Source organism: Erythrolamprus reginae, chromosome 5 (genome assembly GCF_031021105.1).
Source record: "Erythrolamprus reginae isolate rEryReg1 chromosome 5, rEryReg1.hap1, whole genome shotgun sequence".
Taxonomy (NCBI): Eukaryota; Metazoa; Chordata; class Lepidosauria; order Squamata; family Dipsadidae; genus Erythrolamprus; species Erythrolamprus reginae.
This window is the reverse complement of record NC_091954.1, coordinates 52,834,194-52,906,282: the sequence shown is the minus strand read 5'-3', so window position 1 is coordinate 52,906,282 and position 72,089 is coordinate 52,834,194. Positions and strand designations below refer to the sequence as shown.

The following is a 72,089-nucleotide window of genomic DNA, read 5'->3' as shown; positions in this document are numbered from 1 at the left end:
GGCAGAAGACGGTCCCGAAGGTAATCTGGTCATAAGCCATGTAGGGCTTTATAAGTCATAACCAACACTTTGAATTGCATCTGGAGACCAATCAGCAACCAATGCAGCTCGCGGAGTGATTGTGAGATGTGGGCAGACTTTGGAAGACCCACAATAGCTTGTGCAGCTGCATTTTGCACTATTTGCAGTTTTCAAACTCTCTTCAAAGGTAGCCTCATGTAGAAAACATTGCAGTAGTCGAGCCTTGAGATGATATTTATTTATTTATTGTTTATTTATTGGATTTATATGCCGCCCCTCTCCAAAGACTCAGGGGGCTAACAGCAATCATAAAACAGTGTACAATAATAATCCAATACTAAAAAACGAATTAAAAACCCCTTAATATAAAAAAAACCAAACATACATACAAACATACCATGCATAAAATTGTAAAGGCCTAGGGGGAAAAGGAATCTTAATTTCCCCATGCCTGGCGGCAGAGGTGGGTTTTAAGTAGCTTATGAAAGGCAAGGAGGGTGGAGGCAATTCTAATCTCTGGGGGGAGTTGGTTCCAGAGGGCCAGGGCCGCCACAGAGAAGGCTAAGGGTAGGAGTGACTGTGAGAAGTGACTCCCTGTCCAATAGGGTCACATTTTAATCAACAATATGGTATTTATTGAGACATAATTTCTACTATAACTGAAATCTAGAATGCCCATGGATGTATACATCTTCATGGAAGAATTCCAGAAAACTAGATTTTGTGAAACTACACCATTTAGGATCTTCCACCATTGATCATATTGACTCAGTTTATTGGGAAAATCAGTTTAGCAACTTCTAGCAATTCAGAGGTATTGATTGATGCCTGACTCACCAAGTGTCTTACATGCTGCACTGCTCTTCATACTATTAAGTGAAAAAGCATCTGATGTGGAATTGTCACTAATGAGCTGTGTTCCATTACCCATGGCCAAATTCCCTTAAAATGTGAATTGCTGAATGAAAGATTTATGAACTGTGACAATGTGTTGAGGATACAAACAAAAGAAGACTGATAAAGAAAGGAATTATGAGCTGATAAAAGCTAATCAACTTGAATTCATAATACTAAGCCATAAATCCATGCCATACGCTATGACAAACGCAATCAAATCATATTTTGGCTAGCAGGAAATGCAAACCAAATAGCGAAAGGCAAAATTTTGATGGTTAAGAATTGTACTGAATGTTCTAGAGCCACTAAATGAATCAGAATATATTGTGGGGAGGCGAGTCTTAATTATTCTTGTTTAAAAACTTAGTAAATGATTAAACTGCAAAGCTGGGGGTTCTAGTCCCATGTAAAGCACAACAGCTGTTTGGTGACCCTGGATAGTTACTTCCTCTCAGCTCTAGGAAGAAAACAATGGCAAATCATTTTCAAACCCCTTACCAGGAAAACAGCAGGAACTCATGATTGGTATTGTTAGTCTTCCAAAGCTTAGTCAGAGAAGCCATGGAAAACCACAAAGAAGCATTTGAGACCATTTATGGCATTAGCAGTCCAGATTACTCATGCCTGCCATAAAGGATTGGATGAGTGACTGGGAGAAAAAAGTAGATTTGCTTGGTTGCCTGACATGCCTTTAAGAGGTATGTAGGATTTGGACTGGCAAAAACTAGATGACTTCTAATTGACAGCAAGGACAGCATGGGAAAGAGGATCTCTAACAAAAATATAAATACAGTGGTACCTCTACTTAACAACTTAATTCATTCCGTGACCAGGTTCTTAAGTAGAAAAGTTTGTAAGAAGAAGCAATTTTTCCCATAGGAATCAACGTAAAAGCAAATAATGTGTGCAAACCCATTAGGAAAGAAATAAAAGCTCGGAATTTGGGTGGGAGGAGGAGGAGGAAGAAGAGGAGGACAGTCACTGCTGAAGAAAGAAGGTGAGGTAATGGGAATTTTTAAAAAATCCAAAACTTTAAGGCTTTAAAAAAAGTGACTCTGAGGGGGCATGGAGCACGCACCTCCCATACACCCGACGCGAGGCTGCCTCCCATATACTGCACCAGAGAGAGAAACCTAGGAGGGTGAGAGGGAGGAACCTCCCGCTCCTTTGACTGAAAGGGGGCTGCTGCTGCTACTATCTGCTTTTTCTTCCTTCCCATACTGAAGGGCCCCCCTCTTCTCTCACTCGCTCACTTTATAGCCGGCGCCTTTCCTTCACTGTGGTGACTCCTCGATTTGGCTAAAGCCATTGATTCGGCCAGGGTGAAGCGCCCTCTTTTGCCTTTCCGTGGCCAGATGCTCCGGGAGGCAACATGCTTTGTTTGCTCTGAACTGCCAAAGCCTCCTTAAGGGCCACTGAAAGGCTCCTCTGGCAGCCCAGAAAAGCCCGAGATGGCCCGGATTAAAGGGGGAATGGCAGGAAACTGGCTGGGCCTTCGTGCTGCTCTCAAATTTCCTGGGAAATTTTTCTGGGCTTGGGTTCTTAAGTAGAAAATGGTTCTTAAGAGGAGGCAAAAAAATCTTGAATACCCAATTCTTATTGTTCTGTCGGGCTCTCTGGTAGACTTCTCCCAAAAATTCACAGGTACAAATTTCAGACACACACACGTTTGAAAATTCAAAACAATGTTCTTTATAATGAAAAGTCACTTAAACTAAGCCCTCTTTTGGTATAGCAAAGAGCACTCGTCTCCAAACAAACTGGTAATTTATCAGTTCTGTGATACTTAGCTTGCAGCTGTGAGGTAATTCAGTCCTTCTTTCACAAAGTGAAACACACTTTGCTCTGGTTTAGTTTCAAAGCGGGGGGAAATCAGCACACAAAAGGTCAAAGTCAGTAAAGCAGTCACAAAACACAACGATCAGATAATCCTCCACAATGGCCAAACCCACAGGCTGCTCTTTATAGCAGCCTCACTAATTACCACAGCCCCACGCAACCACAGGTGGCCTCATTTTCTTTGATAATAATCTCTGTTGTTGTTGCCTATGCATCGCTCTCCGCATGCGTGGCTGTATCATTAACTCTTGTTCTGAATCCAAGGAGGAGCTAGATAATTGATCTCCTTCTGAGCTGTCTGCCACACTCTCCTCCTCCCTGTCACTCATGTTTTCTTGGTCAGAGGAGCCTTCACCTTCAGATTCCACCGGGGGCAAAACAAGCCTGCAGCATGTGGATGTCTCCCCCACATCTACAGTCCTTGGGGCAGGAGCTGGGCCAGAGCTAACCACAACACTTATCTAGTAAAGTTTTTAAGTACAGGCGTTCTTAAGTAGAGATACCAATATAGCTGCATTTGAAGACTGCATTTGCAGTTGGTATCTATCTTTCTCAAAAGCGTTGTCATTTTTAATAATGTCTTCTATATGACACTACAATGTTCTGTATCATTGTTAGCTAATTTTATTTTTTATAAAATGTAATGTAGGATGCTGCAGAATTTTTGTGAAAATAGATGTAGATAATCCAAAATGTCTATCTTTAAGCTTAATAAAATCATTCAAAATATTGGGATTTTGTAACAAACTTAGATTTGTAATCAAGTTTAAGGAAAGTAATGTAAAAGCTATAGTAACTTCTTAGAAACAGAACTTTTGTTCCAACAATGATAGTGTTGGTGTTGCTAAAGCAACCAAATTACTAGATGCTCAGAGAAATCTTTCAGTCTATCTCTTTATGGATTGACAATTCTCCTTTTTCTCTGTTTTCTCTGGTGGATTTTTGATTTGCATAGGAAACAAGAAGACATTCAAGTCATTACCCTTTTATTATTACTGAAGTAACTATCATACAAAGACATTTGTATCTGTTGATATTGGTAGCTTTGGAAAGAAACAAAGCAAAATTACACAAAGCTTAGGAACACCTCTCTTGGGTTTGCTTTGCTTTTGAAGGCTGATTTATGTGGTGCTGCAGTGCCAAAGCTGAAATTGTACAAAATGACCCCTCTTGGAAACAGTGGAAGTGACAATAAATAAAGTGATCCCATGCATAAAAAACTTGCCCCTTTCCATTCACTGGTTTTATTCAAAATATCAAGAGGTATTTTGTCCCTCTCTAAATTCATGAGCAGTCTCTCTAGACAACTTCTGGATGCTATTGGTAGTCTTGTTCGTTGTCCAAAGGTTGCTTTAAAAAAATTCAAAAGTTTGTAAATACAGAAAACTACATCTGAAAGTATCTCTAGTTTATTTATCTCAGAAGCTATTATGTTCTGCTCTTCAACCAAATAGTCTCTCAGATTAACAGGCGTAAACAATGATGGGGAATGTTTATCCTCTTTCTGCTGAAGTTTACAATGAAAAAAAAGTGTTCAGTAAGTCCTGATAAGATGTTTATGGTTCTTTTTTAACTTATGTTAACTATGCTACCTGCTGTAGTTCTCCCTGACTGAATATTTTTATCTCACTGGTTCATACATGACCAGTTAGAAAAATATAATTCCTGGATCTATGGGAATGGATGCAATTACCACATGACTATCAGTGAGCATGAATACACAAAGTCCGACAAAATTCTATGCAAGAAACACAGAGCAACATTTGGGTGATTTAAGCCTGGTGCACAGACCAGATTTTTGCTCTTCAAGCAGGTCACAGAGAATTTTAAAAAAGAGAAATTTATTTAGAAAATGAAAGATACAGTGTAAAGGTTTGACTAATTGAATAATATGTACAAATATTGAGCTGGCAGGGAAGGCTGATTGCTGAATTCAATCAAACGCCTATAGGTGGTGCAAACAAAGCCACTCAGTATAAGAAAAATAGCCAATAGTTCACAATTTATCAAGGATTAAGAAAAGGAGGTGTACATCTGTTTGGTTGTCAATGAACGTATGTACAAATATATACAAATTACGGGTGGAGTGATCAGACGTGTTTGGCTGCAGAAAGGTTATATATTTTTTCTGAGAACTGAAATGATTTATAGAAATGTTAGCTCATATGATGCAAGAAATATGAGTCTGAAAATTAAATCAAAGACTAAATTGGGTTTGATGGGAAAATGGATTACAAACTAGTGAAATATCACAGCAAGTAGATTAATTTGTGAATCTTGGGTCAAATAGTTGGCAATGATGGGGGAAATGATTAATGTAAGATATATAAATGATATGTAGTCTAGTCTGCTGGATGCAAAAAAAAAAAAAAAAAAAGCAAAAATGGTTGTGTATTGGGGTGTTTCATTTCCCCAGTTAAGAGAAATAAAAGTTCCAGCAATCAAAACAAATATAAATGTAATCTGAACACAGTAGGAAAACAAATTGTGTTTAAGAATGAACGGATGCTAAATGAATGCAGATTGAATACATAAGGAATAACCATTAAAACAGACATACACCGAAATCGTTTGTTATATAGAGAATGAGATTGAATCACAAAACCAATATACAAAGGGAAGAGTGAATTGACTGAAAGGAATACCAAGAGAGACATGGTTAAACAGAGCTGATGAAAATTTGACAAAGTGAGAGGCGGAAAGATGCCCAGCCACAGAATATGACCTGGATAATGGCTATTTATTGCATTTACAGAAGGCTTGCTGAAGTCTGCAAAAAGCATATGAGATGAGAAAAACTGAAGAGATATCAAATTCTACATCAACATCCGAATGAATTAAAGATCAAGGTTACTCAAGCATAAGGAAGGAAGACAAAGCGGGATTGTTTAACCAAAATTAAATTAAGATATTTTTATAAAATTCTGGGAACTCTTACGGACTTTTTACTGACACTAGGATTGAACTGTTAATGATTTGTGCATAGCTAAGCGATGGATTATAGAAAGAAGAGATATTTGCACTTAATTGTATAGAGGTAAACTGCACTTCTTGTGAAGAAGATTGGAAGTCACTTCTTTCAATATTTGTTTTTAGTTTTTCCTCTTTCTGTCTCTTCCTTTTCCTTTTTTTTTCAAGGGTTATTTTTCTCCACTTTTAAACAGTACAATATCATATACCTTCAATCTTCAATACAATACAATGAATTTACATTTCTATTCGGTATTTATCATCCAACAATATGCTGCCTCCTTTACTTTTATCACCTGGAAAACTTTCACATAAACTTTTCAATATCGTTATACAAACTTACAATACTATTTGCTGTTACATCTCATCGATTTGCTTTCACTTATCTATTAAATTTTATTACATTTAGGACAAACTGGTTATTTGCAAATGTCATACATCCTTATTTACCTCTTAAAAAATTATTTACCCTTATCATATACTAATTGCTCTTTCCTTTCTGAGGTCAGTTATAACCATCTTCAGAACATTCAGTAAAGGTATTTTAAAAATGCAGTGTATGACTCAATAAATGGACCTAGAACAGTGATGGACATGATAGCAGTCTACAGGTATACAAGGGGTTGCCACAGAGAGGAGAGGATCACTTTATTCTACAGGGCACCGGAGGGCCGGACGAGGAACAACGGCTGGAAGCTGACCAAGGAGAGATTCAACCTGGAAATAAGGAAGAACTTCCTGACGGTCAGAACGATCAACCAGTGGAACAACCTACCAGCAGACGTTGTGAACTCTAATACTCTGGACATTTTAAAGAGGAAATTGGACTGCCATTTGGCTGGGATACTATAGGGTTCCTGCTTAGGCAGGGGGTTGGACTTGATGACCCGCATGGTCTCTTCCAACTCTAACAATGAATAAATAAATAAATAAATAAATAAATAAATAAATAAATAAATAAATAAATTTTTTTTAAAAAAAACCTGCACATGCGCAGCGGAGTGCTGTAATCCAGAACTTCCAGGTTCTGTCACGCGCTTGTTCTCGCTTGTCGTGTAAAAGGAACCCGGAAGACAGTAGCTGCCCGTGTGCATGTGTGTGACCAGTTGTGCAATGTGCATATGTGCGACAGAACCGAGGTGCAGTTGGCAACGGCAAGGATCTATGGCACGAATGCCAGAAGTGGCATGCAGAGCCTAGAGATGGCTCTGCATGCCACTTCTGGCATTCGTGCCATAGATTCGCCATCCTAGATCTAGTGGAAGCATAGATTGTTTCCAGGAAGAGAGGGACCAGTGATATCGGTGCACATTAAGTTTAGCTGAATTTCATTTTTATCTCCTGCCTACAATTTATCTTGCGCTCCTTGCTAGTTATTTTTTCAATGCTTTTGCATACTACGCTTTATATCAAAAGAGAACTGCATGATGGAGAAGCATTTTCTTCTTAGCTCTCTTTTCTTACAAAACCACCTTTTCACCGGTTTAATTAAACATCTGGAAACTGAATCCCAACATCTGAAAACTTGAAGCTGGAGGAAATTATTTCAAGTTTTTGCAATCTAGCCAAGAAAGAAACAATTGTCCGTGTGTAGTGGTCACGCTACATTTATATTACCCCAATAGAAAATACCAAATCATTAGGCTGAAGAATGATTTTTAAAAGATCAAAAAAAAAATCATATTTGGAGTACTAGTGAATATATGAACACTGTGAGTTGTTCTTAGAGCACTGAAAATAAGACTTAATGACACCAGAAAGACACACAGAATGTCACATAACTGCTAATGATGCAGTTAGGTATTTATGTTATGATTTGTGATGCTACTACATAGGTTTCATCATCTATGTATCTACATCAACGTACAGTATCTACATTTACAGGTACTCCACGACATACAGCTGTATTTGAACCTAGAGTTTTACATTGTTGCAGTTGATAAGTGGGTCACCATGTGACCTAACCCAATTTTAGGGCATTTTTTGCAGCCGTAATTAAGAACTGCCATGCAATTCTTAACTGAGCACCATGATCATTAAGGCAGGAATCCCCAACTCCCGGTTCATAGACTGGCACCGCTACGTGACATGCAAGAAACTGGGCTGCACAAACAAATGAAGCCCCATCCACAGGATACAGGCAGCACATGAAATCGCACTCCTTCTGGTCCACAGAAAAACCTTTCTCCGTGGGACTGGTCCCTGGTGTCCAAAAGCTTGGGGACCACTATACAGTGGTACCTTTACCTAAGAATGCCTCTACTTACGGACTTTTCTAGCTAAGAACCAGGTATTCAAGATTTTTTTGCCTCTTCTCAAGAACCATTTTCCACTTACAAACCCGAGCCTCCAAAACTGTAACCGGAAAAGGCGGGGAGAACCCTCTGTGGGGCCACTCTAGGGATCTCCTGGGAGGAAACAGGGCCTCCACCCTCCCTGTGGTTTCCCCAATCGCACGCATTATTTGTTTTTACATTGATTCCTATGGGAAAAAATGCCTCTTCTTACAAACTTTTCTACTTAAAAACCTGTTCACGGAACGAATTAAGTTCATAAGTAGAGGTACCACTGTATTTAGGAAATCCATTTTATCATTTTTGCTGGAAACCAGAAGTAAATATCAGAAACTCACACACTCACACACGGGGGGGGGGGGGGGATCAAAATTGCAGTCACATGACTGTAGGATGCTGCAAATGGCTGAAAAGGTGAGTTAGCTGCCAAGCACCCAAACAGCAATACAGTACTTGAGAGTAGAAGTGTGTGTCTGTTATAACTTCAGAATCAGATTACAAGTAGTTTTTGAGGATCTTAACTATAAATGGTTACTAAGTGATCAGTTGTAAATTGAAGATTGTTTGTACATCTATATATCTATGTCGTGAGCAAGAATCATCTTCTCATCTACCTCACAGATACCACACGACATATTAAATCTTGTTAATTTCACAAGTACCATGAATTTACTAAGCAACCTTGGAGTAGACATCATGGAAACCAAGGGATCACGGTATCTCCTCATACTTTTCTCTGTATTGCAAAATTCCATGATACTTAAAATATTTTCAAGTTAAAAGTATTTTGTTCAAAATCTATTTATATTCCTTAGAGGGAGGAAGTAGAGATCCTGCTATTAGGCAGCAGGGAGCAAGATAACTAGAGAAGAGCTAGAACAGCCATTGGAGTGAGATAAGGAAAACAACTGAGTGAACTAATAAAAATAGGAAAAAATAGAAATTGGGATGCAAAAATGTGACCACAATCAGGGACAAAAAAAAATGTTTAAATAAGTAGCTTTAGGTTTGGGGTCCTAGACTGTCTTGCTATCAGATATTAAGGCTTTGGGTCAATTGATTTGCCTTTTAATCTCACTAAATTTGCCTTTCATTTATTTAGTGACCAGTTTGTCCCATTACAGAAACCATTTGTGAATGGGCAGGTAGGATAACAGACAAGTTACAGACAATATACTTGCCTTCAGTAAATTACTGTTTAAAGAATTTAGAATTTCCTCTCTCTTCCAATCTGCACTCCGATGAATAGTGGGGAAAAAAGAATTAATTAGAATTAAAGCTATGAACCTATTCAGATACACCTTTAAATGTATGATCAATGCCAACTGATAATTTAAGTGGATCTCTCTCATTTGTGGTTACCTACAGCTGCAGAAAATAACTTAGTGTGAAAACAGCTTCCTTTCTTGCTCTAATTTAACAGACAAGGCATAGGTAAACTCAACCACGACTGAATGTTTTCAAAGATAAAGCGTTACATATTTTCTGTTTTTAAAAAAGCAATTTTAATGTACAAGTAAATATTATCTTTTCCACCTTAAACATTTTTTAAGCAAGGTAACATCCTCTGCAAAAAATCCTTTTACTGCTTCATTGTTACCTAATAACACAAGGGAGTACTTAGTGATAGCAATTTTAGCTGATTAAAAGTGCATTTGAAGACATTTGTCATCTTTTTAAAAATTGAGATAGAGATCATTTTCCCAAAAAATGAACATCTATAATGTTTTTGACTCATTTTGTTTCTCGTTGTTGTGTTTATCTAGTTTTTGGTGTGGAGAAAATATCACATTTTAGTTCTTCTTTATGCAGAAATGTTAAACTTTCAAAAGTGTCTGCAAACTTTTAAATGCCAATATATAAGAAAGCAAAAGGGGAAAGGGGAAAATCAGTTATAATTGTTAGATGTAAATATTTAATGCATATATCTTATAAATTCTGTGGAAGAGACTCTCCCACCACTCTTACTCTGTCAAAGCTTTTAGGGTATGCAAGAACTGAAATGATGACACCATTGTGTTAATACATTTTCCTTCTACCTGGAGTTAATAGTTTTCCTTCTTTCTGTAGTAGCACTTTGAGCAAGCAACTCCAAGTTTCCTGTTACAATTACTAAGGATTGGAAACTACCAAAAATGGAGAATTGGAAACTATTAAGAAATTTCACGACTGTAAATCATTCTATAAATATCCTCCAAAACATCTTCGGAGAAAGCAATGGTAACCATTTCTGCTTTGTTGGCAATAAATATATGTAAATGTAGTCACCAGAAATTGAATTTAGCTCAGGGAAATCTTTACCTTTAATTATGGTTTAAGTTGCATTGTGAGCGTATTTCACAATCCTCATTTTATTTTTATTTATTTATTTATTTTGTCCAATACACAATAATACACAATAAAGGTTATAGAGGATATAGTAGAGAAGACATACAAGATATAGGAGAGACTATAGGACAGAGGACGGAAGGCACTCTAGTGCACTTATGTACGCCCCTTACTGACTTCTTAGGAATCTGGAGAGGTCAACCGTGGATAGTCTAAGGGTAAAATATTAAGGGGTTACGGGATAATACTACAGAGTCCGGTAATAAGTTCAACGCTTCAACAACCCGATTACTAAAGTCATATTTTTTACAGTCAAGTTTGGAGCGGTTAATATTAAGCTTGAATCTGTTGTGTGCTCTTGTGTTGTCGTTGAAGCTGATGTAGTCGCCGACAGACAGGACATTGCAGCATATGATCTTGTGGGCAACACTTAGATCATGTTTAAGGCGTCGTAGTTCTGAGCGTTCAAGACCCAGGATTGTAAGTCTAGTTTCGTAGGGTATTCTGTTTCAAGTGGAGGAATGAAGGGCTCTTCTTGTGAAGTATCTTTGAACATTTTCAAGGGTGTTAATGTCTGAGATGTGATATGGGTTCCAAACAGATGAGCTGTATTCAAGGATGGGTCTGGCGAAAGTTTTGTAAGCTCTGGTAAGTAGTGTGAGATTTCCAGAGCAGAAGCTATGTAGGATTAGATTAACAACTCTTGAGGCCTTCTTAGCGATGTTGTTGCAGTGGGCTTTGGCACTTAGATCTTTAGTTATTAGTATTCCGAGGTCCTTGACTGAGTGGGGATTATCTGTGGTAATTTGTTTATTAAGTTTGTATTTGAAGTTCTGGTTCTTTTTGCTGATGTGTAGGACAGACCATTTGCTGGTTGAGATTTGGAGTTGCCATGTGTTGGACCAGTCAGAAACTGAGTCTAGGTCTTTTTGTACAGTAGTTGTGTTATCAGTGGTGTTGAAGAGTTTTACATCGTCTGCAAAAAGAACACAGTTGCTTGTGATGAGATCACAAAAGTCGTTTGATGTAGAGAATGAAGAGCGTATGTCCCAGTACGCTACCTTGGGGGACACCGCTTTTAACAGGGACGGGTGTGGATATGGAGCTTCCTATTTTGACCACTTGTTGCCTGTTAGACAGGAATACAGTAATCCAGCCATGGAGGGATCCTGAGATGCCATAAGATTTGAGTTTTTGAAGTAGTTTGTCATGGACCACTGAATCAAAGGCTTTGGAGAAGTCAATATAAATTGCATCTATAGATTTTCCTTGATCAAGATGAGTTGTCCATATGATTTTGAAGGAGCTGTAGATTGCAGGATAGATTTTTTTTCTGAATCCAAATTGTTTGTTAGAGAGCAGATTATTAGTTTCTAGGTGGAGAGTAATTGATTTGTTTATAATTGATTCCATAACTTTACATGGGACGCAGCATAGTGATATTGGTCTGTAGTTATCGGCAAGAGAGGGGTCTCCTTTTTTGAAGACGGGGATGACTATTGCTTTCGACCATATCTTAGGAAGTGTGCTGGTACTGAAGGAGTTTTCAAATAATTATGCTTAGTGGTCCAGCTATAGCAGAAGAGAGCTTTTTTAGGAAGTATGCACATAGACCATCTGGTCCAACTGATAGGGAAGGTTTAAGGTCACGTAATGCTTTTTCAACTCGGTCTTCATATTTCTAATTTTTCTGAAAAAATTGGTATCACCAGTATATTCATGTTCTGCAGAGAACACAAATAAATCAGCTAACCCAATTCTTAAAAAAAAAGAAGAGAGATCAGTCTTTTTCAGAGAATGACATTGCTATGATGATTTTTAAACAAGTACCGAGTCTTTGCAATAACTTCTCTGCCGAAGCAACAAAACAACAGCAAACATCTACAACTTGACCAATTGTGAAGCTTCTTCAGAAAACAGGAGTACATAAAAAAGAAATCATGAGCAGAGAATTCAGTGAACTGTAAAACTTTTTTTACTGATCTAGTCATGAACACGCCTGGGCTCAAGTCCTCATCTGTCAGTTAATATTGTGTCTGCCAGATACAAGAGGACTCAAGAGACACTTAGAGCAAAGTTATTCTCATCACTCTCCTCTATATTCAAAAACCAGTGCAGTAGAATATTGAATACTCTACTGAATATTCCTATTTTGATGCTGAGAATCTGCTTGTATCAGTGAGCTGAATGTGAAGAGTTTCAATAAGCTAGCTTTCCCATCAGCTATTTTTTCACCATAATTTTTATTAAAAGAAAAATGTACATATACTTTAAAAAACTACAGAGTTGTAAAAGAACAAAGGAAATATAAAAGACTCAAAGAAAAATAAAAAAGTGAATTATAACAAAAGAAAAAGAAAGTATCTAAAGAAAGAATTTCCAATCTTTTTGCAGGGGTTACAGAAAGTAATTACAAACCCTACCCTCCCAAATTACATATTATGGTTCCTTTCTGCCCATTAAAAAACTTTTTAAAACTTTCCCATCAATTACACATTCCACATTCTGAAGAAAACATGAGACTGGAAACTTGTGGGTAAAAAGAAGCATTGTCTATGTCACTACGATCTCTCTAAATCAAGAATGGCAAGTGGGTACAAATTAAAAATGGAAATTCAGAATCAAAACATTTGTCTAAAAATATTTTAATATAACAAGTTTTCCAAGAAACAAAATCTGACATACGACACTCAATGTACAAACCTTTCCCATATTAAGTCTTATGTGGAAAACAATCACAAAAAAGGCAAATAATTTGATTTACAGGAGCACCATAGCCAAGACCATGCTGCTTTTATTGAAGGCATGGCTGTAGAGGGCCACACATTAATTTCAACAAATATTGAAGAAAAATGTTTACAAAGTAACCTAAATTTTCTTGTGTTCTTTCATACACACTTAACAAAGATATATCCCTTGGAGGATAGAAAAGCAAATTATTTCAGCATTAGATGCCAAAATGTACAGAAATCTTAATACTAATTTACAACATAATATATTTTTATTTATTTTTTCTTTTACATATATAAAAAACAGGCTTCAGGCAAGATGCTACATAGAGCTAAAATATGTAAAACAATGTTCAGAATATTGACCAAAGCAATACTCTTGAGAAGAGTGACACCAATAAAACCTTATCTGGAAATAAAAGCTGAAATATTCTGAATATTATTTACAAACCATAAACTAGTAAAGCAGCCTTCCTTTACTTTGGCATCCAAATATATGTAGACTTCAATACCCAGAATTTTCAGTAATGGCTACACTACCTGGGAAATTCCTGAAGTTGAAGAATCTGCAAAACTATAAACCCAAGTAGTCAGGAAACGCTACTGTAAAAGATAAAACCAGTGTATCAAATTCACGTCCATTTGGACATCTGCTTTTTGTTCTCACTGTATTCTGTAAGGTTAATGCTGGAAGTTATACGAGTCAAATTGGAATCAGCTTCCTATCTGTAGGAGCAGAACCAGAGGCCACCTCAAACTGAAAAGTCCCGGTATATAGTTTAATCTATAGCTATTTATTTATTTATTTTATTTTGTTTATTTTATTTTATTTATATGTCGCCCAACTCCCGAAGGACTCTGGGCGGCTATGGGAAGAGAAATACTATGAAACCACCATACTTCTACATATCCTTCATGACTGGGCACTTCGTATAGATAAATTCAATATGGAATAAAAGGGGAAGGTTTATCAGGCAATTACTGACTCTAGATATAATTGCATCCAAACTGTTAACCTATAACTCCTTTGAATTAATTTTTTCACACTGCGTTGTTAGGGTTTTTTTCAGATTTTTTTTTCAAATGTCCAAATTCAAGAAAAAAGGGAGGGAGGGAGGGAGGGAGGGAGGAAGGAAGGAAGAAGAAAAGGCAATATTATTACATTTGAATGCATAGCATTGGTTATTATTAGTGTGCTATGCTGTAGCCTCCTATATAAGTTTCAGAATTTTGCACTACTCAAAATTAATATATTTAAAAGCAAACCATGTAGAGGCACAGTGCAGTAGTGATAGACTTTCATGAATACAATGGGAATACAATAAGGGGTAAGATGGTTTGGTGCTTGGGCTATACTACCCTTCTACTTGATATTCTCCAATTATGTTGGATTAAAATTCTCAGAATTCACAGCTAATGCAACCAGTAACACGATTCACCTGAAGGGCAGCAGGTTGGGGAACAATGGCTTATACTAACTGTATGAAAACACAATTATAATTAAATGAATGGCCTACCTTTTTAGCTTAACTTAGAAACCAGGATTTTCACAAAGTTCAACCTGAAAATATATATACAGTAATACCTCATCTTACGAACTTAATTGGTTCCCGGAGGTTCGTAAGGCGAAAAGTTCGTAAGACGAAACAATGTTTCCCATAGGAAACAATGTAAAATCAATTAATGCATGCAAGAAAAAAAACAATGCAAAAACGGTGCTCACCTTTTGAAACAGCCGAGGGATTCTCAGCGTTCTCCCAAATGCTGAACCCGGAAGTTCGGCAAAAGTTCGGGTCCGGATGGCCGCCAAGAAGTCCCGCCGCCCGGCTGTCACCTTTTGAAACAGCCGGGGGGCTTCTCGGTGTCCTCCCGAACACAAATGCCAAACCCGAACTTTTGCTGGACTTCCGGGTTCGGCGTTCGGGAGGACGCCGAGAAGCCCTGCCGCCCAGCTGTCGCCTTTTAAAACAGCCAGGGGGCTTCTCGGCATTCTCCCGAACGCCGAACACGGAAGTTCGGCAAAAGTTTGGGTTCGGCGTTCGGGTTTGGGAGGACTCCGAGAAGCCCCGCCGCCTGGCTGTCAGCTTTGCAAAAGAGCCGCAGAGCTGTCGGCCGGTCGGGAGGCTCAAACGGAGGTGGGGAATCCCAATAGGGAATTCCATGGGCAGAGCTTTGACATCACAAAGACATCCTTCCTGGCCGGCTGAAACGTGGAAGCCCCACCACCTAGCTGTCACCTTTTGAAACAGCCACAGGGCTTCTCGGTGTCCTCCCGAACCCAAACGGCGAACCTAAACTTTTGCCGAACTTCCAGGTTCGGCGTTCGGGAGGACGCCGAGAAGCCCCCCGGCTGTTTCAAAAGGCAACAGAAGGGCGGCGGGGCTTCTCAGCAGCCACCCGAACCCGAACGTTTGCCGAACTTCTGGGTTTGGCATTTGGGCGGCAGGTTCGTAAGGCGGAAAAAGTTCGTAAGAAGAGGCAAAAATTTTCCGGACCCCGGGTTCGTATCTCGGAAAGTTCGTATGACGAGGGGTTTGTATCACGAGATACTACTGTATATGTATATGTATATACATATACGTATACATATATATATATATACACATATAATATACACATAAACATGTGATACATACACACACACATATACATATATATATTTCAGCTCATCTTCTTGTTGTTTTTAAAGTATTTGAAAACCTGAAGAATTCTGTAATTTCTCACTATTTCCACTAATGTAAGAACTTTTAAATTAATTTGGTAAATTGGAGATGTTTACATTTACATATCAAAAGAAAAGGACAGTTAGGGCTGTCAAACTCCAGGCTCGCAGGCTGGATGCATAATGCGCTGGCCACGCCTATGCTCAGTTTAGCAAAGGGGGGGAGAAAGTCCCAATACGTCATGTGATACTGCCAGAAGAACATGAGTTTGACATGAGTTAAGTCTATGTACTTAGATATGGTTGTTTTCTAGATATATTTTTCTTGAAGTAATGCATTATTCTCAACAAATTAAGGAGTTAAGACTTCAATTAAATCAAAATATACTTTCCTTTTTAACATTCTTCTCTCTAAACTGCATGCTTTTTAAAAAGGGTATACTTGTTCTTGGGTGTGAAACTCTTATACCACAGAGAGACTTATCTTGGAATCTTACCAAATGGAAGGCTAGAATTGTCCATAGTTCTTTGTAGATCAGATAAGATGAGATAAGCCATTGTTCATGCTGGAAAGTCATGCATCATATTATCTTTCTAATGAATGAGGTAACCTGCCATATCTTGTTCATAAAAATGTACGATGAGCTCTACATTACTCATTCCAACTGGGATTTTCCCAAGCACTAACACCTCAACATAGCCTAGTTTTGTTACCTCACTGTGGCAAACTTATCTTTATCTCCCTTTTACTCCAAGAGAAGTTTAACTTTTGTGTATAAAAATTACATTTTGTGGAGAAGGAACTGGAGGACTACTTCACCTTCATCACAGAGAGCCAAGGGAACAAATTGACAACCCCCCCCAAAAAACCTTGAGATTAGCCTTTCGTTCAAGACCAGAAACAGAAAGTAGGGATCCAGAGTTATCCCTTCTGAGGTACATATTGCCATCATACCCATAATGCAGTGCAAAGTGCTGCTGCAGATTAAACATTTATGTTCAAGCTTTAACAGTTGAAATAAAAAAGAGTATGTACAAATCAAATATGCAGTTCTCTCCAGTTGCCTCCTGAAATGGTACAAGCCACAAGTGTGTAACGTTGATTTCAAGTAGCTTGTTAATCAGAGGTAAGCACCATTTCAGTTGTATTTGAAAATCTATGATATCAACCCAATTATCATTCAGAGAACTGAAAGATTAAAATCAGTACCGCATTTCTCTGTTGCCACTAGGCAGCACAGAGGGTATGAGCATACAACCGGGTTCACAATCTCTTGCCAAATCTTCATCCATTATACACCAGCATTTCAATTCTGAATACAAATCACATGTTGAAAAGCATTTCCCCCGTTTCTTTACAATCATTACCAAAGCCAATAACATAATACAATAAACATTTGTCTTGCCAAGAGTGCGGAAGGGAACTGAATTAAAATGCATCTTAATGTTTATTTTTCTAAATGTAATCAAAGATGGTAAGAAAATCTGGCAACTTTGCAGCATGTTTAATCAAATCACAGTTTTAAGATACATTTTGTGGTCTGTACTACTAAGTAGGTGAATTGACTGGAATGGAAAGAGTCAGTGCTGTGACTGGCCTTCAAGACAAACCTTATGTGTTTCTCCCCATCCGCAGATGGAAATACTGTTGAGTGATCACCATTTATTAACCAATCATTCTGAGCAAAATGTAACGGGCACAGATTTCCAACAGCAATATTCACATATCAGAAAGTGCAAAAGAAAAAAAAGAAAAGAAACCTATCAAAACCCCCAAACAAAACAAAAATTCCACTCTAAAATCCTTTCAGAGGAGTTGCTCTTCTTGGCTTTTAACTTTTAGCATTTAATGATCTTTTAAAAACCAAATCTCAAAAAGATACAGTCCTCATGAGAATCATCTTTAAAAAAAAAGAAACCTTTTCAAGATTGATCACATTGTTCCAACTAGCCCAAATAGCAGCAAACAGACATTTTATTACATGGCAAGAAATAAGTCCAAACACCTCTTCTAGGTATAGTTGCATCGAAGAACCTGAGTAATCAGAACAACCTGACTGAGTCTCAGGCTACCCTCCCTTCCAATGCCATTCCAAACTCCACCTCCAACTAGTACAGTTACTATCTGCATCCTCTTGAGCTCGCACACGATGCTGAACCATCTGAAAAAGTCCAGAAAAAAGAATGAAAACATCACTCACTGTTACTTACAGTTCTTTTTAAACCACCACCCCCCCGCCCCAATCTTTATTCTGGATAAAGAATACTATATCAAGTGGGGTAAATTTTGTAGTTGAATTGATGGAAAATAGAAACAGAATGACTGTAAATTTAAAGAAAAATGGAGAATCCAAAGATACAGAAATGTAATTGTAAGTATATTTTTCACATTTGATGGTTTTGTTACACATTGCTTTTCTTTTTGTTGTTCTGTTGTTTTTGTTTAAAAAAATAATAATACAATTAATAATAAAAAAAAGAAAACATCACTTAAAATCCCTCTCACTGTTACTTACAGTTCTTTAAAATAAATGCCCCTCCCCTTTATCTTTTACTGATACAGGTAGTCCTTGACTTAAAACACTTCATTTAGTGAGCATTCAAAGTTACAACAGCACTAAAAAACAGTTGCAATCTTTGCAAGCATCCTGATAATCATGTGATCAAACGTCAGATGCTGGGTAACCGACTCACCTTTATGACCGTTTCAGGATCCTGGGGTCATGTGATCGCCTTTTGCGACCTCCTGACAAGGGGGAAGCCAAATTCACTGAACAGCCAAATTATAGACTTACTAACTGCAGTGATTTACTTAACAACTGTGGCAAGAATGGTCATAAAATGCAGCAAAACTCACTTAACAAATATATCACCTAATAACAGAAATTTGGAGCTCCATTGAGGATGTAAGTGGAGGACTACTTGTACTAGGGGCCCAAGAAACAGAAATTCAGAAATGGAATGGAATGGAATGGAATAATTTAATTTAATTTAATTTAATTTAATTTTTTAATTTAATTTAATTTAATTTAATTTAATTTAATTTAATTTAATTTAATTTAATTTAATTTTTAATTCAATTCAATTTAATTTAATTTAATTAATTTTTAATTTAATTAATTTTTAATTTAATTTAATTAATTTTTAATTTAATTTAATTAATTTTTAATTTAATTTAATTTAATTTATTGTTTGCCGCCCCTCTCCGAAGACTCGGAGGGCTAATTATCCAGTGTATCATAAATCTTTCACCAGGCAAAAACAAAACCTGGCTGAATTGGTATGAGTTTGCAAACTAAGCATGGCTGGATCAATTTTAGCTATGGAGAAGCACCAAGGAATTCCTGTGCTATAGGTTAGGTTGCTTGAAAAGCAAATAACCCACCCAAAGGGAAACCATTGGCAAAATATTTTTGGTATTTTTGAAGGGGGGAAAAAAACCCCACCAAACACCCTACCTACATAAAAGATCCAGAAAGTATCAAGATGTGTAATTCAAATTAAAGGAAATTTTACAAGAATCAAAGAATACCCATATTGCAACAGATACCAGAACAGTCCCATGCATCAGTGGGAACACTGACCTGGCCACTAACAGACACTATCAATTCATTATTGTTGTATTTCAAATGAACAGGATCCCCATAAAAAGCAAGTATTTCTAGCCATCAAATAGTCAATATACAGTATGTAGACTACATGTACTAAGTTTTTAATCATTTCAATAATGTACTATTATGAGCTTTTGTGCTTGTTCTATGGATCTGTAGGGACTTTGAGGGGGTTCCTTAAAAAATGTTGGGGGGGGGGATTTTGAAGAAATCTGAACATTCTGTTAGTGAAAAAGGTTCACATGTATACAATATCATCCACAATTAAAGAGACTAGCAGTTTAAGTTACTTACTATAGGTTAATTCTTCTCCAGCTCGCTTACGTGACTGGTCACCTCTAAAAAAAGAAAGCCAGACAAATGGTTTTTTTTACTGTACTTATTTATCCATTTATTCAATTTTGGCCTACCTGTCAATATCTAGGTCATTTAAGAGGAATAATAAGCAACATAAAGATAATAAATAATATTTGAAACCAGAAAAAAGCAGCTAAAGTAATACTCAGTTCAAGTAATCAGTTCTTGATGAAATGGGAATAAATAACAATTTCTCAAGAAGCATGTGCAATAGTTTAACAGTAATATAGAAGAAAACCTATTACTGTGTGCCCCAGTGACCCCAAAACTAGAGCTTTTCTTGAGAGGATTTTTCTTGCCAAAACTAATGCCATGTTTAGAAATCCTTAGCCCCTTAGGATTTTAAAGTTTAAAAAGACTATTCTGAATTATGGTTATAAAGCAAATGAAAAGTAATGTTGATATTTTAGCATGCGTATATTAACCTATTCTAGTCTAGTCTATATGTTCATAGACAGAACATATCAGCCTAGACTTCAAAAGTAATACAATTTAGTCTTTGTTTTTAACAATACCCATAGACATTTTAAATAAATGCATCTAAGTCAGGGAATCCTACTGAAGTGCAAGTCTTTTCTTTAATATTAAAGCTGATATTGCATTGCATTGCATTGAGTGACAAATATATTTATTGCTAAGAGACAATGGCTGAAGAAAAAAAAACAAGTGAATATTTTTGCATAGATGTAACAACTAGATAACACATCCCCTGTTGGGTTACCATTCCAGACATACAGTATTTCCTTACCATGGCCTAAACCAATGATGGCCAACCTTTTTTCCCCTCGGGTGCTGAAAGAGCATTTGCACGCACTATCGTGCATGTGTGAGTGCCCCCAGCCATAATTCAATGCCTGGGGAGGGCAAAAACATCTTCCCCCATCCCCTTGGAGGCCCTCTGGAGGCCAGAAAAGGCCTGTTTCCCAACTTCAGGTGGGCCCAGCAGGTTCATGTTTCACCCTCCCCAGGTTCTTAAGGCTTCCCTGGGGCTGGGGGAGGGTAAAAATGCCCCCCCCAGGCTCTCTGGAAGCCAAAAACGCCCTCCCAGAGCCTCTGTAAAAACCAAAAATCAGCTGGCCAGCACACACATGCACATTGGAAGTAAGCTAGGGCAGCAGTTCACGTGCCAGCAGATATGGTTCCGTGTGCTACCCGTGCCATAGGTTCACCATCATTGCCCTAAACAGAGATAAAGAATAATTGAGGGGGGGGGGGACCAGCAGGAGCAATTTCCAAGTTCCTGCCACCTTTCCCACTGAATGTCTTTGTTGGAATCTGACAAGGAACATCAGAAATCTCCCCTCCCTTTCTTCCCCTTCTCATCCCCTTCCCAGCAGTCAGGGAAGTGCTGCTGCTACTGGGTTGGGCAGGGAAGAAAGTGTTGTGAGACTGGCTGGGAAACCGTCACAGAAGGTTGAAAATGAATCCACATGATTGCAGCAGCAGCCCAGCGATACAGCAGAAGCCAGTAGCATTGACACACTATTTCTTCCCCCAAATCTGTTGGAATACCATTGGGATTCATGACACCGTTTGCAAGTTAGCTCATCTGAGGTACGTTGGTTCAAAAATTGTTGCTCTACGAGGCACCATGTTAGCCATGTAAAAGTCATGGTAAAAGTTTTAGTAGTATATAGATGCTATAGCATAATGTATTCATTTTATTCAGGGATTTCTTACAAGAACTGTTCTACAGAAGAAAAAGTTTAAGCATTCAGTCTTTGCCTTTGCTATAAGGCGGGGATCGGGAAGCAAATATGTCAAATGCACACATCCGGATGTAACTATAAACCTATTTTTACTATACAACAAAAGTATTCACTACAGTATTAGTGAAGATCTGGAAAGGATTCAAGTACACAGTTTAAAAAAGATCATGGATGTCTTATAACCCCCTTCAGTTTTTCAACTGAGTGCATTGAAACTACTGCTGTTTTCTCCACCACCACCTCCTGCAGGCCAGCTGATTTTCGGATCTCTGCCACATATGTGGGATTTGCACACGCAAACATTGGGTGGGGGGAGTGGGAGAGTCCACCCATCACTAAACTATGGGATACCCAAATTTATCTGCATAATTTACGGATCGCCAAACAAAGATGTTGGAAAAATTGGCACAATTACCTGGAAAATCCCTCTTGAATAAGTTCTTGTTGAAGTTTCTGGTCCTGAGCAGCATATTCCTCAAGCTCAGATTCTACAGCAGGAGGAAGGATGTTTGGAATAAATTTAGAAAATAAAGTTGGTGCCATCTGAACCCATTCTGTGTAGAAATGGAAAGCAATACCTAATGAGAAAATACTGCAGGGATTTAACAGGGGTTAAGTTCAAATACAAAAGAGAGTGCTATAAAACGGTGATGGCGAAGCTTTTTTTTCCTCGGATGCTGAAAGCACACATGTGCATGCTATCATGTACACATGCATGCCTACACACATAATTCAATACCCTCCATGTGCCCCACCCCCTTGCACATGCACACATGCCCCTCAAGGTCCCCCATTTCCTGACTTCTGGTGGGCCCAGTAGGCTTGTTTTTTGCCCTCCCCAGGCTGCAGAGGTTTCTCTGCAGCTTGGGGAGGACAAAAACAGCCTCCCCACCCCCCAGAGGCTGGAAATGGTCCATTTCCTGAATTCCAGTGCATCCAGCAGGCCTGTTTTTCATTCTCCCCAGGCTCAAGAGTCTTTCTTGGAGCATGGGGAAGCTAAAAATGCCCTCCCCAGCATCCTGGAGACCCAAAATGCCCTCCCAGTCTCTGTGCAAGCCAAATATCAGCTGACCACTGCACACATGTGGTCTGGAGATGAGCTAGGGCAACAGCTCACATGCCGGCAGATATGGCTCCGTGTGCCATCTGTGGCAGGTGTGACATAGGTTCGCCATCACACCTATAAAAGATCACCTTTAATAAAAGTTTTAGATTAGTGAATCTCTCTTTTTGAGAACGAAACAACAGTTGTATATATTCATTCCAAATCGATGGAACCAGGGCAATCTGAGGATTATGACAAAAAGATGGTGGATGACATTACCCAAATGGCAGTAAAGGGAGATATTGTGATTATGGGTGATTTCAACATGCCTGATGGTAACTGGAATATCCCTAGTGCCCTTACATGCAAAAGTAAGAATATAGAAGAGGCCTTTATAGGAGCAGCTCTGGCACAGCTGTTTAAGACACCAACTAAAGGGGAGAATATTCTAGATTTAATTTTTACGAATGGGAATCGGGTTTCAGAGGTTAAGGTGAGAGAAAACGTAGGTTGCAGTGACCACCTATGTTTGTGGTTTGATGTAAAAACTGATTGTGAGCAATCCTATACTACAACCAAAGTATTGGATTTCAGAAAAACAAATTTCAATAAAATGGGGAAATATTTAAATAATGAATTAAAGGGCAGGGATAAAATGGCAGGAGCAAGCGCCCAGTGGATTGTATTAAAAAAGGCCATCTTAAAAGCCACTGGACTGTATGTAAGGAAAAATAACTAAAGGTAAAAGGAAGAAGAAACCGCTATGGTTTAGTAATGATGTAAGGGCTATAGTCAATGAAAAAAAGTCTGCCTATAGGAGGTATAAAGAGTCTGGAAGTATAGCTGACAGAGAGGTGTATAAAATGAGACAGAAGGAGGCAAAACAATATATGCTGCTAAAGCCTCAAAAGAGGAAGAAATTGCCAAATCTATGAAGGGGGATAAAACCTTTTTCAGATATATTAGTGATAGGAAGAAGAAGAACTGCAGCATCACAAAGCTTAATACTGAAGATAATACATACATTGATGGGAATAAGGAGGTCACTGACCATTTGAATAGCTACTTCTGTTCAGTTTTCTCAGAAGGCAGCTTACAATATAAATACTATGGGTGGATATAGCATTGCTTCCAGCTGTAGGGATTCAGCTCCAGTGATCTCAGAGGCTGATGTCTTAGAAGAACTTGAACGATTAAAGACAAAAAAGGCAATGGGTCCAGATGGCATCCACCCCAGAGTTCTTAAAAAGAACTCAGATATGTGATTGCTACCCCCCTGACTGATTTGTTTAACCAATCCCTTTTAACAGAAGATGTTCCTGATGATTGGAGAATGGCCAGTGTTGTGCCTATTCACAAGAAGGGCAGTAGTGAAGAAGCTAGTAACTACAGGCCAGTTAGCTTGACATCAGTTATAGTTAAAATGATGGAGACTCTACTCAAAAAGAGGATAAATCAGCACCTAAAAACCAATAACCTATTAGACCTAAACCAGCATGGCTTTACTGAGGGCAAATCATGTCAAACTAATCTCATTGATTTCTTTGACTATGTCATAAAGGTGTTGGATGAAGGTGGTGCCATGAATATTGCCTATCTGGACTTCAGCAAAGCCTTTGATACAGTTCCACATGAAGAGCTGATAGTTAAATTAGTGAAGATTGGACTTAATCCCTGGATAGTTCAATGGATTTACAGTTGGCTGAAGCATAGATATCAGAGGGTTGCTGTTAATGGCGAATATTCTGAGCAGGGACAGGTTACAAGCAGTGTGCCACAAGGGTCTGTTCTGGATCCTATTCTTTTTAATATCTTTGTGAGTGACATAGGGGAACATAGAAGTCTGACGGTTTGGTAGGGAAGGTTTGGTAGGGAAGGTTTGGTAGGGAAGGTTTGCCTATTTGCCAATGACTCTAAAGTGTGCAATAGGGTTGATGTTTCTGGAAGCATCTGTAATATGGCAAATGATTTAGCTTTACTAGATAAGTGGTCAAAGCAATGGAAACGGCAGTTTAATGTTTCCAAATGTAAAATAATGCACTTGGGCAAAAGGAATCCTCAATCTGAGTGTTGTATTGGCAGTTCTGTGCTAGCAAAAACTTCAGAAGAGAAGGATTATGGGGTAGTGATTTCTGACAGGCTCAAAATGGGTGAACAATGCAGTCAGGCGGTAGGGAAAGCAAGTAGAATGCTTGGTTGCATAGCTAGAGGTATAACAAGCAGGAAGAGGGAGATTGTGTTCCCGCTGTACAGAGTGCTGGTGAGACCACATTTGGAATACTGTGTTCAGTTCTGGAGATCTCATCTACAAAAAGATATTGATAAAATTGAACAGGTCCAAAGACAGGCTACAAAAATGGTGGAAGGTCTTAAGCATAAAACTTATCAGGAAAGATTTAACGAACTCAATCTGTATAGTCTGGAGAACAGAAGGGAAAGGGGGAACATGATCAAAACATTTAAATATGTTAAAGGGTTAAATAACGTTCAGGAGAGAAGTTTTTTTAATAGGAAAGTGAACACAAGAACAAGGGGACACAATCTGAGATTAGTTGGGGGAAAGATTAGAAGTAACGTGAGAAAATATTATTTTACTGAAAGAGTAATAGATTCTTGGGACAAAATTCCAGCAGGGGTGATTGGTAAATCAACAGTAACTGAATTTAAACATGCCTGGGATAAACATATATCCATCCTAAGATAAAATACAAGAAATAGTATAAGGGCAGACTAGAGGGACTATGAGGTCTTTTTCTGCTGTCAATCTTCTATGTTTCTATTTTTGTAAATAGATCAAATACATGATAACTAAATGCTATCACAAATTGCTGCAGAATTTATTAATACCTCTATGGTAAAGTATCTTATCTTGATATGGTTCTAATGTAGGAGTTAAATTTGTTTCTTATATATGTATATCATCTCTTCAAGGAATTTATTACAGATAAGCTTTTGACAAGATCATTTGATAAAAATGAACAAGTACTGGAAAAGATAATTTACCTGGCCTAAGCATGTATAATCCTTTGACAATGTTTGCCATTGTGGAAGGGTTTATCCAAAAAGGTGTGGACTGAGCTTCTAGAAGTAAAGCTGAAACGAGATAATACTCATTTGAAAATTAATTTTACTTCAGATATTGATTTTTTATAACATTAATGCATACAATGCATTGTTAGTCTAGTCTACTCAAATAAATCTTAAAGGAAAAGTTTTTATAAGAAGTTAAAGCAGTGGGGAAAGCAAGTTTTTAAAATGGCAAGAGAAAACCAGAATGATCTTATGCAAGTATCAAATCATGTGCAAGTTATTTCTTTTCTTTTCGATGTGTTTTCAATATGAATGCAGAATTCATGGCTCCTGATGATATCTTGATAATTATAAATGCAAACAAATTAAAAAGTTTAAATCACTTTTCTCATTTTCCATTAAGTACAGATAGCCCTCTACTTATGACCGATTGTTTTAACAACTGTCCAAAAGTTTAATGACCTAAGAAAGTTTGCTTAATGGTCTGTTAAGCACTTCTATCTAGCATTAATGTTCACCGTCTATGGTGACCTGACACATTTCATCCACTTGCTAAGCGTCCCATGATCATGTGATTGCCATTTTCATTCTTCTCAGCCTGTTCCCCAGAAATTCAACAAGGGAGCAAAAAAAAAATTTGCAAGTGTAGGAGAAAGGAAACCTTGAAGATTCCAGCTCCACTCCTACAACCCACAAATGACTTCCCTTCTGGGCATTGGGGGGAGCTGAAAACCTTTGATAATCTACAGGAAAGTTTCAGAGTGAAGGCAACTCTTTTGCACCATTGCATAGTGGCGTGGGAGTTTGCTTAATAATTGCAACTGGAAGTGCCAGGATTGTGCTCACTGAGCAAAATAATCACGTTGACATCTCACTTAATGACTGCCTGGCTTAACAGTTGAGATTCCAGTCCCCTGGTTGTTAAGCAAGGACTATCAGTAAATAGGACGAGAAAACTCAGCAAGGAATTCCCTCTTTGTGTACCCTTTTTTCAGATCCTAAGACAATCTTTGTAAAATCTCTACACAATGTTTAGCAAAATTGTATTTAGGTGCAACTGAGCATCTAAAACAAAATTATGATAAAAAACAATCTTCTGGGCATTTTATCAAATATCAAATAGCAACTATGGTTCATTTTCTTTTCTACCTATAGTAGAATTTATTTGTTAAGTGATTAAATATGGGCAAGCTAATCTCTGTAAAAGTTAGACTTCTTTACATGAATATAAACTTTTACTTTTTTCTTTTTCCTCCTAGTGTTTTTTCCACAAGTGAAGGGTCTGTTGGGGGTGGAGGAGGTTATGAACCAAGTGCTTATCCATTGGTTACAACAGGACCTACTGACTTGTTGCTCAAGCCTGATATCATAACTAAGAAAGAGTTATTGGCTCATTATCACCCAGTCAGGTTTTATGTCTAAGGTGGGACCACAACTCAATCTCCTGATTTCTAGCCTGGTCCCTTAACCACTAGGCCAAAATGGCCCTCTCCTATGGCATGTGAGGACAACCTGATATGAAAGAATCAGCTATATTTCTTATATATGTTGCGTATATTTCTTATATATTTCTGTCTGAATTTTTATTTATATTATGCATCTTATTTCTATAGAGATATTTGATCACAGATGTACAATACTATATATTTGGATACGTCAACAATTTAACAGATTGTGATAAAATGTTTAGGAAGCATTAACATTTCAATTTGAAAACCTAAATGTTGAAAATGAAATTCTGCTTCAGCTCCTACTGTACGTTGCTTGTAAAGAGATGATGATTGTAGAGTTATAGCAGCTAATACTGGCCTACATATGTTTTTCAAAATAAAAATTGCATGAACTATAAATTATTTGCTAGTAGTTATATATATTAAAAGTGCTTCATTTGCCCCAAAGTTATTTTAAATATACCAAATAGTTATTTTAAAGTTAGATGGCTAAATATATTTTTTAAAAATCAAGTAACTACATTCAAATCACATCAAAAGAATTATTTTAAGCTATTTTTAAAATATGTACGAAAAATGAAGGAATTGTTGAAGGTCAGCTAAGAATACAAAACAACAATTCATAGATTCTCAGCTTTCCGCAATTCTTTTTGTTTATCCATTACAAGTGTATCTTATTTATGTGTGTAAACTACAATATAAACAGGACACAAATTATAGATTAATGGCCTTGGCTAAGCCAGATGGATGCTTAAAAAGGCATAAAAACAATAGCTTCATCTTTAAGATTTCAGGAATAAAGGCAAGAAACTTAACATATAATATGAAATTCTGTTTAATTATAGAGATTCTTAACATACAATATGAAGTTATATTTAACTATTATGACTAATAAATTCATGCACTAGATAAATTTCCAGTTACTACACTGTGGCCAGGCACGAATAAAACATCTTGCAATTATAAATTTCATAACTTAAGGATTTGTTCACTAAACAATTTCTTACCTTACAGAAATAAGAATTAGAAGTTAAATTAACCCACAAAAATTTAAACTTAAATTATAGCCTCCACCCAACACTGGCAGGGCAAACTCCTGTATATAATCTAGCACTGTTTATGCTACCTAATAGTTAATGAAACACTACAAGTAATAACCAAGCTCAAAAAGCACCAAGTACACTATAAGAAAAATGCTGTAATCCTGACTTGCTTAAATAATTTTTTTTCTTTTCTATTACTCAGAACAAATGGGCACACAACAAGTTAATAAAGATTGCATCAGGATTCTAAATTGCCCCTTGTAAGGCAGGTTATTTTTAAACTAAATAAACTGAAAATGAATATCTTTACAAAAAAAGCCAAGCCACATTGTCTTAACGCATATGCCAATGAGGTATATAATTAAACTAAAATTCTGCTAGCCTTTTGTCATACAGAAGGTATTATTTCTGTTACTGCTATTTTAAGTAACTCCATCATAATAAAGTTGAATGTATAGAATTGATTTTTCATTTTTAGCAATTACCTTCTAACCCTAAATGTTATAAAAGTACTGCTAACATCAGTAAAGTTAAAGTAACACTGATAACGATTTAGATAAGTATCAGTTGTATATAGAAGCTGGAGCCATAAACTGTGAAAACAGTAACCTGCTGCTAAAATGGCAATGCCAATAGTTTAGTCAGCTGTACGTTTCAAATTGGGAGAGCAATTTAGCATTTAGAAAGATTACTTTTCTTTTAGTAACTATAAACTTCCTTGAATATCAATACACATAATGCACCTTTTGCTTAAGTAGCTTAATAATTAAAATGATCTTCGTATGATTAATGCGGACTACTGTTTTTCTGCTCCATAAATAGGATGATATAATAACTTTGAAAGATAGGACAGAGAGCTGCAGTCTAGACCAGGGGTAGGCAAAGTTGGCTCTTCTATGACTTGTGGACTTCAACTCCCAGAATTCCTGAGCTAATCATGCTAGCACGGGAATTCTGGGAGTTGAAGTCCACATGTCATAGAAGAGCCAACTTTGCCTACTCCTGGTCTAGACCAATAATGGTGAACCGTTTTTGGTTTGTTTGCCCTAAAGAATGTGTGTGCACTAATGCCCTCCCCCCCATGCATGAGTACAACCTCCGCACATGCGCACAGGCCTCACAATGGACTAAATGTCACAGCATTTTATTGCTATATTAAAAAATGAATCATCTCAAATTTTATACTTACGCATCAGGCTGTAAATGTGCTTTTCTGCAACATGTTCCGTAAACAGTTTTATAAGATCATTTCGTAAATCTCGGTTAAGCTTGGTTTCTATGTAAAATTTATTCTGAGGGAAAAAAATAAAATCTTTTTAAATGACAGCAATATAAAAGTATGGTTACAAACTACTTTCTGCTTTGCACTTCTCATAATCCAAATCACTTGTTTGTGTTCAAAAACAGATAAGGTCGTACTTCTACTTAAGAACGCCTCTACTTAAGAACATTTCTAGATAAGAACGGGTGTTCAAGATGTTTTTGCCTCTTCTTAAGAACCATTTTCTACTTAAGAACCCAAGCCTGGAAAAATTTCCCAGGATATTGGAGAGCGGCACAAAAGCCTGGCCAGTTTCCTGCCATTCGCCCTTTAATTCCGGCCATCTTGGGCTTTTCTGGGCCGCCAGAAGAGCCTTTTGGTGGTGCTTAAGGAGGCTTTGGCAGTCCAGAGTGAAAGCATTTTGTTGCCTCCTGGAGTGTCTGGCGTGGAAAGGCAAAAGGGGGTGCTTTGCCCCGGCCAAATCAACTCAGCTTCAGCCAAACCGAGGAGTCACCACAGTGAAGGAAAGGCGCCGGCTACAAAGCAAGCGAGCGAGAGGAGAGGAGAGCCCTTCAGCATGGGAAGGAAGAGGAAGCAGGTAGCAGCAGCTGTAGCAGCAGCAGCCGTCTTTCAGTCAAAGGAGCGGAAGGATCCCCCCTCTTGCCCGCCTGGGTTTCTCTCTCTGGCGCAGTGTATGGGAGGCAGCCTCACGCTGGGTGTATGGGAAGCGCATGCTCCTCCTCGATGCCTCAGAGTCCCTCTTTTTTTTTCAAAGCCTTAAAGTTTTGGATTTTTTTTATTCTTCCCACCTCACCTTCTTCCTTAGGCAGCGACTGTCCTCCTCCTCTTCTTCCTCCTCTCCTCCCACCCAAATTCCGAGGTTTTATTTCTTTCCTAATGGGTTTGCACACATTATTTGCTTTTACATTGATTCCTATGGGAAAAATTGCTTCTACTTACAAACTTTTCTACTTAAGAACCTGGTCACGGAACGAGTTAAGTTCTTAAGTAGAGGTACCACTGTAATACAGTGAGTCCAGTTGGGGGGGGGGGGGAGTTGAAAGAAAATTCTAAATTCATTTGATATGCCAGCCAGACTTTGCAATTGTCATCTTCCTCTTCATCCCTTCTACAGAGGGAATAGAGCTCAAAAATATTGTGATACAAAGTAGTGGGACTGGAAGCCATTCACTGAACATGGATGCAACCACTACTGAACTTAAAAGAGACCCAATACATCATTAAATGCAGAGGATATGAGCATTAAACAGGAAGAACTGTAAGTCTTAATGCAGGAACATAAACATGTTTAAGTAGACCTTAACTGGTAGGACAAATTTATAAAATGAACGGTGCTTCCTGTATTATAGGTTAGTGAGATCAATGAACTCTACCATTTTATCTCAATATCAATGTTAGATTAACTTCATTATCAACTCTTCAAATCAATTCATCATTGTGTAAAAGGCAGCAGCCTGGATATTCAAGAGGTTCAGTAGTATGAGGATACTACTACTACTATTACTACTACTACTACTATTACTACTACTACTACTACTACTACTCTCTGAAGTGACCAGGATTATTTATTTTGTTATAGATCAACCCCTTGCTTAAACAGGAGACTCTATATCATTCTAGACAAATGTTCTCAAACTTTTTCTTGAAAACCTACAGTGAAGGAACACTCACAACTTCTGGAGGCAAGCCATAATTCTAAATTGGATCTTTCTTTAATAATCTTATGCCTATTTGTTTTTGTCCAGCCCTTCAGGTGCTTTGGAGAATAGGTGGACTCCCTCTTCTCTGTGACAGTCCCTCAAATATTGGAAGATTCGTATCTTCCTTCTCTTTCTTTGACCAGACAAACCTAGACTAGACATACCTGCAACTTTTCAAATCTTTTTTTTAAAAAAAACTATTATTATCATTATCATTATCATCATCATCATTATCATCATCATCTTTTGTTGTATTAAGATCCTAAGTACAAAGTTCCCAATAATTTGTAATGATTAAAATGCTAATGAAATATTACTTTATGCGGCTGAAGCATATAAAGTAAGCCACACAGTTCATAAGCAACCCATCCTTCCTATCTATTTTTTCTTTAGTACAGGAATCACACATGGTGTGTGAAGCAATTGTTTAATGCCAATCTAAGAACAAGTATAGAAGGCACTCAAGTCTTTCTCAAGACTCGCCTCCTGATCTATGGGGCTGCTGTTTCTTAATATAATACTTTTCTCCTCTAAAAAAGAGCATAATTAAATGTAGCTCAACAGATGTCAAGAAGCACCACAGCCTCTAAAATGAAGTTTCAGTTTTCTAACTGAAGACTCCCCAAAACGACTCCTTCCAAAAATACATGGAATTTGAGTATGATTCAGTTATTCTATGTACTAGCACAAAAGATTAACAAGCAGACTGGTGAAGAAAGAATTAAAAAACAGGCCGACATTTCTAACCATCTCAAGCTATTCAAGGTTGTTATTAAAAGTAAGTACTTTATGATACTTTTTAATCGTTTGTGTTAGCACATAGAATAACTGAATCATATTCAAATTCCATGTATTTTTGGAAGGAGTTGTTCTGGGGAATAAAATCCCAGGAAAAAATGCAATTGCTATAATATTTTTAAGGTAATGGCATAATAAACTATTCTTCTCCCTTTATCATAAATGAGAAGTGAAACAGACACAGGTACTAAAATGTTACAGGCAGTCTGTTCCATTTTCATGTCTATCTAATTTCTGTATTCTCCATAATCAATCAATATTCTATAGGGAATGAACATTCCTGAGACAAGATACCCCAGGTTCTAATATGACATGTACTGCAATGATCTAAGGGAATGAGGATTTTCTAATGTTAAAAAATGGGATGCTGTATTTCTATTTCTATTTCTTTGGTTTGTATGCCGCCCCTCTCCATAGACTCGGGCGGCTCACAACAGTGATAAAAACAATACATGGTAACAAATCTAATAACTAAAATCTAAAATAACAGTTTTACATTAAATGCGAAGGCCTTTCATGATGGGCATAGGTCTCTTGGGAGTGGCAGGAGAGAGGGAGAAAGCCTGCATGCCACTGGATCCAGCTGTGTTCTTCCAGATGTGATGGGATAGAGGGAAGACAAGGTCTTTAAGGAGTGGGTGAGGAGAGAGGGAGGAGACCCCTCTGCAGCTTGACCTAGCCAGCTGCTGGGCCTGTAGCAGATTTCTGTGCGCCAATTGGCACTGGGCCTCCCAAGGCCTTCCCCAGCTCCAAGTGCCTTGCATGGTCACTTAACCCCCTAGGTCTGTGATGGCGAACCTATGGCACGCATGCCACAGGTGGCACGGAGAACCATATCTGAGGACACACGAGGCGTTGCCCCCATGTCACCTCCAGCACAGTTGAGCTGGCCATCTGATTTTCAGCCTTCCAGAAGGCAGAAGAGAGACTGTTTTTGCCCTCCCCAGGATTCAGGAAAACCTCTGTGGATGGCGAAAAATGAACCCAACAGGCCTTCCAGTAGGTGAAAAAGAGACCACACACGTCTTCCGGCAGACCCATTGAGGTCATCTTTCACCTCTAAGGACACCGGAGGCAACCCTGCAGAGGGCGAAAAATGCTCCAATGGGGCTACCGGAATTCTGGAGGCTTCAGTGAGGCCTGCATGTATATATGGGGGAGGGGCAGCACACAGTGGTGGGGGGTTGTGCATGCATGCACAGGAGGCACTGCATTATGGGTGTGGGCACCCATGAGTGTGCTATTGCGTGCACACATGCACCATTTTAGCACTTGAGCAAAAACAGGTGATTAATTAACAAATATAATCAGGAGAGCCGGCACTCTGGTCAGCGAATAAGGCAGTCATATGAGCATCTTGCTTAATACCACAGTGATTTATTACCAAAATTCTAGGTTCTACTCCCATAGGAATCAATGTAACTAACAGTAATGGAAGAAGCAGAATTTAATTAAGGGGTATTGGAAGCTAGTTTCTTGTATTGCCTTAACAATTCAAAGTGGATTTTACTAGAGATTAAGAATAGCCATCCTAAGAAAGGGCATGGAAGTATCCTGAGAAAAGCATCAAATGCCATAAATGCAACATAAAGTTGTTTTAATATCCACTAGGATATTTTTCCAAGGAGGGTTTTAAGAGAATATATACATTATGCCCTTTACAGAACCTGTCGGTTCTAGATATAATAAATAGGTTAAGTTGCTTCCTCCCAATCCTCTAATTTATCAAGTAAACCATACATTTTATGTTTTTTTTTAATGCACAAATAATTCTAGGTAGGCAAGAGCAGCATAACAGGCAGGCATATCATTCTGTCGTCCCTCTGTTATCCTCTTTATTTTCTATTAGTCTTAAAAGGAAAATCCAGGGATTCTTCTATAGCAGTGTCTTGGAAAACCACTTCCCAAACAAAGACTTGTGCAGCTCTGGATTTCTGGATCATTTTTATTATTATGGCATGATTTTGTAAAAGTTACTGGAAACATCTTACATAGAAACATAGAAACATAGAAGACTGACGGCAGAAAAAGACCTCATGGTCCATCTAGTCTGCCTTTATACTATTTCCTGTGTTTTATCTTAGGATGGATATATGTTTATCCCAGGCATGTTTAAATTCAGTTACTGTGGATTTACCAACCACGTCTGCTGGAAGTTTGTTCCAAGGATCTACTACTCTTTCAGTGAAATAATATTTTCTCACGTTGCTTTTGATCTTTCCCCCAACTAACTTCAGATTGTGTCCCCTTGTTCTTGTGTTCACTTTCCTATTAAAAACACTTCCCTCCTGAACCTTATTTAACCCTTTAACATATTTCAATGTTTCGATCATGTCCCCCCTTTTCCTTCTGTCCTCCAGACTATACAGATTGAGTTCATTAAGTCTTTCCTGATACATTTTATGCTTAAGACCTTCCACCATTCTTGTAGCCCGTCTTTGGACCCGTTCAATTTTGTCAATATCTTTTTGTAGGTGAGGTCTCCAGAACTGAACACAGTATTCCACATGTGGTCTCACCAGCGCTCTATATAAAGGGATCACAATCTCCCTTTTCCTGCTTGTTATACCTCTAGCTATGCAGCCAAGCATCTTACTTGCTTTTCCTACTGCCCGACCCCACTGCTCACCCATTTTGAGGCTGTCAGAAATCACTACCCCTAAATCCTTCTCTTCTGAAGTTTTTGCTAACACAGAACTGCCAATGCAATACTCAGATTGAGGATTCCTTTTCCCCAAGTGCATTATTTTACATTTGGAAACATTAAACTGCAGTTTCCATTGCTTTGACCATTTATCTAGTAAAGCTAAATCATTTACCATATTACAGACCCCTCCAGGAATATCAACCCTGTTGCACACTTTAGAGTCATCGGCAAATAGGCAAACCTTCCCTACCAAACCTTCCCCTATGTCACTCACAAACATATTAAAAAGAATAGGACCCAGAACAGACCCTTGTGGCACACCGCTTGTAACCTGTCTCTGCTCAGAATACTCACCATTAACAATAACTCTCTGATGTCTATGCTTCAGCCAGCTTGAAATCCACTGAACTATCCAGGGATTAAGTCTGGCAGTCTAATGAACTTTCAAATATCAAAAGACCTTGAAAAATCTAGAAACTAATTTGTCTAACAATTTAGAAACTTTCTTCACCCCTTTGCTGCTTTTTTCAGGGTAAAATATGTAATCACCCGATATTTAGTATTTCCAGCCTATTCACTATGTGGGTCATCGATTCAAACACTGGAGAGGAAGGGGGGGGCACAAATGATGCTTGAATGTTCATGTGATACTACAAAGATGGAAAATTAGAAAAAAATCAGTGTTATCCTAGCCTATTTCTAGAATCACATTTTAAAATCTCAACATAACACAAAGTTCTTTTAAATCCTTGAACTAATTGTGGAATGTCTTGTTCTGTCTTGCAGCATTTCTTTTCATGAAGATATGCCTATACTGAGTTATCTAAGCTCTGTAGCTTTTATTTCATTAGAAGCATTTTACCCTACCTTTAAAAAAAACAAAAACCTTTCCTAGTTTTACAGCACCATGCAATAACATAGCATTTATAATCATCATTAAACATAATAAATTAAGTAGAAAACAGGCAATGAAAAGTATCCAGTAAAGCAAATGATCAAGCATTGACTCTGAAAATCAAGGCACCTCTGTTTTGTAATTAAAAAGGCAGAAATTAGGACCATCACTGTTATACAATTTAACAACATTAATGCTGACCTAAAAATACAGGAAGGGTAATATGAGCACAGGTTATTTTCAAATAACCTAACTACCAATCACATACTTTAAATGAACTCAGAAATGCATTAACTACAGAATTAATGTAGTACATTTGTCTGGCCTTAATATCCATCTCAGAATGCTTATGCTGGATCTAACAAGAATAATTTTTTGCATAAAATATGACACAGATTTGCCCATTGGGCACTCAATAAATCACCTCCTGCTAGAACAGTGGTTTTCAATCTTCCTAATAACGCGACTCCTTAATACAATTCCTCATGTTGTGGTGACCCCCAACCATAAGTCTCCCAACACTTTAAGCTGATTGGCAGGAAGGTCAGAGGAACATCCTCACTGTAAACACCTGATTGGTCAGATTGTAAAAATACGTTCCAAGGCGCCAGAGTAGAAGCTTTCGTTCCTAACACCATGGGAATCTGTCTTTTCCTGTGGTCTTAGACAACCCCTGTGAAACAGTCATTCAACCACCAAAGGGGTCCCGACCCCCAGGTTGAGAACCACTGTGCTAGAAGAACTTGAGAGATGAGCAGCCTTGTAGCTAAAGCAACTTTTATTTTTCAGTAGTACATTGAAAAATAAGACTGAGAATGGATTTTGTGCTAGTTCTGCTGCCTTTGCTCAAATCACTTATCCAATTATTTCATCACTTTTAACTGAGGCACAAAAGGGCTCTTCTCAGTTGCCATTCATTGCACTTCTGACAATGTAATTCATCTTTAAGTATCCACCCTTAAACTGTAGGAGGTCTTTAAAGGTCAGTAGTGTCAATTTAATTGGGCCTGGAAGGCTATGAACCAATTGTCATAAGATCCAATCGGATTTGAATTGACATCTAAAGTCCTCATACATTGCCCTTCAGAAGCATAAGAAGGCACTTATCCTAGATAGGTGATAGATATAGTATGTGGAAAAACTAGCAACAAAAACACTGCCCTATGGAAATTAAACTACAGTGATACCTCGTCTTACGAACTTAATTGGTTCTGGGACGAGATTTGTAAGGTGAAAAGTTTGTAAGACGAAACAATGTTTCCCATAGGAATTAATGCGATTAATGCGTGCAAGCCCAAAACTCACCACTTTTGCCAGCCGAAGTGCCCGTTTTTGTGCTGCTGGGATTCCCCTGAGGCTCCCCTCCATGGGAAACCCCACCTCCGGACTTCCGTGTTTTTGTGATGCTGCAGGGGAATCCCAGCAGTGCAAAAACAGGTGCTTCGCTAGCAATTGCAGCATCGCAAAAATATGGAAGTCCTTGAAACCCCACCTCCGGACTTCCATGTTTTTGTGATGCTGCGATTTCGCTGAGGCTCCCCTCACTGGGAAACCCCACCTTCGGACTTCCGTTGCCAGCGAAGTGCCCGTTTTTGCACTGCTGGGATTCCTTTGCAGCATTGCAAAAACACAGAAGTCCGGAGGTGGGGTTTCCCATGGAGGTGAGCCTCAGGGAAATCCCAGCAGCGCAAAAACGGGCACTTCACTGGCAACAGAAGTCTGGAGGCGGGGCATCCCAGTGGCGGCGGCTTGGGTTTGTAAGGTGAAAATAGTTTGGAAAAAGAGGCAAAAAAAATCTTAAACCCGGGTCCGTATTTTGAAAAGTTTGTATAACAAGGGGTTTGTAAGACGTGGTATCACTGTATTTTAACAAAAAATGTACCAATGTCCAAAACAAGTTGGTCATGTTTCTACAGAGATCAATTATTTGCCAACACCACAGTTTCATGGTAAGCCTGAACTTCATATTGTTCCTCAGTCTGTCAACTTGGGAATGATTATCTTTATTAGCTGAAAACAAAAAACAACTCTATGTGGCATCATACTGATGGTATTTTACTATAAATATCACCACATGGCTACAATTTAAGTGAACTTTGGAGCCTTCTCTGTGGGGGGCCCGGCCCTCTGGAACCAGCTCCCCCCAGAGATTCGCACCGCCCCCACCCTCCTTGCTTTCCGAAAAATTTTGAAGACTCATCTTTGCCGCCAGGCCTGGGGTCATTAGATCTTTCCCCCCCCTGACCAACAAAGGTGTTTAGAATAAATTGTTAATTGAATGAATGTTAACTAAATCTTTTAATTTTTAGGATGTTTTTAACTTTTTAAATTATTATTAATTGGATCAAATTGTTTTATTGTGTATTCCTTGTTTGTTGTGAGTCGCCCCGAGTCCACAGAGAGGGGCGGCATATAAATCCAATAAATAAATAAACTTCAGCCCATAAATTATATGGAGGGCAGTAGTCTTCTAACTGCAACTTTTGAGATTGGCCAACGAAGTATGAAAGTATCCATCATAGAATTTATTTATTTAAGAACATTTATATGGCCATCCAACTCACTCCCACACCATACCACAAAGCTGCAGGTTTTCCATGGCTGCAGGAAAGAGGAATTCTTTCATTTGATCTTCCTATATTTCTTCTTCAGGAAGACTTCCTTTTCTCTAATACAGTGGTACCTCTAACTAAGAACGCCTCTACTTACAAATTTTTCTAGATAAGTGAGTTCAAGATTTTTTTGCCTCTTCTCAAGAACCATGTTTCACTTACAAACCCGAGCCTCTGAAACTGTAACCAGAAAAGACAGGGAGAGGCCTCTGTGGGCCTCTCTAGGAATTTCCTGGGAGGAAACAGGGCCTTCACCCTCCCTGTGGTTTCCCCAATCACACGCATTATTTGCTTTTACATTCATTCCTATGAGAAAAATTGCTTCTTCTTGCAAACCTTTCTACTTAAGAACCTGGTCATGGAACGAATTAAGTTTGTAAGTAGATGTACCACTGTACTTTCTTGACACAATCTGTTAATCAACCAATGACCTTCAAAGTTTTATTGTAATTTTCCTGAGCTGTAGAAGGCATGAATCGTTTCAATCCTACCCCTAATATATTTCTACAGATTTTGCACTAGGAGCAGCATGTACATGTATATGCTTACATATGCATACATTTTTCCTTGCTCCATGGCAACTTTATCTGATTTTCTAAAGCTCTAAACCACACACACAAATGAGAGAAACAGACACGTAATATACATAAAATCATGATTTTTCTGGTATAAATCAACCTGAGTGAGGCTAATGGTTTACTATAATGAAGTTACTCTGCAGAAGACTAAAGTGATTATTCCAATAAGATTTTAGAAAGCTAGAAGAGGATTAACCATAGGAGATTTCTTGTGACAGATATAAATGTGTCCAAGGACCATCACCTTCCAAATAAATGGAAACTGGTATTAACAATTTAGTGGGTGGGGAGAAAAGAACTAAAATAAATAGAGGAAGTTAGAAAAACTGATAGTCAATCTCTTTCTTGATTTACAATAAATATAACATAAGAACCCAGTTGCTGATTTGGATAATTAGTAATGACTACTATTTAAGTACTTCTTTTCATAAGTTATTTGTAATAACTTACCATATATATGAAAAGAGGCACAATGCTCTGTAATGCTCCCATATACTGCCCAAGTGCTATGTTAAATCTTTCAATGTAGAGATCTGGAGGGCTGGCCTGCAAAAGAAAAAAAGAAAATAGAAGGGAACCTTACATTTTGGCATAACTGAGTTAAGTTTAAAGATTTATCCCTAATGTGAAAGATTAAAATGATTTAAAACAAACACTTAACTATTAATTCTCTGGTTAAGTGGCTCCGAAACTTAAAGGTTTTTCCGTGGACCTGAGGTTTTACATGCTGCCTACATCCCACAGATGGGGTTTCACTTGTTTGCGTGGACTGGTTGCTGGCATTGTTGCAGATCAGTGCCAATACATGGATCAGGAGTTGGGATCCCTGCCCTAGTTACAAGTACAATTTGGACCAGAGTAACTGTTGCTAAGGAATGTGGTTCTAAAATGTAATATCATGTGACCATATTGCTTAGCAATGACAACCTAGACCGTACTGGTTGTTGTTGTAATAACAGACACATAGGTTGTTAAGCAGGAAGTGGAGAGAATCTTGGGTAAAGAGTGTGAGGGGCACACATGGAGTAGGGAAAGATGTGGGGACCCAGCACAGGCCAGATACAACATGGGGGCAGTGGGGTGCTACAGTGTCCTGTGAGCTTAAAAAAGTCCAAGGAAAGAGGGTGCAGGGAGGTTGCAGAAAGGGGGTGCAGAGTGCATGCTGGTTTGCTGAACAAATGATCGTAACTCAGAACCACCTGTAATGTTTCCTCAACCCACCAAACCCACCAACACCTCCGCAAATGTCAAGGAAGAATCACTTTGATAGTCCACCGTTTATTAAGAATATGTATACTGTTAATAAGTTCTTTCTTCATGGGTATTCAAAAAGACACAGTCTAAGAAAGAAAAGGAAGACACCAACAAGAGGAGGGGGAAGGGGGGGGCAAAGTTCAGAACTGAAATATTCATCCTCAACCCAATAATGCCTACATGTGCTCGTGGTTCACAAATGCCAAGGGGTTGGGTGGGATGTGGATAAAAATGATGGAATGTAATATTTCTGAGAAAGATTGTTGCCCCCTCCATCTAGGTTTATGCTATATATACAGATCTTCTCTGTAAAGAGTGTCAATGCAGCCTTTTAGGTAAAAGCTTAAAGAGTCCCTGTGTAATATGTCTAATACTAGGCCCTGTAAAATTCCAGAGCTATAAACAAGACTGAGAAGTAAAACATATATCTGAGGAGACATTTTCTGTACTATATACAAAGAAAACAACGTGGATGTTATTAGGACTTTAGCTTGATATAAGAGACTTCATCATTTTTACAAACTTTTTTTAAAAATATATTAAATAAATGAAGTTTAACATGTATAACTATTTAAACTATCATATATTATTGCATACACATATGTGCTTTTCTGTTTTCTAGTTGATTATATTTTGTTTTAATAGTAGCTCTTTGTCCATGTTTGTCATGCCTTTATTATCCAGCAGCAGAAACTAATAAATGCGCATGGATTTGCTTTTATTTTCTCACAACCATTTATGTGAGTTATTGCTTAACTACAAACAACAGAACAAATAAAGATTTCTAACAGCAGATTGATTCTTGTGCTTTAGTGATGTGTGTGTATACGGGTACAGTAATGCCTCGTCTTACGAACTTAATTGGTTCCTGGAGGAGGTTCGTAAGGCGAAAAGTTCGTAAGACGAAATAATGTTTCCCATAGGAAACAATGTAAAATCAATTAATGTGTGCAAGAAAAACAAAAAGCAAAAATGGCACTCCATTGGGCGCCGCCGCCTGGCTGTCACCTTTTGAAACAGCCGGACGCTTCTCAGCGTTCTCCCGAATGCCGAACCCGGAGGTTCGGCAAAAGTTCGTGTTCGGGTGGCCGCCGAGAAGCCCCGACGCCCGGCTGTCACCTTTTGAAACAGCTGGGGGGACCTTCTCGGCGTCCTCCCGAACCCGAACGCCAAACCCGAACTTTTGCCGAACTTCCGGGTTCGGAATTCGGGAGGCCGCCGAGAAGCCCCGCTGCCTGGCTGTCACCTTTTGAAACAGCTGGGGGGCTTCTCGGCGCTCTCCCGAACGCCGAACCCGGAAGTTCGGCAAAAGTTCAGGTTCGGCGTTCGGGTTCAGGAGAACGCCGAGAAGCCCCGCCACCCGGCTGTCAGCTTTGCAAAAGAGCCATGGAGCTGTCGGCCGGTTGGGAGGCTCAAACGGATGTGGGTAATCCCAATAGGGAATTCCATGGGCGGAGCTTTGATGTCACGGAAATGTCCTTCCTGGCCGGCCGAAACGTGGACTCCAGGAAGGACGTCTTTGTGACATCAAAGCGCTCTTAAGGACCACACAAGGTAGTTTGCTTAGAAGGAGGCAGCCCTTAGCAGGAGACCCGACTAACAGCTAGAGTACCATGCTGAATCTTGGGACTGCAGATGAAATGCCAGGCAGGCAGGCAGGGAAAGTAGAAAAAACTCACAATCAATGAAATCAATAGACGGATGGAATAACACCTAACAAGAATGAGAGCTGAAGACATGCATCTTATTCTGATTGAGGACTTAGTCGAAAGAGAGGGAATTTAGGCAGGAGGACTTAATACAATTTGACAAACTCAGTCCTCATTGTCTGAAGACACTGTGCCATCCCATTCTTGGAGGTTACCTTTATCCACTATGGAAAATTTTAATGTATATTGATTAGTGTATATTTAAACTGACAATTTTATATTCTATTCTATTCCTTCCCATCCCATTCCAACACTAGTCTTAACCTTTTGCACAAAAGCAACTATTAACTACCATAGGACTGCCAAGGGATATTTCTTTTCTGTAACATCAAAAGGAACAGCAACAACTCCATCATTTTGGCACATAAGTAGTTAGAATAATAGGCTTACATGTTCAAATCTCTCAGGCAATTTAGTAGATAGCAGAGTTCAAAACTAAACAACTAACATGTCCACCTAGCTCTGGAAGTAAAACATCAAGTCTGAAAGCTTATATAGGGTCTATAGCACTGTTGCATTTCTAGTCGGAATTTATTATCTGAACACAGATGATAAACTCATATAGGACTGTGGCCTTAGAATTACAGACTGTACTACATAATGCATTCAAGAGCTTTTACAACAGAATATGGAAAAGAGATCGCTAGTTTTGCTCTATTTGCAAAGCACTCAGAAAGAACAAAAGCTTTCAATGATCCATAGCAAAATGAAATCAAAGTTACCCTGCCTAGGTCCCATTTTTATACACCTAATACAGTCAAATATATGCATTTATTCAGCAAACCCACCTAACAACCCTGATTACAGTAACCTCAAAACATAAGACACAACAATGACTATAGACTGTGATTTGGCCAATTATGACAATGTTAATTCTATCATCAAAAAGGAACACAGGGTAACATAATGACAAATAATCATATCTATTTTGGAAAATCCTTCAATCACCATTTCTGGGTTTGAATCTCCTAAGAAACTGGTTTAAAGGATTTCCTTATTTCCCATGAAAGTTTGGTTTTGAAAGAAGGAAGTAAAGCAGAGAAGCAAAATGGAGCATCCACCTCTTTACCCATCTAATAAAATTTAAATTTAAATCAGATCAGGATCATAATTGGGCTTTATTTGTAAACAGGAACTTAACAAGACTTAAAATATTTACTTCTGATTAAAATAACTTTTTGTTCATCTAAAACAATTCAATCTTGTGAATGATGGAAAATGGAGAAAAACATGGCAATTTCTTTAATGTTATCCAAATATATCAAATTACTCCTTTCATAAATAAAAGATTTGCAAGACTCAAAATAGAAGAGGAAGAAAAAACTGGAGGTGTCATGTCTACATTTTCCACAGACCAAAATAGTCTATAAATTTGAATCCTATTACTAATAAATTAACTTTATTAATTTATTAAAAAGTTTCAGATTTTAACACAAATCATAGGCACAATATTCCAAGGATTTTGCTTTTAACCTTTCAACAAATCTTGGCTTTTAAAAAGAGCTTTGTTCTGAGTGGTCCAGGCTGTTCTGAGTATTCCAATTGAAATTTTGCATGGCAGTTTTCAATTTGCTTTAATCTTTCATGCTAGCCAGTCAGCACAGATTGACTGGTTCCACCTATAACTGGCTGACGCTGGGTAAGGTGAAATGGGCAAGAGGAATATTAGGAGAAATCAATTATCATTAAGCACTTGGCTCAGAGATAAAGAGCAACAATAAAAATCTATTCTGCTAATGTTTTCAGATACACGACTGCTTGCAGCCATCTGCCCGCTTGGCTAGCTAAGTTACTCTCATTTTAAAAATTCTTTGTCACTGAAAATAGCAAATGCTATTAAGGCTGCTAAGGTTTAAGTTATAAAGTGGCTTGTTTCCTGAACTACTTTCCTGAACTTTTGCACTTTTGTGTTCTTGAGTCTTATTAAACTGGAATTGTATTTACAGCAGCAAAATCTGTCACTTTGCCTTATTGCTCCTAATATGCAAATATAGATAGCCTTGCATTAACTAAAGTTTGCACCTGGCAATCCACTAAGTGACACAGTTGTTAAATGTTATGTGTCCACACTGATTTATAACATGTTAAGTGCATCACTGTGGTCATTAAGCATGATGTCACATAACCGTGACCCGCAGCTGCCTTTCAGCTTTGCTTCTTAGAAGTCAGCTGCAAACGTCACACATGGTGATCATATGATCGTGGAATGCTGTAATTATCATAAAATTCAATTACCAAGGACCTGAATTGCAATTGCATTACTGTGGTGACACTATGATGGCTGCAACTTTGAGGACCGGTCGTAAGTCTCCTTTTTCAGCAGCTATTTTAAACTGACCACACGCTAAACAAGGGATTGGTAAGCAAGGACCATATGGTTGTGCACTGTATACCTCAATGGTGTACAGAAGCTTGGGGAAATAGTTTTATTTGTTTGTATTACTATTATTCATTTGTAGCATTTTTAAAACTTCAGGAGAGGCAAGCCAGATCCTTAGTAAAGAGAATACACAACATACTGTTTTTTATGGACTTGCTTGGATAACTAACAAACAATGAAACAAACAAGCAAACAAGCAAAAATCAATAAGTAAGCGACAAGCCAGTTGTAATTTATCTTGTTTAGTGACACAATGAGGAAATAATCTGACTATTACTTGCTATTGCTAATCAACTTACAAACAAATCAGCCAAGAATGTAACTTATTTCCTCCCTCACCCCCCAAAAAGTAGAGCTAACAGTGGACCCATTTCAAGTTTTGTTTTATTGGGACAGAGACAACATGTAACATTTCAATAATTGGAACTATTTTGTTCTGAATTTAAAGTAATGCACATATAAATTCCCATTAGCAATAGCATCACTGGCATTGATGATACTACTTATTTGGATAATGAAATGCCTGTCCACAAACACTCACTGCAGAGAGTACAAAGGACTTTAAAGTTCAATCCTGACTTATATATATTCTCTTCTAAGGAGCCCTATTTTCAATTCTATGGTTAAGACAAGATTTCACTGTACCCATTTGATTTCTGGGAACAGAATGTCTATGGATATGTCCATATTGTTTTGACAACAACATTGAAGAATTTGCCACTGTTTTCTTCCAAGGTGTCTCTTTTAGCTTTCCTGTTTAGTCTATTGTCACAGGATTTCCTAGTGCTCTCCTACCCAAGTACTAACCCGGATTAACTCTATTAGACTTTTTTTACACCAGCCTCGCTTGGTTATGACTTTCATGCTTACATAAAGTAAAAAAAAAATCTAAAACGAATCATTACAACTTTGGCGATGAAACTATAGCTGCCTTATAAAATTTTAATGGGTAGAATGTATGTCAATTAGTGTACATTCAAAGCAACAATAAAGTTATTATTCTATTCTATTCTGTTCTATTCTATTCTATTCTTTGTGATGACTTGGATGAAGCATGGAAGATATAATTAAATCTACAAATAAGACAAAGATGGGAAGGATGGCAAACACCTGCCCTGGGAAGGAGGAAAACTTAATTATCTCCAAGTTCTCTCAGCCCTAACATTACGTGTTTCTTTAACTTCTATAAATAATATGTACACAATTTTGAAAGAAGTGTCAGACTCTACTAATTTTCATTTATAACACGGCATTACTTATGAACAAATTTACTTTTTATGGCAGCAATTACACAATAGGCTACCATCTACCCTTACTTTTTTTTAAAAAAAACTGCATACTACTTCATAACAAATTAAGTCTAAATATTTGAATTCCTATATAATTCTTTCTTTATTATAGAATTCTTTATTGGCCAAGTGTTTAGTTTATTAGTTAGTTTATTTAGATTTGTATGCCGCCCCTCCCCGAAGACTCGGGGCGGCTAACAACAATAAAAAACAATGTAACAAGTGTCCAATGTGATTGGACACACAAAGAATTTGTCATTGGTGCATATGCTCTCAGTGTACATAAAAGAAAATAGAATAGAATAGAATAGAATAGAATAGAATTTTTATTGGCCAAGTGTGATTGGACACACAAGGAATTTGTCTTGGTGCATATGCTCTCAACGTACATAAATAAAATATACATTTGTCAAGAATCATGTGGTACAACACTTAATGATTGTCATAGGGGTCAAATAAGCAATGAAGAAGCAATATTAATAAAAATCTTAGGATATACGCAACAAGTTACAGTCATACGGTCAACATGGGAGGAAATGGGTGATAGGAATGATGAGAAAAACTAGTAGAATAGAAGTGCAGATTTAGTAGAAAGTCTGACAGTGTTGAGGGAATTATTTGTTTAGTAGAGTGATGGCGTTCGGGAAAAAACTGTTCTTGTGTCTAGTTGTCTTGGTGTGCAGTGCTCTGTAGCGACGTTTTGAGGGTAGGAGTTGAAACAATTTGTGTCCAGGATGTGAGGGGTCAGTAAATATTTTACCCGCCCTCTTTTTGACTCGTGCAGTATACAGGTCCTCAATGGAAGGCAGATTGGCAGCAATTGTTTTTTCTGCAATTCTGATTATCCTCTGAAGTCTGTGTCGGTCCTGTTGGGTTGCAGCACCAAACCAGACAGTTATAGAGGTGCAGATGACAGACTCAATGATTCCTCTGTAGAACTGAATCAGCAGCTCCTTGGGCAGTTTGAGCTTCCTGAGCTGGCGCAGAAAAACATTCTTTGTTGTGCTTTTTTGATGATGTTTTTGATGTTAGGTGACCATTTTAGGTCTTGAGATATGACAGAACCTAGAAATTTGAAGGTCTCTACTGTTGATACTGTGTTGTCTAGTATTGTGAGAGGTGGAAGGGTTTCTCTTAAAGTCTACCACCATTTCTACGGTTTTGAGTGTGTTCAGTTCTAGATTGTTCTGGTCACACCACAAGGATAGTTGTTCAACTTCCCATCTGTATGCGGATTCATCATTGTCTCGAATGAGTCCGATCACTGTTGTATCATCTGCAAACTTCAGTAGTTTAACAGATGGATCGTATGAGATGCAGTCATTAGTGTATAGAGAGAAGAGAAGTGGTGAGAGTACACAGCCTTGCGGGGCACCTGTGCTAGTTGTACATATATCTGATGTGATTTTTCCTAGCTGCTTCCTGTCTGTTAGGAAGCTTGTGATCCACTTACAAGTGTGTTCAGGTACCGCTAGCTGATTTAGTTTGGTTAAGAGAATGTCCGGTACGATGGTATTGAATGCTGAACTGAAGTCCACAAAGAGGACCCTGGCGTAGGTCATTGGAGATTCAAGATGTTGAAGGATGTAGTGTAGAGCCATATTAACAGCATCATCTGTTGATCTATTTGCTCGGTATGCAAATTGCAGGGGGTCTAACAGTGGATCCATGATGGCTTTCAAATGGAACATCACTAGCCTTTCAAAGGTTTTCATAACTACAGATGTTAGAGCAACTGGTCTGTAGTCATTCAGTTCCTTGATGGAGGGCTTCTTTGGCACTGGGATGATAGTCGAGCGTTTGAAGCAGGAAGGAACATAGCACAACTCTAGTGATTTGTTGAAGATTTGGGTGAAGATGGGGGCCAATTGGTCAGCACAGACCATTTGTCAAGAATCGTGTGATACAACACTTAATGATTGTCATAGGGTACAAATAAGCAATCAGGAAACAATCAATATTAATATAAATCGTAAGGATACAAGCAACAAATTATAACCATACAGTCATAAGTGGAAGGAGATGGGTGATAGGAACAATAAGACTAATGGTAATGCAGTAATAGTAATGCAGCCAGTGAATAGTTTAACAGTGGTGAGGGAATTATTTGTTTAGCAGAGTTTAGCATAGAGATGTATCTTGCAGTTATTCCATGATACATTAAAAAATAAGGAATGTATTAGCTGTTGCTGTTTATTGTGATATATACAGGCAATGAAGGACAAGAAAGAAACTGACAAAGTAAAACAGTATAGGATTATGGTATATTTTAGGGGGCTAGTAAATCTACATTTGATACATAGGAACAATTAAAAAGTTTGACTTGTGTTTTTTATTCTTTAAGCTGGATGGTTTAATATTTGGGGGAAAATATACCAATTTGCGAGAGAAGGTATTCTGCTGCCACCTGCAGCACGATTGCATAACAGAATTTTTATCTCCTAGATTGTGACCCAAGCTATTTCATCTAATACTTCCTTGAATTAAAAGTCAAAGTATTTAATGGGTATTTTAAACATTTTGAGGCAGTGTGGGGTGGGGTGGAAACATTAGGATACTTGAAAAGACAGCTGTTGCCTTGTTTGGTGATTACTAGTTAGATTTGTTCCAATATTATGTAATGGCAAATTGGTAATGCAATCTATAAAAATAGCTTTTATACATCTCTCACAAGATAACTATATAAAATAAGACCTTAAACATTCTTTTAAGCATTTCCTAGTATATCTCACTAATTTAGGAAGAGCAACCTGTATCCCAAATATGTTCTGTATCGCAGTATTTCAAAATCATACTGCCAATAGTAAAAGTTTGAATTTCAGAAAGTTGTTATTGTTATAAGAATGGAAGTGGGAGAGGGATATTTGTCTGGAAGACAAATCATCCTCATCCTCACTCCGTAAAAGCCTGCTGTCAGCAACAGGCAAAAATCACAGCTTTTTCAGATCGTTGGATGGTTTTATAGGTAGGGTAGGGACAGGAGATTCTGGTTCACATAAATTTCTCCTTTCATTTCCATGCTGATCCTACCTACCACCAGAGGTGGGCTGTTAAGATGGAACGGTGGTGTGTGCTCGCCCCCGTGGCTCTGAGTGCTAGCGGAGTCTAGTGCAATTTTGCTACTGCAGCTGTGCAGGTAGCAGAATCGCACGTGGAGATGCAGGTGCACCCATGTTTCAGTGGGTTTTTTTGCTTCAACCAATGGGATTCTGCTACCTGCACAGTTGCAGTTCCACCTTAGCAGCCCACCTCTGCCTACCACCACTCTTCAAATGGTTTGGAAAAGTTTTCAAATACAATGGTACCTCTACTTAAGAACGCCTCTACTTAAGAACTTTTCTAGATAAGAACTGGGTGTTCAAGATTTTTTTGCCTCTTCTTAAGAACCATTTTCTAGTTAAGAAGCTGAGCCCGGAAAAATTTCCCAGAAAATTTGAGAGTGGCACAAAGGCCCGGCTAGTTTCCTGCCATTTTCCCTGGGTTTCTCTCTCTGGCGCACTGTATAGGAGGCAGCCTCGCGCTGGGTGTATGGAAGGTGCATGCTCCTCCTCGCCGCCTCAGAGTCCCTCTTTTTTTTTTTTAAGCCTTAAAGTTTTGGATTTTTTTGATTCCCCTCACCTCACCTTCTTCCTTTGGCAGCGACTCTTCTCCTCCTTTTCTTCCTCCTCCTCCTACCCAAATTTTATTTCTTTCCTAATGGGTTTGCACACATTATTTGCTTTTACATTGATTCCTATGGGAAAAATTGCTTCTACTTAAGAACATTTCTACTTAAGAACCTAGTCATGGAACAAATTAAGTTCTTAAGTAGAGGTACCACTGTAGTTGGACGAGATTGAATTGTAGCCCCTGGTCCCTCAAACCTTATCTGTCACTGCAAAAATCAGGCACAACTCTTCCTAGGTCCCACACTGACACACATCCAAACTGGATCAGTTGGTGTAGAGCTACAGAGATGGCCTTACAACAGTATTCAATAATAATAATAAAAACATTACCTAAACTTAAAGCAAAAATGTTTTTTTTTCATCCAAGGAGTATTAAAAAGTGACTGAGAATAACCCTTTCTTGGCTAACCGGTGCATAAGGGGAAAGAGGGGAGAAGCACAATCAAACTAGCTGACTGCTAGTACACAGCCTATCTCAATAAAGCCTAATTCTACTTTTCCTGTGGAGCCTCTTTCCTGATCTTGTCCATCTCAAAGGGCTGAGAAATGCAGCTACAGAGACACGCTGCCCTGACCTGTTTAGAGCTTCCCTTCTTTGTCAGCAGCACCTCACAATAGCTTTGATATTGTAATATAAAGGCAGGAAAATAACTATTCTAATGCCATTTAGTTACTAGTATCTAGAACATTTAGTTCCTACCTTTATATGCCAAATATATATGACATGTGCTTCCAAAATCAAAGTAACAAAATTGCTGGGGGAAAAGTCTAATTTAAAAAAAAAAAGGAAAAGTCCAAACCAAAAAAACAAATGTGCAAAGCAGGATCAACTAAAATATCACTGAATTAATACTCAGCATCCCATTTGATGTCAATTTCCACACAATAATTATCCAGGCTTTTTATAATATAATGAGAGAGACTAAATACACTTTTCACTCTAAAGCAGGATACCCAACATAGTTCACAATGAATTCAGACACATAATAAAAAATGTGGAAACTAACAGTTGTTAAACACCTATACTAATTATGATACTAATGTCTTCAAACTGAAGAATAATCATATTGCAATGGAAAAGTTATTGTACCTCAGAAGAGTTTATTAGCTCTTCAAAAGCAAGTAGTGGAGATCTGCATACAAAAAAATCAATATTTAGTGTTCAACTGAGTCACTCAGGAAACTCACCAAAACTCTGATATTAGTCTTTAAAAGTTCATAACACACATACACACATAGCCAATCATATTATTTATTACCTGAGAATATTTTCTCTTGTTCAAAGTTATCTTAATTAGAGTTTTTTTTCTGATTATGCAATGATTTTTTAAAGATTAACTAATTAGAAATTAAAATTTATGTCATTTTATAAGAAGCATCTTCTATATCTTTCTGATTCTTTAATTGGGTTCTATGTGTAAGATCTATGGTTACTAATGAATTTGGTTAATAAAATGAAAAACACATCATTGTGTCTTCCAGCACAAAGTTACACATACAAGAAGAGCATATTTTATCAATGGAGTTGTGGCAGATGAAAATTCATTTCATGAAAGTTGCTTCTTTCCACATACATACAGAAAGCACTCTTTGCTATGACAATTTTTCACAGGACACATGAAAAAAGCCGGTTTGATCCAGTGATGAAGGTATTGCTCTAGAAAGCAGCAGACTGAATTATAGTCCCACCTTAGCAGTGAAATCCATCTCAGTGACTTTGGGCTAATTAATTTTTCTTAGTCTAACTCACATCACCAGGTTGTTGATGTAAGAAAAATAGGGGGGGGGAAGAAATATTAGATATGTTCACTACCTTGCCCTTATTATTTTTATCAATAATTCAAGATATAAATAAATAAGGGCATGGCCAGATAGAGATAGGAGGGAAAAATCCTTCCTTAAAATGCTAGGTTAATCAGGCAATGCTTCCAGTAAAGGTAATTTCATTGCTCAGTCTCGGAACAATGAAGGAATGCATCCTTATGTTGCCAAATGAATGTAGAACAGTATTCCACAGGAATGATCCTTTATTATTATTTTTCCTGGTACATACTGTTGTTCAGCTCTGGAAGACTTTGTTAGAGAGGGACCTAATGTAATGTGATGGACTGTGGTTAAGCAGCAGTTTCCCAAGAAGGAGAACATTCTAGAAAGGGGGCCAGACAAGAGGCAGCACAGGTCAGAGCTACCACAGAAAACAAGAGGGGGGAAACTAAGGATAGCCACTCCCTATAATCTCCCAGGGCATAGGGTGACATTAGTTAAGGATTTAGTTTGCAAGATTCTTTCTATTGTGTGTAAGCAAATACAAAAGTGAACTCTAGCTGAATTTCTCTTTATTATCCATAGGCTTAGCTGGACAGTAAGTTTTTCAGGACAGGACCAGACTGAGCTTGAGGCTAGTGGGGCCAAATGCATCATCAATTTGGAGTTGTTCCACTCTCGCAAGAAACCTAAATCCAGATCCTCTTGAATTCTGCTGTTCTTATCTAGCGCCAATTTGCCTTGAGTGTTAGTAGATCAGATTTTTGTGTATAAGTAGCATGTAAAGCAATATTTAGTGCTTTGAACTAAACTTTTGTTCCTGGAACAGCTAATTGTGTGCAGCTCCACATCTCTGGAGTGTGAGATGGAGCAATTTTGCTTCCCACACCTGTGCAGGTAGCAAATTCTTGCAAAGGGGGTTCGAGCAGCCACATTTTGGTGAGGTTTTTAGCTTCTCTGCATGCTAAGAAGCGTGCCCTTGTGCGAGATTTTGCTACCTGCGGGAAGCAAAATTGTGCTCGATCCCACACTCATGCTCCAAAGCTGCAGAGCTGTGCACAATTAGCCGTTCCGGCAGCAGCCCATCTCTGGCTGTGCTGTGTTGTATCTGTTTCCAGGGGGAAGTGTCTCCCTCACCTATAAATGCAACACAAGTGTTTAATTTTAATACAGGAAGTGTAAGAAGAAAGTTACAAGATTTAATTAGCTACACATCTCTTTAGTGAGCTGCTGTTACAGCATGCCAAAGCAGCACACCTTTCTTCAAGGTCCCATTTACTGACAAATCTCAAGAGTTTGAAGATGAAGCTACAGTCAGCATTAGAACCAGGTTCTCAATTAAAAAAAACCAATGCTTGTGATTTTAAAAAAGTATTTTCAGTTGGGCAGTAAAAATCCTGGTCAGGTAAAATTAGGGAGGTTCTTTCTTTAAACAAGCTGAGTAAATATGAACAGCATATTTTTATAAACCTAAGGAAACACAAATGAATGTACAATATAATAAAAAGTTGCTTGAACACTGATAAATTTTCCAACCCAAATTCTACAAGGCTAATTTAAGCTAGCTAAAAATAATAGATCCATACTGGCACACATCCACTACATGATTCCCTAGGGGCAAAGTGATCAAAAGTGGTCGCATTCATTTGAGCAATCATCCTAGATTTTGTTCACTGCTAAGGCTGATCTCAAAATACTAAACAGAGTCAAACCTGATTGTATTTAAATGGGGGATCACCAAGAAATGTCATAGTAACAGGCTAGTCCAGGAAGCTGAAAGAGTATCTCAGGAGGCAATTGGCAAATCTAATAGTTGCCAAGAAAATGATGTGAACATGCCTCTGAAATCATTAGCAATCAGATTCAACCTAGTGGAGAATTTTCTTATCTACACTTACATATGCTCAGTGGAAATCAACCATGTATATCAATTCATCTTTTGAAATACATCAATTCACAACTAACGTGTTACAAATCAGGTTTATCAATTTCTGCACAGGAAGCAACTATGGTAGCAATAACTTCAACAGATCACTGGCATTTTCCTGGGATTCTATCCCAGGAAAATGAAATTGTGCAGTTTCTTACCTGCAGCTCCTTTGAGACTCTTTCTAAGTGGTTAGTTATCTTTTTTATTAGGTCACTATACATCTGTTCCGAATGCTGCTGGCACACACATTTATATACACAACTGCAGAAATAAATACAGGAACAATGATAAATTGACAATATTAAGCCTGTAGAAATTTATTTTAAATACAGGTAGTGCCCCAGTTACAACCACAAGGGAGTCCAAAAGTTAGGTGGATAAGTGAAACATTGGTAGTTTGCCCCATTTTACGACGTTTCTTGCCACAGTTGTTAAAATTAGTAATCAGTTGTTAAGTGAATCTAGATTTCCCCATTGACTTTGTTTGTCAGAAGGGGATCACATGACCTGGGGACACTGCTACTGTCATAAATATGAACTAGTTGCCAAACATCTGAATTTCGATCCTGAATTTTGGACCACGGGGATGCAGGAATGGTTTTAAGGGTGAAAAATGGTCATGTCACTTTTTCAGTGCTGTAACTTTGAACGGTCACTAAATGAACTGTCAGAAGTCGAGGACTCCCTGTATATGATTTTAAATACACATTTATAACATTCTAAACCCAGGTTTGTGGAAGCAGATCTGTATTTGTCACAGAGAATTCCACAAGATCTAAAAGGTCAAGGCTATCCCACATATAATGATTCCATTTTTAAAGTCCAGCAATATCTTATTTCTAAGAAGATTTTTTTAGTTAATTCATCATATTACTAAGATATATTTTAACCAAACATAGTTTAATTTTGTTATTGATGCTTTTTTTTGGAAATTTTATATTTAAGCATTCATTTAAGCATTTATAGTAATAAAACAGTCTAAACATTTCTTTTCAGGGACAGAACAGAATTTTTTTAAAAAACGTTTCCCATATTCATTTCAAGGCCTGAAATTCAGCTTAGTTAGCCACTTTTCAGCCCACTGAAATCAACAGGCCTAGTCACTTATAACAATTGTTTTCAATGTGGCTAAAATATTATGCCTGAACTTAGCATTTTTAACTATTATATAAAGCACAGAATCAATTCCTCACATTTAGTATTTCTATGAATATAACTCTAAACCATAAAACTATGCATTAATGTAGAGTTCTTAAGGCGAACTCTAGAACAGGGCTGTCAAACTCGAGCCCCGCAGGCCGGATGCCTCATGTGCTGGCCATACCCATGCACAGTTTAGCAAAGGGGGGGGGAATCCCGATACGTCATGTGATACCGGCGTGACAACGTGAGTTAGTCTATAACTACACTACATTGTTGCCTTACTTCTACCCCTTAAGAACACCAAATAGAAATAGTTCAGTTTTGAGCACTGGTTCCTACAGCATAAACACCCCACCCCACCTTAAGAACTTTTTGGAGAACTGGTTGAAGCACTAAGAACTGGTTGAAATGTCATTAAAATCAGAGTTAAAAACAGGATCTCTGTCTTGAAGAAGGAAGTATTACAGGTGACAATTCTTTGATGAGAATCAAAACGCATACATGTATCTTCACATTAAAAGAGAACCTAGTCTCTTTTATTGATACATTAACTTTTTCATTTGATTAGTGAAACTCCAGGGTTATCTTCAGTTGCATAGTTTGAAAACTTGAAGTGAGGCTCGCATATTTTATTTTACAAAGCAATACAAACATTTTCTATTATGTGACACTGCTTTTCTAACACAGAAAAAAATAATTTTCTAAAAATGAAAGATGTTAACGAAGTACATTTAGTTTCATTCAGTTTAAATAGCAAAAGCCCAAATTCTCAGAAATCTAATGCCAGAATGACCATTGTAGTTTTAAATATTATACAGTACTCGTTTACTATAAGTTTTCAGTAGCATCTTGCAAGCTTCTGAAACAATGCAAGCTTGAAATATAATTTGTTATTGTAGAACCTATATTTTTGTTTTTCTTAATTCCTTACCTGTATATTTGTTCATAGGAAATGGGAATATAGTCACCAGGACTCTGAGTTAAAAGCTGATCTATGGCACTATCCAACTTTGGCCAATATGTGCTCTTATAATCTTCTATTGTTATAACATTCATTACTAGAAGAGAAAGTATACTGTAATTGATAAAAAGAATGCAGTCAGCATAATTATCAACAAATACAAAACTTCAATGCAAAGCTCAAACTATATACTTGAGACAAGAGTATTTCTACATTATCATAGAATGATACAGGAGTGTGGTGGTTCACATGGTTAGAACCCTGGTTTGGAGATTAGCAAGCCTGCGTTCGAGACCTGGGTTCTGCTAGGTGGTAGGACAGGTTCCTGTCATTTGCTCCAGGTCCTTGACGGAGACATGAAATTTGTCATGCCAGACAACAGTGATGTCACCAGTTAATTCAGTCAACCCAGAAGCGCCTTAAATGGCACCTAGACAAAAATGGGGTGGGGATAGAATAGGACTGTAAGAAACATTGGAGTCTTTTAGATCAACCCCCTGACCAAGACAAGAGTCCTTATTCTATATCAGACAAATGCTTTTTTGAAAACCTCCAGAAATGAAGCACCTACAATTCTGGAAAACAAGCTGTTCCATTGATTAATTGTTCTGACTATCAAAACTTCTCCTTAGTTCCAGGTTGGATTCCCTCTGACCAACTTCCACACATTGCTTCTTATCCTGCCCTCAGGTCTTTGAGGAAGGTATGTTGGATAAAGATCTTCCTAAACTTAAACAGCTCAGAACAAATGGCTATTGTATTACTCTAAGTTATCTCTTTGTTAGGCTAAATATCCCTAATTCCCTTAGCCCAGGGGTAAGGACCCATTTTCCACAGAAAATAAAACACTGGGAGCCACAAAACTCTTCCCACACCTGACTATTTCCTGAGCAGCCACAAAACTAGCATATATAGTAGAATTAAAGGTTCTGTTTCCTTCTGAAACTTTTCTTTTCTTTATCCACGATTAGCCTACTGGTTGTCGGAAAGCTTAATTAATTGCACATTGATGCATGTTGCACACTGGCTGTTGTGATGTATATTTTGAGCGATAGGGAGCCACAGCAGAGGAATGAAAGAGCCACATGCATCTCCAGAGGCACGATTTGCTGATCTCTGCCTTAGCTGTTCATCACATAGTTTAGCATCTGAACCTCTTATCATTTTTATGCTCTTCTTTGCACTCCTTCTAGGCCTCAGCATCTTATTTCTGATTCAAATGGAACATTCATCTATTTTAACTGAGATTTCAATTCTATGCCTACTGAGACAGATTTACATGTTTCTAAGCAAGCATACACAAGAGTCCTAAAATTAAACATAGCTATATTTTCATTTCATTTCTGAAATGAAAACATAGCAGAAATATACATATATTTCAAAACAAATTGGTATTTAGACTGTATATTTTTAAAGAGATCATTACAAATATTAACATATATCTTTTACTGCTAATTGCAAAATGTTTAGCTACATATTTCTTTAGGACCCTTAAGCCCATGCAGACGAATTGCTGCTTAAAGTATTACAGAAAAAAGATTGATATTCAAAATCTGTTTTTAAATGTTGGGTTTATGAACCATGACCAAATTGCATTAAGTACAGCCCTGATCTAGATACAACTCTTAAAGAACACATAAAACAGTAACACAATGTTAAAGCTCAAAGAATAAGCTTTCAAAATTATAAAGTGGGTTTTAAGTGTCTACATTAAAATAGCTGGTTGCCTCTCAATGGGATTAGAAGAAATTCTTCCACCACTAAACATGGGCCTCAACATTGAGCTTCAAAACCAAATCTGTACATTCCACTTATGGGCGCTTGTAGACTTCAGGGCAAAATTCACAACCAAATCAATTAGTTCTCTCTACCCTTTGCCAAGCAAAGGAGGAGGACACAGAAAAAAGTGAAATGATGCACATGGCTGTTTGTAAAGGAGAAGAAACTGAATTAGCAAGAGCAGCTTGGCACACCAAGCTCTCGGTCCAGCTAAAAATGTAAATCTGGGGGGAAAGATGCTTGCTGGTCTCCTAGGAGGAAAAAAGTGGCAAGAGCCAAACTCTCTTTCTAAATGTCTACGAAAATTCTCAGTCATCCATGTCATGCTTGTCTCAAAGGTGCTTTTTTCAAGAGGCAACTGGACTTTCTGGTTTTTCTTTGAAGCCGTTTTGCTTCCCATTCAAGAAGCTTCTTCAGCTCTGACTGGATGGTGGGGAATGGAAAGGTTTTTACTCCTTGCAGACAGCTGGTCATTTGCATTCTTTTAGCGGGTCATTAAGGTCATCTGGAGGTTTATCTGTGTCATCCAGGTCACCCGAGTGGTGCAGATTGGTGTAGAACCTTTTTGGTACTGTTGACTGTGTTGTAGATTGCAGATAGATTATGTCATTTCCCTCCCCCTCTATTGAAAGAGGACTTTTTAATTTTGACATAGATGGCCTCTTTGACCACTCAAATCAGCAATCCTCTCTGTTCAAAAAATGGACTTTATTGCCTTCAAAAGCGTGGTCTGAGTCTATTAAATGCAAATGGGCTGCTGAATCTAGTTTTCATGTATTTGCTTTACTATTTTGTGCCATGCGTTCATAAAGTGGCTGTCTCATTTCCCCAACGTACAGATCTGTACCTGGCTCACTGCATTGCACTGTATATACCACATTGCTCAGTTGATATCTTGGTGTTTTACCCTTGGGATGGACATGCTTCTGCTTTAGTGTACTCTTGAGTTTGAAGCGTGCACATGTTATGTTGGCTAAAGATCCTCCTGTGCTTGAATAGCAGGGGGTGGGGGATACTACATCATCGATCTCCAATGTACAACACAGTCCTTTCAACAGTACCAAGAAGGCTCCACACCAGTTTGCACCACTTGGATAACTCAGATGACACAGATAAACCCCCAGGTGACCTTAACCATCCTCTAAAATACGGGTCTCCAACCTTGGCAACTTTAAGCCTGGCGGACTTCAACTCCCAGAATTCCCCAGCCAGCAGGTTGGAGACCCCTGCTCTAAAAGGATGCAAATGAGTATAAATCCTTCCACTCTCCACCATCCAGAAGAAGCTTCTTTGGATGAGAAGTGAGAAATCTTCAAAGAAAAAAACCAGAAAGTCCAGTTGCCTCATGGGGAAAAAAAGCACCTTTGGGGTCTCTCTTTCTAGCTCCCTTTGTCCTCCTTCCTGAGCAGCCACGTCCACTCCTCCGATCTTGGGAGGCAGGGAGAACGGACACCGAGGATGCCTCACTCACAGAACTTAGAGGCCGAAGGGTTGATGTTGAGGTTCAGGCTGGCGGCAGAGGCGGCTGCAGCCCCTCCTTTTCCCGGCGCTTCGCAGCCCTTCCCCGGCCCGTTGGCGGCGGCGGCGGCCTCAGACATCATGTGGATCTCCAGCTCCTCCGCTAGCCGCTGCCCACGGGACTCTCCCGGACAAGGCGAAGGAGAGAGTCCGTAGGCTCCGCCTCGGCCTCCCGCCGCAGGATCCCAGCTGTTGTGGTTCTGGTCGTCCATGAAGGCCTCATAGCTGCTGCTGCTGCTACTGATGCTGCCTCCGCCGCCTCCTCCTCCTCCGCCCCCCTCCTCCTCCATGCTTTCTTCCTCCATCCCGACAGGCCTGGAGGGGCCCGCTTTGTCCCGGGCAAGGGAGGAGGGGGCGGGAGGGAGCGGAGAGAATGTCACAATCGGCTTCTCCCCATCGCAAAGCCAGAAGCGTCACCGTCTCCGGGCTACCAGCAACCCACCGGGCCAATCCCTCCCTCAACTTCTGCCCGGAAGCGGATCCCACGGAGTCCAGGCCGTAAAGCGAGCCCGGGCATAGAGCGTAGGCTTTAAAACCGAGCTATTATTTACGACGCCGGCGTCTAAATACGATCGCTGCCCGCCGCCGCTGCCGCAAAGGATTGTGGAGGTAGTAGTTTCATAGCCTCCTCTCGCCGGCGCTGGGATCGCAACTCGCGATGGCAATCGCAGTCTGTCTGTAATTTGCCTCTCGGTGATTTCGGTTCGCTCACCCGAAGTGCCGTCGCCCTGAAGTTGATTGCTCGTTGCTGTGTGCAAAGCGCATCATTTACTAACTAGATAATGACAGTTAATAGTGTAACCCAGTTGGTAGTTCTTAAGTATTGGAGGCGGATTCTTATATTTTTGGCCATAAACTCCATCCGGTTTGCTAAAGGCATCAGCGACAAACAAATCTAGCTGTTTTCAGATAATGAGATCTAAATTGCAGAATATTCCCATCCGCTTCAATGGAATACAAAAGAGTGTAAAAGTCCGGAGAAAATGCAATGCTTTAAGCCAGAATGTAAGTTTCGGGATAAAAAAAGTGCATCCCTACCCACCCATCCCCACACACCTGTGTCCACACCCCTTCTTTTAAAGCACTGTACAGTGATACACGGTTGAAGGTCCAAAACTGATTAATTTATAATAGGAGAAGGACTGTGTTCCTTAGAGAGGGAGGGGAAAACCTAACTCACCAGTCTTTGTTTAGTGGAAAGAATTCAATAAATGTAAATTGGGTTACAATCACTGGAATCTTTTGGCTTCTGTGGTTTACTTGGCTTTCTCAACACAAAAGCCTTTGGCATTTAACTGTACCCAAAGATAGGGGAAAACGGCCCTGTGCATCTCCCCAACTTTAAAATGTCTTCTTTTTATTACTGTATCATAACTGCTCCAAACTTGACTGTAAAAAATACTACTTTAGTAATCAAGTTGTTGAAGCGTGGGACTCTGTAATGTCATCCCCTAACCCCCAACACTTTACCCTTAGATTATCTACAGTTGACCTCTCCAGATTCCTAAGAGGTCAGTAAGGGGTGTACATAGGCGCATTAGAGTGCCTTCCGTCCCCTGTCCTATAGTCTCTCCTATATCCCATATATCTTCTCTACTATATCTCTATAAGCTTCATTGTGTATTGAACAAAATAAATAAATCGTATTTGTATTATTGTAAACCGCCCTGAGTCCTATGAGATTGGGCGGCATAGAAGATTCTTTTTATTACTGTATTATATTTGTATTATTGTATAAAGAGAACTGCAAAAATGTGATTATCTACTAGTTGAGTGCTTCACTTAATTCCTAATTAAAATGAGAAGAAGCATGAAGCTGGATTATATATTACAAATAAACAAAAATCTGCTTTCTTCCATGCCAGCCCAGAGGAGCTGATTTCAAAGAAATGTTAAACGAAGGTTCATAACAAGATTGAAACAAGATTAGTAGCAGACGGATATAATTTCAATTAAAGATTGGGGGGATGGAAAGGGAGTAAAAATACAGGTTCCAGATATACATTCCTAGGCATAGAGCAGGATAGACACTTGCATGTGTGCTTTTTTTTCCTAGTGAAAATAAAGGCAAATCAAGAAAGACCTGAAAAGTAGATTTCAAAAAATAGGCAAGTTGATTTGCAAAAAAGTACCGTAATATTTTCTTTACTTTCCAGTTAGAGTCTGGAATGTGCATAACCTATCATAGACCTCATGCAATCTAATTTAATAAAGGCTCATGACCTCATGTTGTGGCCGTTAAGGTCCTAAATGTTCAAAGTATGACAGAAAATGTACTGCAGTTTATTAGTGGTACTGTATACAAATAAGTAAGGCAGTTATTAGCTCTGATATGTCTGAAAACAGTACTTTCAAGATGCAGTATCTCATTCTTTTATACAAGGGGACTTTTTCAAACACATGAAGATTCTCCCTGATGGGTTCTCAATTCCCCAGAGATCACGAATGTCTGTTTCCTCTAAAAGAACTCCATCCCCTTTGAATAGTTTCCATCCCCAGCCATCTTTTCCAGTATTAAATACAGTCTGGGAGGGATTTTATGCTTGTGGGAAATAACAGTCCATTGAAAGGCGGGAAAGGTATGGAGATAATCATGAGCACTTATCAACAGTATTGTCCCTGGAATTTGAAAGCCAGTAAGCTTCTTAAAACCCACCTCTGTCGACAGGCATGGGGGAATTGAGATATTCCTTTCCCCCTAGGCCTATACAATTTATGCATGGTATGTTTGTGTGTATGTTTTTTAAATAAGGGTCTTTTAATTATTTTAAATATTAGATTTGTTATATGTTGTTTCATTATTGTTGTTAGCTGCCCCGAGTCTACGGAGAGGGGCTGCATACAAATCAAATAAAATCAAATAAATAAATGTTAGGAAATGAAAAAGAAATATTGCGTTTCCACCTTGCATCAATGATTCAATGTAGATTATTGTTGTTTAATGCTATTGAATGGTACAAGCAGAGTGTTCTCCACTTAATTAAATAAGGTTACACAATTGTAATGAAAGAGTTGAGAAGTAAAGCAAACATTCAAATATTTGAATCAATTATTCAAATAGATTCAGATATTTAAATGTATTGAAGCCAAATGAATATTTTAATCAATACAATTTGTTGAATTTCGCCAAATTTAATTCACTGAGGAGCTACTAGGCAGAGGAGGCGGGGTGGTGAGAGAGGAGAAGGAGAAAACCCAAATAGGAGCAGGAAAAAAAGGGGCATCGGTGTCAGGTCTTTAAGACCCTTCAAAACAATGCAGGATAGAAGATACAGTATTTGAATCTCAGGGAAACTTCTTTTCAGAGGTCAGGTGCAGCTACAGAGATTCTGGAGCCTCAACAGCTGGTATTGTTTAATTAATGGGATCTGAAGTGCACCACTGTTGCCAGATCAAACCAGTCAGGCAGATACTGTGAGAGAAAGATAGTACAGTAGTCCCTCACCTATCGCTGGTGTTACGTTCCAGACCCGGCCGCGGTAGGTGAAATCCGCGATGGGGAATTTATCGACTGATAGTACTTATTTAAGTATTTATATTGTAATTGTTTGGTAAGTTTTCATTGTTTTAAGTGTTTATAAACCCTTCCCACACAGTATTTATTTTAGATACAGTATTTAAATACAGTATTTATGATTTTAGATATATATTTTTTTAAAAACCTGCCGATCTAGTTCGGTGGGCTTTTTAAATCTGCCGATCGACTTCCTCAGAAACCCGCGAACCAGCGAAGATCCGCGAATGATTTTTCTCATTAATATTTCTTGAAAACCCGCGATGAAGTGAAGCCGCAGTAGGTGAAGCGCGGTATAGCGAGGGACTACTGTATCTCAATTAACAGGCCGTATGCCATGTAGGATTTCACATTAGGTACCAGTACCTTGAATTGTACCCGGAAGCAAACTAACAACCAGATAGCTTGCAAAGTAGAGGTATTACATAGGCATACCAAGGCATGCTTGTCACTGGCTGTGTCACTGTTTGTAGTTTTGTAAATGTAACCTATTGTAACTTTCTTGAATCTTATTAATAAGTAATTCTTATTTAGGTTTTTTGCTGTTTATTTCAAATTCTTTAAGTTCTCAAACTTGTGATTAATTTTTCTTTTATTCAGAGTGAAGGTAAACTCAGCCAGTGACATTTCAAACAAGCTTTAATAGCATTAAGATACTAAATAATATCTGATCTAAATGTAAGGGCCTATCAAGGTGGTCTGAGATTGAGAGTGAGATTGCTCACATTCAAAATAGTTTATATAGAGTAGAAGCAGATAACTCTATTTCCTGTTCTCTATGGACAATAATATTCCTTTTAATTTGCTTACTACATACACAAATTGTAAACATGATTTTGGTAAGAGTAAACGGGAATGAAGAAGTAGTGCTGAAAGTCTCAAAATACTTGTAGAAAATGCAAGTGGATTATTAATTTGTTAAATTCAGTGATTTCCCAGGATTGTTCCTGAACACGTAGCATAGCTGAAAGCTTGGCTGTAGAGCAAAGTGAGTTATCTTGATTTGAAGTTAATAGGATTAAAAGAATGTAAATAATTCAAGTCCCCAAGGTTGCATTAGAGATTAGTTTTTCTCTATACATTTATACATGTGTCCACTTGGGGGAGTCCTTTCAATTTGATATTCCTTTTCATGTGCATTTTTCTCCCTGCTTCTTCTGATCAAAATGTCAGCTCCTTATTTGGGAGAAAGATGGAGGTAAGAAATAGTCAAAAAAGAAACTTAACAAGTAAGGATGATAGCAGCAGCCCAAGGAGTATTATTGCTGCCTCAAGAATTGCTATCAACAAAAACATGTCTCTAGAAAACAACGAGGGGAAGAAATGGCATTAAGGTGCTGCAATCATTTAATAACCTAATTTAAACTGACTGGTTTTGTTTCTTCCTGCGAGTAAAAGCACAAATATGCAATACATTTTAATGCATTATTAATCCAATTTTGCTAATTAATATGCTACTATAAAACATCCACTGAAACCTGTCACTTTGAATGTTTTTCAGAGGTAAACCCTTTTAATTGAATATTTGCTACTGCACTTCTATTATCAATTATAGATTGCTTATCATTCTGTCATTATGATTATATGTACTACACAAAATGCTGAATTTAGAAATAATTCTCATAATAGTTTAACAAGAAAATGATAAACTAATGGGGAAGAACCAGACTTGATTAGGAGCAGTGAGGTTTGTTGTTACGGTGTAGTTCAATGTAGTATTTGGAATCAGCCATATTTCCAATATTTTAGAGACTGCAAGGTAAGAAAATATGTTTTGACAGACCTTAGATAGTTCCAGACATCTTGAAAGCATGACTCATCATGCTAATGAGAATTTAATTGAACAACTAACATCATACAATTATTTCAAAGAATAAAAAAAGTGATGATCAGATTTACTTTAATTGATAAGAAAACCCTGTCACGGGTTAGTTTAACAGATCAGAAAAATGCAAATTTGAATCTAAAATCGTTTTCCTTTCAAAAGACAATATGTTATAACTACCTAGATGGCATTGATTTGTACTTTCTGACATACATTTTAACTGTTTCATTCATAAATACACTTTTATCTGCCTACACATGCTCATCAGCTCGGATACTACACCCACCCATTTTAGTGAATGGGGGGAGTTTTATTTATTTATTTATTTGTCAAACAATTATAGGATGGTAATTTGTACAAATAAAACATTAGATAAGTAATGATAAAAAGAAATGATAGAAGACAATAGAACAGTAGGACAGGGATGGTAGGCACAATAGTGCACTTATACACACTGTTACAGACCTCTTAGAAAGGGGGAAAGGTCAATTGGTTAAAGGTTTTGAGGTTAGGAGTAAAAACCATAAAATCAGGTAATGCATTCCAGGCGTTGATTACTCTATTGCTGAAGTTGTATTTTTTGCAGTCTAGTTTGGAGGGTTGACAGTTTAAATCTATTTTGTGCTCATGTGTTGTTGCGGTTGAAGATGAAGTAGTCGCTAACAGGTGTGACACGTCATGTGATGACAACATGATGATGTGAGTTTGACACCCCTGTATTAGATCCTTCCCCTTTAATTTCACAAACAACATTCTCATTTTTCTTGAATACTTCTGAAATTTACCATTTGTATATTTTAACTCACAACCTTACACTTGCTGTGGTCTTTGCCAGATATGTCTATCAATAATAATTTCAACCACCAATTTAGGAACATTTCATAGTCTAGTTTAGCAGCTTCAGTCATATTTTCCCCTTTCATATGCAATATTCTCTGCTAATAGTGAGAACATTCTGGCACAAATTGGTCAGGATGACAGAAGCATAACAAAAATCTACTTTTACTACAAGCTCGCTCAAGTTATTCTATGCAAGTTATAATTTCTAATAAAAAAGGCTACTCTGCATGCTAGCGTACTATTTCCTGCCTCCCATAAACTAAATGGTACATGCATTGTTACCATATTTATGTAAAAAGACCTTTTAGTTATGCTCATCAATGAAATAAAATAGAATTCTCTGGAAAGGGGGGGTTTTTTGCCCATATCATTATTACTTTATTTCTCCAAATTTCTATTCGGCATAAAAATGGTTATATTATTCTGTTTGTATTTACACTTCATTTAAATCAGCATCTATAAAAACCAGCCTGCTGTGAGTTTCTCATTTAGATTTCCACTCTACAAGGCAAGCTATCTGCCTGTCAGAAACTTGGCTCAGCCACACTCCTGCCTGAACAAAATGAGTTGGCTTGCTTTCTCTGCATAACACACACCACCTGTGTTCTGGAGGAATGAATTGGCACCCATTTGTTTTCATTCAAGCTTGCCTACCTCGGTCTGTCATTTCAGGCCTTGCATCACAAATCCAGAAGGGCTCAGCCAGTTTGCTGTTTTGTGCACTTATAGTAAAGATTTTATTTCAAATGCTCCAAATAGTTCTTGCTGGGATCAGAATGATAGACAACAGAAAAATTCTTTATTAACACAGAAAATAAGATTGCAGACAGTATTCCCTACTGGAGTGGAAGGGAATAAAAATTTCATTTCATTTTTCATTTTATTGGATTTGTATGCCGCCCCTCTCCGTAGACTCGGGGCGGCTAACAACAGTAATAAAAACAATGTGCGACAATCCAATACTAAAGAAGCTAAAAAGCCTTATTTTAAAAACCAATCATACATACAAACGTACCATACATAAATTGTGGAAGCTGAGGGGGAAAGAATATCTTCATTACCCCATGCCTGACGACAAAGGTGGGTTTTAAGAAGCTTGCGAAAGGCAAGAAGGGTGGGGGCTATTCTAATCTCTGGGGGGAGTTGGTTCCAGAGGGCCGGGGCCGCCACAGAGAAGGCTCTTCCCCTGGGTCCCGCCAAACGACATTGTTTAGTTGACAGGACCCGGAGAAGGCCAACTCTGTGGGACCTAATTGGTCGCTGGGATTCATGCGGCAGAAGGCGGTCCTGGAGATAACCTGGTCCGATGCCATGAAGGGCAGTGATTCTGACAAAAAAAAAACTTATAAAGCCCTTAAATTATAAAACTATTAGTTACACATTTCTTTTCCTTCCAATTTACCAATTGTGCGTCCTGCGTTTCTAGTTGTTTTTTGCTTATTGGCCATTGTCTCTTCTTCTTTTCTGTAATCATTGATGACTTTGGCTTTGAGTTGATGATGGTAAATGCCAAGTCTTTCTGTAATGAAAACAGCTGGTAGATCTGGCATGCAGTCACAGGGTCAACAAAGCTTGATTTTTAGCATGTATCAATCCTGAAGTAATGTCTTCCCATGTTTCCTGACACTCCTTAGGACATGTGGATACCTGCTTTTTAGTTAGTCTCCTGTTCCTCTAGGATCCTGCAGAGATCAGGAATTAATCTGGTTACTTGGATCTAGGAAGTGATCAATACTTTATTTCAGAAGAGGATGTTAAACTGAAGGAATTAAGAGACATTCCCTGGATTCTACATAATACACAATGATTTTCCTATCACTTTTTAGGAAGACCCTTGCATGGTATTTGTAATTCTATTTGTAAATACCATACTTTTTGTTGTATAAGATGCACTTCCCTAATAGAGGCTGATAATTAGGGTGTGTCTTATACTCTGAATGTAGCTCTCCCACCCCCCAGCCCTAACTAGCTGCTAAGGATCTTCCCAGCTCTTACCTTGCAGGCTCTTTCATTGTTTCTCTCAGTGAAGAATGTTTTCCAAGCCCTAAGTCTTTGCTGGGTTTGTTTCATTACTCTAACTTGCTCTGAGTAAGTTTCTTTCCAGCCCTAACCAGGTGCTAACAATGTTCCCAGTTCTTAAGGGGCTTGCAAGCTCTTTCATTGTTACTTTCTACCAAGAATATATTCAAAACCCTGTCTTTGTAGGGTTTTTTTTCATTGCTTTACTTGCTCCAGATATTTCTGTCCAGCCCTAACCAGGTGCTATTAATGTACCCAAGCTCTTTCATTGTTATTCTCTGCTAAAAATGTTTTCCAAGCCCTAAGTCTTTGCAGGTTCCCCCTCCCCCCATTGGTCTAACTTGCTCCAAATGTTTCTTTCCAGCCCTAACCAGGGGTTTACAATGTTCCCAGCTCTTACCGTCTTCCAAGCTCTTTCCTTATTACTCTCTGCAAAGAAGAATGTTTTCCAAGACTTAGGTCTTTGCAGGGTTTTTCCCATTGCTCTACTTGCTCAGACTGTTTCTTTCCAGGTGCTAATGATGTTCCCAGCTCTTACTGGCTTACAAGCACTTTCATTGTTACTCTCTCAGAATTAAAAAAAAAATTAAGCCCTTAACCAGGGGATAAAATAATGTGCTGAAGCTGACCAGACTAAGGACGCTAGCTAGACGAATACCTGGTAAGCAGATTCTTTCCCCTATTTACCTCCCCCAAAACTAAGGTGCATCTTATATTCTGGTGTGTCTTATACTCCAAACAATAGGGTAGGTGTTTTATTGCACATTGGCTACTACAGTCATAATGGTAATGGAGAAAAATGAAAGAAAGAATCATTACATAAGTGACCCCCATCTAATTAACATCAGAAGAATAGCACTTTGACTTACATACGGCTTCATAGTGCTTTACAGCGATCTGTAAGCGGTTTACAGAGTCAGCATATTGCCCCCAACAATCTGGGCTCTTTTTTATTGACCTCAGAAGGATGGAAGGCTGAATCAACCTTAAGCCTGGTGCAATTCAAATTGCCAAACTGCAGTCAGCTGACAGTCAGCAGAATTATCCTGCAGTACTGCATTTTAACCACTGCGACACCACAGCTCATCATGCCCTAAATGGAATGATGTCACAATGCAACATGTTCAATCAGATAACTGTGATAACATCAATGAGAACAAGTGGAAGTAACAAATTGGTGAAAACATGCAATAAAAATATAGAAGATTTGGCACTACTCAAAATAATTGGACATTTTGGCTCAGCCTTGAAGTTAATTATGAACAACTGGAAAATAAACACACCCTTTTCCCCCTATATTATTATATCTGTCATCATCTACTAGTAGTGGTTTATTTTTGTTTTGTTTTGTACTAGAAAACTGATCAACCAAACAATACAAAAATATCAAACTTATTTAACATTCTCAAAAAATATGACTTGCTCCATTGCTAATTTTATATTTATGTGATGAGACAATCATAACCTTTTAAAAACTCAAAATGTTCTTGCATGAAGAGAAAGCAAAATGCTCTTTGGAATTTATAAGTGCCTTGTTTCTTCATCACAGGATGTGACAACACAAAACTGTTCCAACCAAAAAGTCCTGATGCTGAAGGAATAATCTCTAACCAACTGAAAATAAAAAGTATTTGTCACAACAATCTGCCAAATATAGGTTTTTTAAAAAATGAAAATTATATTCTTTTTGAATTGCATAACAGTTATGTTCAAAGGAAAAATAAACCATTGTAACTTAATTTGGTTTCAGTTATTTACATTACAGAAACACAACACCAGAGTTCAGTTGTAAGCAGCCAACTCAAATGTGATACATTTTTGGCTTAGAATATTGTGCAAACCTAGCTACGGTTCGTTTCTGCACCATGGATTATATCGTGTGCTTTATGAACCCAGTACTCAGTGAACAGGAAATGGGGTAACCAACGCCATTGGACTTTATTAAGGTTCTGAATCCTGTTGGGTGTTGCCCACAGCCATAACTATAGCTGAAAATAAGACGAGAAACATACAGTTGTAAAATACGCTAAGGTTATTGTTGGAATACCTGGTTCAGAGGATAATTCTACCTGAGCAGATCACCTCTTGGAGTCTTGATGAAAGACTAAGGGAAGGATTGCAGACTAATTTGATTCCTGTATTCTCAGGGACAAAAGATGTTTAATTTTCTCTCAGCTTTATTTTCTTCGTACCCAAACCATTTTCTCTTTTGTCTTCTGCAAGCCTGAACTACTTCTTCTTCTTCTTCTCTCTCTCTCTCTCTCTCTCTCTCTCAATATTTACACCTGCAATTATGAGCAAATCTCGATGTGCCTCGGTAGTGCAGTGGTTAGAGTGTACTACTGCAAGCTACTTCTACTGATCACCAGCTGACTCAGCCTTCCATCCTTCCAAGGTCAGTAAAATGAGGACCCAGATTGTTAGGGAAAATATGCTTACCCTCTGTAAACCGCTTAGAGAGGGCTGCAAAGCACTGTGAAGTGGTATATAAATCTAAATGCTGTTGCTATTGCTCCAGCGAGAAGTTCAGGTGAATACCTGCCTAACATGCATCTGCTTTACAAAATATAAAAGGCAGGTAAGAGAACAGCAAGCAACCTACATTCACTAGTCCCATATGAGTGCCAGCAACAGCTCCATCCTAAAGATGGCCTAGTTGATGGTGCAAATCACACATTTTGTTTTTCAGTTCCGAGGCTCAGTATGCCTTCGTACCCATTTTTCCAAAAGGATTTCCCCCATCCCATTAAATTTTTTCGGATTAACTTCTCAATATTGCCAATTCAAGTCTAGGATGAGAGCATCCTCCCCCAGATATATAGGTTCAGAAATTCAGCCAGGTTTCCTTTCTTAACTCATTTTTCATAACAGCTTTTACATATAGGCAAATAATGTTAGTTTTCATCAGGAAAACGCCATAAATAAAATTGCTAATGTCTCAAGAGGTTAAAAGATACCTATAATGACCAGAAATAGAAATAATTTAAACTCTAATATTTCAGCATGATTTATATACTTATATATATAATCTTCAACTTTAACAGCTCATATAGTGACCATTCAAAGTTACAACAGCGCTGAAAAAAGTGACTATTTTTCACACTTATGACCATTGTAATATGACTGACATATTTATGATGGTCATTAGCATCCTGGAATCATGTGATCACCTTTTGTGACCTTCAGACAAGCAAAGTCAATGGCTAATCTATATTCATTTATTTACCATGTTACTAACTTAATGACTGAAGTGATTTACTTAACAACAGTGGCAAGAAAGGTTACAAAAGGGGCAAAACTCACTTAAGAAGTGTCTTACTTAACAATAGAAATTTTGTGCTCATTTGTAAATCGCATTAACAGAACTTCCTTCTCATTTCAAAAATAAATGATTCTAAGAATATTGTAAACATAGATATTCAAATAGGTGACAACACAAAGCTAAGCAAGAGCAAGCAAATATTTGGTTAGAAACCTCCTAAGAAATAATGGTTTGTAATATGAACTAGAACAGTGATTGTGAACCTTTTTTTCCCTCAGGAGCCAAAAGTGCATGTGCTATCATGCCTGCACGAGTGCCCAAACCCATAATTCAGTGCCTGGGAGTGGCGAAAATGACCTCCCCTGCCCCACCAAGGCCCTCTGGAGGCCTGAAACACCCCATTTCCCAACTTCTGGAAGCCCCAGTAGGCCCGTTTTTCCCTTCCCTAGGCTCCAGAAGCTTCTCTGGAGCCTTTGGAGAGCATAAATACCCCCCAGAGACTCTCCAGAAACCAGAAATGCCCTCCCAGAGCCTCTGGGTGAGCCGAAAATCAGCTGGCCATCACGCACACGGACTTTGGAGCTGAGCTATGATAATGGCTTGCGTGCCAGCAGATATGGCTCTGTTTGTCACCTGTGGCACCCATGCCATAGGTTCACCATAACTGGACTAGAAAGTCAAAAATATTCCAGACGTTGGCAATGGCAAATCAAATGCTAAAAGAATGAAATGAACATATCAATGAATCAACAGGTCTTAATCTCCACTCAAATGAGTTCACATTTTTATTTTTGTGATATACAGTATAGGCCAAATCAGATTCATCAAGTAAATTGTTTGAGAGCCAAAATCAGAGGACTTTCCTTAGGTGTTCTGCATCTTTTTGAAAAGTGAATTGCTCTATTTAAACCTGATATATAATTGTTTATCAGAGCCTTATATGTGGAGCTAGATATTAGGTATAAATTTAGGGAACAATAAAAATGTTCTCATGGTTTCTATGAGCCAATGTACTGTCTAAATTAACAACATCTATAAAAGTTAAGTCTAGGACAAGAACAGGACTTTATTATTTATTTATGAAGTATAAATGGAGAAGTGACATGATGGTCCCTAATTAACTACAGTTAGTCATTTATGATATTGAAGTCAATAGAAATATTAACTAATATAAGTTTCACCTATTATTTTCTTTTGGAATTAATCATGAGTAAAATTAGCTGAATAAAATAGATAATTATTTCAGCATTAACAGTAGCTGGCTTTATAACTAAATCTCATGCAGAAGATTACTGTATTATGATCTTCCTTCCATTTAATTAGCTTTATACTGAGACAAATGGTCTGTGATAATTACATAAATGAGATAGTTCCATTCCACCTTTTTTTGATAGGCAGCTGTAATGCAAAACAAGTTGTGTGCAGTCTTCCTAGAGCAGCTCATTAAAATGTTGTATATAAGTACTGCATTATAAAAAGTGCAACTTGGGGAATACAAATTGTGGCCCCCTTACTCCTTGAGATGAGATCATTAATTGGATTTACTATATGCACTCTGTCATCTGTTTCAATTTGCAATATGTGCTATTCAGTAGCGGATTGCTACCGGTACGGATGAGTATGCTGCACCGCTAGCGAAAATTGACCTGCGTGCACAGCTTTGCATCCCCGGTGTGAGTGCGCGTCCGAGTGAGATTTTGCTTCTGTGTGTGCGGGACATACGCGAGAACTTTCAGCAATTTTTTGCTTCCGCACATGCACGAAAGCAATTTTTTTTTTCAAAAATCTTGTGAGTATATGCATCCCCTCACAAGCATGAGCAGAAGTAAAATCTTGCTTGGATATGCATGTGCAACGGAGACGCAAAGCTGTCTCTGTTAGCGGCGGGAGTAGTAACCTCCACCTGGCGCTATTATATAAAACTACTATAACCATTTTGGGATCTGATTTGTAATTAGACTGCCCAAGCTTTTGAACCACATTCCTTTAGTCTCAATATAATTCTTTAGTAAATAAAAGGAGACCACTACTCTAAGGAACATGCTAAACATATTAGTTAAAAGCAGTGAAGGGCTACCAATTTTTTACTACCACACTGTGGGCGTGGCTTATGCAGGACACCTTGCATTTTCTTTCAACATCTTTCAGTGCAAATTGGGTGCTCTGGGGTGGAGCTCCATTTTTGCTACCCCACTGTGCCCCCCCCGTCCCCCTCCCCGTCCGGGCATCAGCCCACCCCTGGTTAAAAGTGAATTTGCTATACGTTCTAGACAATATCTATTGCAAGTTACTCGACTCCAAATTGGATAAAGGAAAAAAGGAAATGAAAAGATAAAGCATGCCAAATAGCTACCATAGCAGCAGGATAACCAAATCAAATCTAATTATCTTTAACATGTTTTACTTAAATTGTTTTCTGCGGAGGTGAGATGTGAAGTATCACACAGTGTAAGTGAACATCTACCTGCTGCTTTATAAGATAACTGTCATGCATAAATGCCATTATGAGTTTAATTTAGTTTATATAATTCAGCTGAGTGCTACATATCCATCTTTAATCTAGCCAAAAGAAAATCAAGTATTACTTTCTTTCTCCTTATATAAAGGACATTGGTTGCCTCCCACTAGGGTTTCCAGTTCTGGGTTGCCAAATTCAGACAACCATTAAATAGCAAATAAAGAGAACTACAAATTGCCATGTAGTAGTCATCTGCTATTTTGATTAATTTTATTTCA

At 38.2% G+C, this 72,089-nt stretch overlaps 1 protein-coding gene across 2 annotated transcripts; it reads right to left on the bottom strand.

Moving 5' to 3' along the window:
* Positions 1–17,172: 17,172 nt before the first annotated feature.
* CACUL1 (CDK2 associated cullin domain 1) lies at positions 17,173–58,370 on the bottom strand. Of its 2 annotated transcripts, none has more exons than XM_070752613.1 (9): positions 57,847–58,370; positions 54,567–54,693; positions 52,651–52,753; positions 38,949–39,044; positions 29,176–29,278; positions 25,466–25,555; positions 21,833–21,971; positions 19,646–19,689; positions 17,173–17,902 (listed from the first exon to the last, which is right to left on the bottom strand). In XM_070752613.1, the coding sequence occupies exons 1-9, from the start codon at positions 58,196–58,198 to the stop codon at positions 17,862–17,864; spliced, it is 1,095 nt and encodes a 364-aa protein (XP_070608714.1). In that variant the 5' UTR covers positions 58,199–58,370; the 3' UTR covers positions 17,173–17,861. The 2 variants fall into 2 exon arrangements, with proteins under 2 accessions (XP_070608714.1, XP_070608715.1); XM_070752614.1 differs by having other exon boundaries at positions 17,769–17,902; positions 21,833–21,905; positions 57,847–58,364.
* Between the last annotated feature and the right edge of the window lie 13,719 nt (positions 58,371–72,089).

Bases quoted from the DNA above. Each gene is read 5' to 3' on its own strand.
- CACUL1 (XM_070752613.1), bottom strand. From the start codon at position 58,198: ATGGAGGAAGAAAGCATGGAGGAGGAGGGGGGCGGAGGAGGAGGAGGC. The intron at 29,279-38,948 runs GTAAGTTATTAC...TTTTTCCCTCAG, and splicing joins TGCCTCTTTTCATATATATG to AATAAATTTTACATAGAAAC. The intron at 19,690-21,832 runs GTAATTGTGCCA...TTCTTTTTTTAG, and splicing joins ATTCAAGAGGGATTTTCCAG to AGGTGACCAGTCACGTAAGC.